The 68,396-nt window shown below is 35.6% G+C and overlaps 12 protein-coding genes across 12 annotated transcripts in view; 8 read left to right on the top strand and 4 right to left on the bottom strand.

The window, feature by feature from the left end:
* LOC108813020 (V-type proton ATPase subunit a1) overlaps positions 1–4,229 on the bottom strand; it is a 5,966-nt gene extending 1,737 nt beyond the window's left edge. Inside the window, exons 1-12 of the mRNA XM_018585443.2 lie at positions 3,914–4,229; positions 3,625–3,669; positions 2,974–3,096; positions 2,718–2,825; positions 2,449–2,562; positions 2,189–2,362; positions 1,944–2,081; positions 1,534–1,641; positions 1,305–1,412; positions 1,067–1,215; positions 649–802; positions 79–239 (exon numbers count right to left, since the gene is read on the bottom strand). Of these exons, the coding sequence (XP_018440945.1) occupies positions 79–239; positions 649–802; positions 1,067–1,215; positions 1,305–1,412; positions 1,534–1,641; positions 1,944–2,081; positions 2,189–2,362; positions 2,449–2,562; positions 2,718–2,825; positions 2,974–3,096; positions 3,625–3,669; positions 3,914–4,057 (1,526 nt within the window). The 5' untranslated portion in view covers positions 4,058–4,229. The remainder of the gene's footprint in view (positions 1–78; positions 240–648; positions 803–1,066; positions 1,216–1,304; positions 1,413–1,533; positions 1,642–1,943; positions 2,082–2,188; positions 2,363–2,448; positions 2,563–2,717; positions 2,826–2,973; positions 3,097–3,624; positions 3,670–3,913) is intronic.
* Positions 4,230–15,355: 11,126 nt separating this feature from the next.
* Positions 15,356–17,192, top strand: LOC108806553 (LOB domain-containing protein 11). The gene is made up of 2 exons (XM_018578695.2): positions 15,356–15,776; positions 16,525–17,192. Exons 1-2 carry the CDS (start codon positions 15,462–15,464, stop codon positions 16,912–16,914), a joined length of 705 nt encoding a protein of 234 aa, XP_018434197.1. The 5' UTR covers positions 15,356–15,461; the 3' UTR covers positions 16,915–17,192.
* Positions 17,193–31,885: 14,693 nt separating this feature from the next.
* On the top strand, positions 31,886–34,013 carry LOC108808663 (vicilin-like seed storage protein At2g28490). Its single transcript, XM_018580777.2, has 5 exons — positions 31,886–32,254; positions 32,345–32,526; positions 32,626–32,700; positions 32,947–33,348; positions 33,476–34,013. Exons 1-5 carry the CDS (start codon positions 31,927–31,929, stop codon positions 33,902–33,904), a joined length of 1,416 nt encoding a protein of 471 aa, XP_018436279.2. The 5' UTR covers positions 31,886–31,926; the 3' UTR covers positions 33,905–34,013.
* An 855-nt stretch (positions 34,014–34,868) lies between these two features.
* LOC108811030 (aspartic proteinase CDR1-like) lies at positions 34,869–36,068 on the top strand. Its single transcript, XM_018583095.2, has one exon. The coding sequence runs from the start codon at positions 34,884–34,886 to the stop codon at positions 36,066–36,068; it is 1,185 nt and encodes a 394-aa protein (XP_018438597.2). The 5' UTR covers positions 34,869–34,883.
* A 981-nt stretch (positions 36,069–37,049) lies between these two features.
* LOC108836167 (uncharacterized CRM domain-containing protein At3g25440, chloroplastic) lies at positions 37,050–39,620 on the top strand. Its single transcript, XM_018609364.2, has 4 exons — positions 37,050–37,265; positions 37,470–37,622; positions 38,296–39,037; positions 39,110–39,620. Exons 2-4 carry the CDS (start codon positions 37,540–37,542, stop codon positions 39,419–39,421), a joined length of 1,137 nt encoding a protein of 378 aa, XP_018464866.1. The 5' UTR covers positions 37,050–37,265; positions 37,470–37,539; the 3' UTR covers positions 39,422–39,620.
* A 5,478-nt stretch (positions 39,621–45,098) lies between these two features.
* On the top strand, positions 45,099–49,966 carry LOC108810809 (beta-galactosidase 8). Its single transcript, XM_018582888.2, has 20 exons — positions 45,099–45,303; positions 45,407–45,742; positions 45,856–45,951; positions 46,042–46,154; positions 46,280–46,346; positions 46,427–46,519; positions 46,601–46,744; positions 46,829–46,917; positions 46,991–47,096; positions 47,229–47,316; positions 47,422–47,540; positions 47,639–47,803; positions 47,884–48,086; positions 48,171–48,280; positions 48,368–48,468; positions 48,555–48,668; positions 48,732–48,833; positions 48,930–49,141; positions 49,224–49,563; positions 49,639–49,966. Exons 2-20 carry the CDS (start codon positions 45,554–45,556, stop codon positions 49,744–49,746), a joined length of 2,559 nt encoding a protein of 852 aa, XP_018438390.1. The 5' UTR covers positions 45,099–45,303; positions 45,407–45,553; the 3' UTR covers positions 49,747–49,966.
* Positions 49,967–50,527: 561 nt separating this feature from the next.
* LOC108813696 (zinc finger CCCH domain-containing protein 24) lies at positions 50,528–54,677 on the top strand. Its single transcript, XM_018586328.2, has 13 exons — positions 50,528–51,174; positions 51,604–51,696; positions 51,796–51,996; positions 52,108–52,180; positions 52,268–52,400; positions 52,484–52,637; positions 52,724–52,807; positions 52,892–53,014; positions 53,117–53,293; positions 53,376–53,510; positions 53,620–53,715; positions 53,817–54,103; positions 54,216–54,677. The coding sequence occupies exons 1-13, from the start codon at positions 50,620–50,622 to the stop codon at positions 54,460–54,462; spliced, it is 2,358 nt and encodes a 785-aa protein (XP_018441830.1). The 5' UTR covers positions 50,528–50,619; the 3' UTR covers positions 54,463–54,677.
* LOC108810812 (uncharacterized) lies at positions 54,630–55,400 on the bottom strand. Its single transcript, XM_018582891.2, has one exon. The coding sequence runs from the start codon at positions 55,398–55,400 to the stop codon at positions 54,630–54,632; it is 771 nt and encodes a 256-aa protein (XP_018438393.1).
* Positions 55,401–57,269: 1,869 nt separating this feature from the next.
* LOC108809186 (uncharacterized) lies at positions 57,270–58,219 on the top strand. The gene is made up of 3 exons (XM_018581321.2): positions 57,270–57,412; positions 57,535–57,654; positions 57,901–58,219. The coding sequence occupies exons 1-3, from the start codon at positions 57,392–57,394 to the stop codon at positions 58,015–58,017; spliced, it is 258 nt and encodes an 85-aa protein (XP_018436823.1). The 5' UTR covers positions 57,270–57,391; the 3' UTR covers positions 58,018–58,219.
* Positions 58,220–58,938: 719 nt separating this feature from the next.
* On the bottom strand, positions 58,939–59,734 carry LOC108810200 (glyoxylase I 4). Its single transcript, XM_018582328.2, has one exon. It carries the CDS (start codon positions 59,570–59,572, stop codon positions 59,018–59,020), a length of 555 nt encoding a protein of 184 aa, XP_018437830.2. The 5' UTR covers positions 59,573–59,734; the 3' UTR covers positions 58,939–59,017.
* A 218-nt stretch (positions 59,735–59,952) lies between these two features.
* Positions 59,953–60,667, bottom strand: LOC108809505 (uncharacterized). The gene has a single exon (XM_018581643.2). The coding sequence runs from the start codon at positions 60,504–60,506 to the stop codon at positions 60,159–60,161; it is 348 nt and encodes a 115-aa protein (XP_018437145.1). The 5' UTR covers positions 60,507–60,667; the 3' UTR covers positions 59,953–60,158.
* A 2,092-nt stretch (positions 60,668–62,759) lies between these two features.
* Positions 62,760–67,020, top strand: LOC108812458 (disease resistance protein RML1A-like). Its single transcript, XM_018584718.2, has 4 exons — positions 62,760–63,332; positions 63,880–65,005; positions 65,093–65,392; positions 65,475–67,020. Exons 1-4 carry the CDS (start codon positions 62,854–62,856, stop codon positions 66,645–66,647), a joined length of 3,078 nt encoding a protein of 1,025 aa, XP_018440220.1. The 5' UTR covers positions 62,760–62,853; the 3' UTR covers positions 66,648–67,020.
* The last annotated feature ends 1,376 nt before the right edge of the window (positions 67,021–68,396 follow it).

The raw sequence follows: 68,396 nt of genomic DNA, 5'->3' as shown, positions 1-68,396 counted from the left end.
ATGCATCTCAGCAACAGGTAGACTAATAATAAAAATACATGACTCCTCACTTGATCAAAATTCAAATATAATACATACCTACAAGTAGTATCTCTGCATTTGTAAGCTGAACCACCGAAGATGTGGAAAGGAACAGAAAAGAACTCATTGTAGATAAGCCCACAATATATTGAAAAAAGTGCCATTAGAAAGATTACATAGCGGCCTCCAAATAGCATCTCCATAAAGCTTCCAAGTTTCTAGTAACGGTAAGACACAGAAAAATCATATACCAGATAAGTAAAAATTCACACAGGCAATGATATTCTTACAACAAAATCATATTTTATCACGTTACCCTTTATACTAGAGTGAGAAGGTAAGCTAAGTGTAGTTACTAATTATCAATATATTCTACAGAAATTCTGAATTACTGAAAATCACCGGAAATTGAATCAAGATCTTAGAGCAGAAAAGTGCAACATAACTATTGTACAACTCGCTTCAGAACCAAACGTACACAATCTCAATCAGCCACTAAACAAAGCAAAACAAAACTCTATGTTATGAATGTTTTATTCAACTTGAAAAGTATTCACCTTATGCTCGAAGCCAGTACGATCACTAGTTAGTTATTCAATTAATACAGTAAAAGTTGGGCAATCATACCTGCGAACTCAGCTTCCTTTCACGGGCAAGAAGATACAACGCTCCTAGCAGCAAGCATAGACCATGGCCCCAATCCCCAAACATAACAGCAAACAAAAACGGATATGTGACGACTGAATAAACTGCCGGGTTTGCCTCTTGATATCTTGCAACACTGCCAAGCAAGCATAAAGTCAAGAATACATGAGATGGTGAGCAGCGGAAATAAACTGGCACAAGCAATCAACAATAACTTGATTAGGAAGATACTGAATGAAGAAACTTCAGCTTTGTTAGAAAGCAGCCAGATGCTCTTCTAAAGATCATTTATGCATGATGAGGGAAACACGAGTCCATACACTTGCATTTAAATGATGAGGGGGTTTCATGCCCGTGGATATTATGATAGTGCCAGGTTATACTAAACAATGGAACTAACCCGTAAGCATCGATAATCTCCTGGAACGCATTTGTAAGTTTGTTCGTTCTGAAATAGGTGGGAGGTGATTCTACCGCTTGCATTACATGAAATATAACGCCCACTTGTGAGTTGCTGTCGAAAGTGGCCCGCTGAAGGACCTCATGAATCTGCGCAGACGTTGTTGATGAATGAATTGCACTTGCAAGGAAATAAAACTAGTTTATGTAAAAGGAAGAAAAAAAACACTGTATTATACCTGGGTCTTAGCAAATGTGGGGCACCAACCTTCGCCAACAAGGCATTTCTTGGTTACATCAAAATTTAGCATGTTCAGAGTGTCATAAACAGCTTTTTCTCTCCGAACCTAGCAGCAAAAGGCCAGCTAAAATCATGGCTATTCCATACTCTATTGACCAACAATCTCCCATATACTTAACGAGAAAGATAATTATGAAAAAAACTAACTGCAAATGCTATTTTTTTACCGTGGTGATCCATTTAGTCAACCTGTAACCAACAGCATTAAGAGCATCATTCCGATGGCGAGTTCCAGCATGTAGAGTGGCTTCCAGATCAGAGAGTCGGGATAAAACCTAACACCAGATATGTTGATGTTTTAGGAGCAACATAGTGTGATGCAGTAACTAACAGTCACTAGCAGCACTACTGTTCATGATAGGAAATATTGGTATTCTCCAAATAATATAGCGTGACACAGCAGCTAACAGCCGCATATAACTTGGACACAAGCGAACAACAAAATCATATGAACAAGAAGAAAGCAACTTGCACGAACTGTTAAGGAAAAAAAATCGCACACAACAGCGTCTGCGCAGATTCATGAGGGACCCTGCGTAAACATAAAAAAAAACAAGTGTTGGAATATCCAACTTACTTCTCTCGTAAGCTGCCTCTGCTTTGTTGTATCCTCGGGGACAGGATAACAGTTTGCACTAAACGCTTCACATATTTTCAATATTTTTGTCCTTGCTTGCTCCCCAGAAAAGAAAACCACAAATACAATTTTCTCCACCTAGAAGCACAAAACCAGTTAGTAATAAGCATCTCAATGAAATAGGAAATGATTATAATCGAGATAAGGAGAATATGCTGTCTGAGAAAATAAGAGAACATTATCACCATTTCTGATGTTGAAGGATCCATGATCTCCTCATCAGAGGGTGTTTGGTTGAAAAGCATATTCCCTCGTGTTGCACGAAACAACATTCTTTCAAACCTAAGAAGTTTGTCTTTGTTAATGATTCCACTAATAAATCTCAGTCCTGATTGATTCAAGGGTTCGGGCCTCATTTCCTGAGAATAAAATAACTGAACTTTTAGTAAAGATAATTTGAGATTCCGGATAACAGCAGCAAATGGAATCTTTGACATGCAATCACCTGCTCTAGTAAAGAGGAGGTCTCAATAAAACCGTTATTTGAGTAGGTGCCTTCATGTAGTTCTGTTTCATCTCCAGTTGCATGAGCATTACTTGAGGCGAGGAAACCATTGGCCTAAAAAGAAGTAAAGCATAAAAAGAGAAGATGAGCGCCAATCTTAACAGATAAAAGTTGAACGAGAACCGAACAACAGCTACTGTACTACACAAAATTGGTCAAGAAATTTTATAATTAATATAAACTTGAGTAAGAAGGGCGAAAACACCTACTTTTTGAAGAACTATCTTGAATTCAAGAAGTTCGTTATATGTTTGCCGAAGCTTTTCACTGTTTGAATTCATTTCCAATACTTCATGTTCGTGATCAGCAAGTTGTCTCTGCGGAAGAAGGCAATTGAAGATACAAAGAAAATTACAAAGTGTTAGAAGAAAATATCATGCCTCATCCCCCAACAAAAGAGGCATTACAATAGATCATTACCAAAGACATGTGAGCAGAAAGAGAACAAGAAAATTCATTTCTTACCTCTAAATCTCCAAGCTCAATGTCCGGTTCTAGTTCATGGCGTGGTGAACATCTTAGACCAGCTTTATCAATTTGATCTTTGAAAAAACGAAGCTTCCTTGACATCTCACCACATCGTTTTACCTGTTAAAAGCCCCAAAAGAATTTTACACAACCAAAGAAGCTCATATGCACACACAACTCCTATTCTATCAGCTACACCCAACTCCTAAAACTGTGGGGGATGATAATTCTTCTTGAAAAAAAAAAAAAAAATTAGAAACTAAACAGTTCAAGAAACACTAGCACTATATGATAGAGAGAACATACAACCAAGGAACCAATATATTCAAGGCTGAGCAACATTTCCAGTATCTCACTGTGGATAATCAAGGCTTGGTAAAGCAATAAGTTAATATCATACAAAAGACTACAGAAATATACGGTTATACTTCATTCAATATAAATGAAATCTTAAGAAGAAATCTATTACAGATTTTTTTTTAAAGCAAGGTTAAATAACCACCATTAATTATGTCGGTGACACCTGAATGTAGATACATTCTTCACAAAAAAAAAATCCTCTAACAAAAACCATCATATTTCCACAGAGTAGATAGCTACTCTCTGCATTGAATCACATACAACAGAGAGACTTATTGAGGTCGATACCTGATTAGCAAATGTTCGCTGAAAGGGGCTTTTATCTGCATTTAGCTGTTAAGGAAACGAAGATAAAGAGTGTATCAGATTCTTCAAGTGCGGAGAAAGTAACGGATCACTCAAGAGCGAGGATCAAAGATGAATAACAAACAACTCTGGCTACATTGTGAGATCAAACATCTCAATCTTCCACTGATACCTAATCATCTAAACGGAGAGAAAATAGCAAAACAGATTCGATCGATATGTAAAAAGAGAAGAAGGCGGATCTGAAGTTATTCACAACAACAACACTCACGTCGCGGAACTGTAAGAGGCCGAGTTCGCCGAGATAAGTGACACAGCGGTGAGCGGACTCGACGGGGATGATAAGCTGGACGAGCGTCATCTTCTCCGAGCGCATCAGATCCATCTGCGGCAGCTTGTCTAAGAAATCGTCCATCTCCTTGTGCTATCACTCTCACTCTCACTCTCACTCTCTCCGATCAGATCAGATCAGATCTGAAATTCGTTTCCGTCGAAGATCTGTGGAGCGGAGTTCAGTTTTTGTTCCCACCGTCGACAACTGCCATGAGAAAACGCGGATTTGGCATCTCCACTTAGGAAAAAAAATAAATGTTTAAAAATAATAAATAATTAATTGTTATTTCATTCACTTTCCTTCGTGTTAAAGTTTGGCGGATTTTTTTTTTTTTTTGTAACACTGGCGGATAATATTAAATTTTAGGGATTTTATTATTGGTTGGAAAGTCATACAATTAACTAAACACAAAATAAATGTTGATAAGGAAAAAAGAACAAGACTAGTCTTCAATCAACAAAGATTCAGAAAAAAAATCATTAAAATCGACTAGAATGTTGCCAGATATGTCAGATGTGTTAGATTGTGATGGAGTTTATGAACAAAAGGTTTTATGCAGAAATGTATTTTCACAATTGTAATATATTTCCTCTGTTTCATAAAAAGTATCATTTACATTCAAGCCGATTAAAAAAATAATAACAAAGACTATTATATGCATCAAATACCACTAGACTAAGGTTGTACTTGCAAATTATTTGGCAAGAAGCATGGACTTCATTGACTTAGTCCAAGAGCGACTCTGTCTGGAGGCAGCGATTTTGATGTTGTGATGATAGAATTATATTCTCGCTTTTTTAGGGGCTTCTAATTCTTTGTAACTACCTTTGATTATACATGGGTGTTCATTGCGGTTGTCATTATGATCTAAGGTGAGGATGTGAATTTAAAGTTTGGTTTGCTCTAATGTAGATCGGTTTCGTTAATTAAGGTTTGGCCTTGAGATATAGGAAGCCATAAGCAATTTTTAAAAAAGTTTCTACTAAAAACTTTTTTTTACCAATTTGAGAGTTTATGGGCGTGCTATTTTCTCTAGAGAAAATCTCTATTTTTTTTCTAGAAATCGCCGACAAGATTCGTGTCGCCGGTCCGATGGAGTGGACTCCTATAGCCACTGTCGGTCCGGTTCTCTTGTTTCTCTCTTCGACTTGTGTTTTTTTCTCTTTTGTTGTTTATCTTGCTTCCGGCGTCGCACTTTCCTTTCAGCAGTCGGCCGGTTGTCTCTGACGTTGTACTGTCTAGATAGAGTAACGTTCGGATTTAGGTGGCGTCGTATGGTTTTGGCGTTTAGGCGATGGATCTGGTTCTTGGCCACTCGAACTTTCTGATTGGTGACTAGGAAAGCTTCGCTTCGAGATGAGATCCCGACTGTTTCGGTAACGCTCTCTGGTGAAGGAAGCCAAGGTGTTGAAGATGGCGACTTTGGCGGCTCTTTCGGATGAGATCTCAGGACGTTTCCGATAACGCTCTCCGATTGGAAAGAGTGCTGGGTTCGATGATGGGTGTGGCGGGTATGGACGTCTCATGTTGGCGTTTGTTGTCTCCGGAGTGGAATCATAGCGGTGAAGTCACGGTGGCCGTGCGACGTGTAGCTCCTCGTTGCAACACGTATCTCGTGGCGGTCGAAGGTTAGATGCGTACTTCGAAGTTGAGTTTTTGGTTTTAGAGTTTTGGTCTTGTTGGGTTTTTTGGGTTATGACCCAATTAAAAGTTTTTTTTATTTTGTCTAGTGTATGAGCTTTTTTGTTTGTATTTGACCTGTTAGATTTAAATCTTTTAATAAATAACTTTGATGGAAAAGAAAAAGAAAAACTAATTTGGGGTTTAAAAAAAATTGGGTACTTACACCTGTATAATTTTTCGAAAATTTTGGGAACATAGGGCAAATGCTTTAACTGGTTTGGCCGAGGACCGACCTTGTCGTTAGTTTGTGTTGGTTTATCATCAGTTAATCTAATTTGTTATTCGGCTCAACATATTCTTGTCTCGAATTAGGAATTTGTGTTCGGGAGTCATCTCATGAATGAAGGATCTGGCTTTAAGATTATTGGGCTTTAGGCTTCAAAACTACAAAACTGAAGAATTATAATGGACGTTATGGGCTAACTTTATTTTATTCAAGTCAAATGGGTGAAATTATTAAATTGTTACTCTTTGTCCAAAAAGGAAGTAAATGAATGAAGTAAACGTTTTACTCTGACTAATAAAAAATAAAAAAAAATATTCTCTTAAACAAATTATTTGTGAAAACCATTGATCTAGTGTTTGATCAAGAGTTCATTAATTTGTTTCTACACCGAGAAGTTTGGATTTCAATTCCTGGAAAAAAACGGAATTGTGTAGATTAAAGGAGAAAAAACTTACAAGATTAGCAGTAAATTTGGATTCACCTTGGTGGATATCAGGATACACCAGATTATTCAAAAAAAAAAAAGATTAGCAGCAAGACATAAAGGATACCTTCAAAGGTGGATTCCATAGGATGGCTCAGTTGATGCAGTCAGACGTGAATCTTCATACGGCATGTTAGATTATCGGCTCTAAAATCATGTGTAGTATTTTTTATACTTGTAATAATATAATTATCCAGCGTTAAAAAAAAAATCATTTTTTCCTTTTTTCATATGCTCTCTCTATTTTACTATCGAATTTACAAATCAGTCTCTAAATAAATTAAGGAAACACAGATTAGTTCAGTTCAACTTTTACTCATTTTTTACCTTCTTCTTTTTCTTGCACTTTTTGTTCTCTTTATTTCCCTCAAATTTCCGAATAAGACCTTGGTATATCACATTATGGAATAAAAAGAGCATTATAAATTACTGCTAAAAGAACTATTAGTAATAATTGTGTTAATGTCAGTAATATACTTTTATCTTAATAGTTTCAGTGATAGACTTTTTCGATGGATCACTCTATTATGTTGAAGTTGGAGATAGTCTTAATGTTAGTAGAACATGATAATCTAATACTCTGCAGGCTGCAGCCAGTGATCTCCTTAAGCAATATGACAACAAACCTTGACTGGCATTATAACAAACTTAAACCACTAATGTGTGTTAAATGCTTGATATATGAATGTTCACAGCATCAAACGGTGCTACCGTTCACGTACTTAATATACTCACCGTACGACACTTTTAAAATAGGTGAAAGGCTGAAAACGAAAATAATGCCACGATCTGTTGTTAGTTTATTTATAACGAAATTTAATTTGGCCACATGAGAATTCAGGGTGACACCTCAATTGACTCATGTTTTACACTCCAAAAATAACTCCTGATTTGGCATGATTACGTCTCTACGAAATTTCTTCGACCTGTCTTTATCCTTTGTTTGGAGATCGATGTGCTTTGTGTTTTGGACTGCAATCATCAAGGCTATTCTTTCGCTTATGTATTGGATTTTGACTTATGTATTAGAATTCCTTGTAATCGTTTTAGTTGTCTAGTAGTTTTTTCTTATGGTTCTGGAAAGATTTCAATCATTGCCGGCTTATGCTTCCGGAAAAATGTTTCTTGCCGGTTTATGTGTATTCGACTGCATTTCACTGTAATAATATAATAACAAAGCATGATTATGTTTTAGCCATTTTTGTTTGAACACTAGGGTTGCACATGTCTTACATCATTAACTAGGATACGACCCGCGCTTTGTACAGGATGAGATTATTTTTAAGATACTAAAAGTTTTGCCTACGGTTTTGTGGTAGTCAATATAGTCCATCTCATGACCCATACATGGCACGCTCTACGGTTTTGCCTCTTAAAAAGAAAAAAGACAGAGAAATCATAACCAATTCTTTTTTTTTACCAAAGAATCATATAATAAAATTGCCTGAGCAAATATCCCATTGTTTTCCACTCTCACAATAAAAAATACTAACAAAAACAATTTTTTTAACTCAAAAGTTTAGTTTATCGATTGTCCATGATAACTAATCAATCCACCATATTCATCCACATTAGACAATTTCGATTTAATAAGTTTGAACAGTGTGTAAAATGCCTCTTTTTGTTAGAAAACTAAGAAAAACATATTCTTTCACGAACTATTTCCAAAAGTGCTTGAGAGTGCAATCAGGTACTATCCATTTCATATAAGCTAACAAGTAACAATTATTTAGTGAGTAAAATCGTTATAAAATGTTCGAAATTGATTCTTGTGCTCATTGAAAGAGATACCTTCAAACCTTGTTATCATTAGTATTTCTATTGTTGCATAGTGCAAATATTTTCTGTTAAATTTTATAAGAAATCAATCCTTAAATTCTTTTTTTTTAAACCTTAAATTCTTAGACATAGTTTAATTGTTTTTAGCTGATAAAAGGGCTGTTTCTAATTAGAATTTCATTGAACTATACGTATGTGTGATGTAATATGAGTGTTTAACAGCGACATGCTCAAATAAAAAGATAGTACCCCACATGCTCACCAAATTTTTTTTTTTGAACAAATCTCACCAAATTTATCTAATATACATAATGCCATTTTATATTTGATATTTGCTCTTAATCACATCGTCGGCGGGAGCTTGATAAACGTTTAGTATGTTTACATTTGTACAGATTCCGCTCTTCCTATAATCGACATAAACTTGCTAATGAACGACTGCTGCAGTTTGATAGTAACCGGAACTGCTTTATCCCGTGATATGGAAATATTTTTCTTTCTGTTTCTGTATGATATCTTTGTTAAAGGACATGAAATGATTCGTCATAATACCTTCAGATGATTCCCACATGCTTGTTACCTTCTTTTTACCGTGCATGCATATTACCTTTACATGGTTCCAACATGCAATCCCAGTTTTTTCTTACAAAACTCACGTATAAAATTAAAAGTAACTAGACAACAAGTGTTTTCTCCTTTGGAAGTATCACAAAGGCAAGTTACAAAAAAAAAAAAAAAAGTATCACAAAGGTCCACGCGCATTAGATTTGTGAGTGACAACACATACAGTGACAGAGATACACATCTATTTGTGTATATTTTTGACATACACTTGTGTGTTTTCTACTTGTTCGTGGAAAATATCAGCATATATGCAAAATGTAAATGGGTGGTAATATAGTGGAGGTAGATGGAGGCTATGGTTTATAGCACATCTAGTTAACTACTGCCACCTTAATCCTAAATTTGACAAAAAAAAGTTTATATTTTTCTCGATTCTCTTATTATAAAATGAAATAACAACTAAGAAAATAGAGAAATTAAAGATTTTATTGTTTACCTTTGAAAAAGCCAATAAAAATCAAGTTGGACGCAGTCAATAAACTTTAGTTTTTGATTCTGCAGATAAGAAACAAACGTTTTGATGATTTTATCAGCAATTCTAAACATCTTCCTTATATTATGATTTTTAGCATATAAATCAACAGAAAATAATATCAACAACACTAACTCATAATTCTTAAATATAATATCATATTTCGATTTATACTGTAAATATATATATATATATATAGTGTGTGTGTGTGTGTGTGTGTTGAATCTGTTGAGTTATAGGCATTTGAGAACTTATGTGAATCTTGATGGTACTAGATTTTGCATACGCTTGGCAAACAACTTTGGGATTGTCTGTTTCAAATCAATCTATCAACTACCGATCACGAAAACATCAAAGATTTATGCACTTTCGTTTTCTCTCATTTTTGGTTACTTTTATACAAACAAGAGACTTGCAACATGTTATACGGAGGCATCTCATTTTCTATAGAAACTTGGGAGTTTTTGGATTGGAAGACTCAAAGTAACTGGATAAGTACTTTTATCTACTCATGTCTATATTTAGTCATATATATATCAATTGTGATGATGCATAATGGGAAACAAATAATACACTATGCTTATTGTTAGTCTTAAACTTTACGGAAGTTGGCCTACATGACATCTATATAATACACTTCTAATTTGACAATAATTTCGTAAATTACCTAACAAAGTTGCGTTAGTTTTTTCTAAAGATTACTTCATGCATTTTGACTCCTGATTAATGAGTGATTTCCCCTATAATTATATGAATTTTTTCAGATATATAAATACAACGTATTAATTAGCGTAGGAAGAAATATAACTATATGTGTGGCCCATGGAATATGATTCTCAAATTATTAAGAAGAAACTTCATTTGTGAATGGGTAAAGGCAAACCAAAAGATATTGAATCGTTACCAGAAAAAAACTTTAGTTAGTACCTAAAAATCAAAGAAGCCTTTTTTCTTACTCAATATGTCCAATGAGCTGACTAATTTCCACCAAACTTATCCCTACTATGTCCCCCAGTTAAGTAATTAATAAACTTCTGCTAAAATATGAGCTAAAATCAAATAATAAACATAATTACAAGAACCTAAGAAATTGATATGTTGAGAGAACTAGAAAGATATCATGCATGGTCTTGATTGAGGCAGCAGAGGTGGACTGGCTCGCTCGATCACATCTATACTACTATATATTATACATTTAAAAATAAACCGGCTCACTCGATCATGTACTACGTGTCGTTCTTAAGCTTCTCGGACGACCGGTGGTTGCAACGTGCCTCGTGATTTTTTTTTGACAAATACCTCGCGTTTTTTTCTTATGTAGCTGACGTGTTTTTTTTTGCCATCTAATATATTAATATCATAAAAGAGTTTACAACAGGCCCAATATACCTGACCCAATACGCCCGATCCAGACACAAGAACCAAAAACCCAAAACATAAAAGACAAACTACAAGTCCAAAATACCAAAACAAAAAACGGGATGCATCGATCTCTTCCCACCGCAATACCACGTGTTGGAACCAAATAACACAAGGACGCGTGTCAGTAGAAGAAGCATCGTCATCACCAAGGATGTCGGTCGTCGCCGCCGGGATCGCAACCAATACCTCGCCGAAATTGCGAATCACCCACTTTCTCCCCGATCGAAGTCGACGCTGTTCAAACGAGACGGAACAAGAACACCGGAACTAGACCCATGACCACCGCTTCCACTTCCAACGACAAATATTGGATGTAAAGAAAACGAGTCTCACACGAAGGCCCGACCTTCAGAGAGCATCATCTCCTCCGAATTCGGCCAAAATCCACCACTCGAAACACCTTTGTAAACAGCTCGAACCCTTTCCCGAGAATCGAAAGCCGGCGACCACGACCGACGAAGAAACGACATGGTCCCAGAGTCAGACGCCAGCGAAGCTCGGTGGAGGAGCCACCGCTGTCAATAGATCTGACCGGTGGGAAGCCGCAGCCTATATGTGTATAACATAGATGCATATATATCAAGGCAGAAAATTTACAATTAAACTATGTTTTACACAAATTATATAGACATATATAGACGTAGACATAGACGCATAGATATCAAGGTACTAGTCATCAATGATTATGAATAAATTATTTAATAACCGTATAATTTAGATCACAAAAGAAAAAATAAAATAAGCTGATAAGGTTTCTCTCTCTTTTTGCTTTGTTCCCTCTCTATGATCTGTCACAGAGGAAGGAGGAGAGAAATCACAGGCCAGCTTTTCTGGCGAAGCTCGACCCTGTTTGGGTCTTCTCTTCCAGCGGCGCATATGTATCTAGGTGATCGGCTGGCTCTCGCGTTTTCTATGACGGAGCTCCCGGCTTTTGACTCCGGTGAAACACCTTTCCCTTCGGTGATGCACCGGCTTTTGGCTCCATCGATGTGCAGGTCGGGTTTCTCTTCCGATGGCGTCGATTGGCTTCTATCCGAGTTAACTCGGATTCTTACGAGTTCCGCGGCCATCCGATTTGGAGATCTCGGTTGAACCTCCAGCTTTTAAATCGGCGTAGTTTGGTTCGATATTGACTAAGATCATCTCTACGGCTTCTTCTTTTAGTGTCTTTTTTCGGTGTGATCCGGTGGACCGACAGAAGCTGCTCCGGTGATGATTTTCTAGCGGCGATAATGGGCGCGGTGGTTTGTCGACGGCGAGTTCCGAGAAACATGTTTAGTTTCGTTTTCTCCAGCGAAAATCTCGGCCATTGGATCACGAAGGGTGGATAGATGACGCGTGGCTCCTGTGTTTGTTTTCGTTGACGCACGTGGACGGTCTGGGGAACCGAATAGACGCGTGGCGGTGGAATCGGCGCGTTGTGTCGGGTTGGGCTTGAGGCCTGTTTAGTAAGCCCTTTTATGTCGGGCTAAAATTTCGTTGTAATGGACCATAATGGTCTTTGTGTTTCGGTTGAGTATGGTCCGTTTTGGGTTTTGACCCTTTAATAAAATATCAATCCAGACGGAAAAAAGAAGATCACAAAGGAAAAACTATTTCATATTTGCCATAACCGAAATATATAGAGGACCAAGTTATTACATAAATGACAAAGTTGTTGACAAAAAAAAGAGAGACCAAGTTGTTATAAACAGAATGTAGCTACGTATGAGTTCTCCAACAATTACCAAAAAAGGGAGTTCTCCAAAAGCATGTAAAACTATTCATACTCATTAATTTGATCATGCACAAACAATTTATGGACGAGTTGTTACTATAGAGGTAAATGTTGCCACATTTAACCCAAGAAAAAGAATATAGCCATAATTTATAAAGTCCTCTTGATATAAATATGTAACTAGAGCTACGAACCTAACTAAGACTAGGGACATTTTTTATCCATAACATTATTTTAGTTCAGTTTCAAAATAAAACATTATTTTATTATCAAATTACACTATTTTAGTATGATTTCAACACTAAATAAATTTATCTCCTATCAAACTTCTAAATAGCTCCAATTGAACTTCAAAACACTATTTTGGTGTGATCCTTACAAACAATTTTAACCCAACATTAAAAGTTATATTGTTCTAGTACAATACTGTAATTTTACATCAGATTTTGATATAAAATTATGGCGTTATATAATAATATATGTTTTTTAGTTAAAAATAAAATAAAATAATTTTTAGTACTAGATTGGAGAGATTTCGCAATAAAATAGTATTACGGAGTTTGATTGTAGATAGCTTAAGTTAAGCTGAAGTCTTTCGTTAATGAAGTATGTCGTGTCTCAATGAAAACATTCAAAGAAGTGGATACAGGTCTATAACTATAACTCGCATAGTAAAGACAAGATCACTGGTGCAAAAATTATTTTCTTTCTTTTTCTTTGTCAACTTCGTCTAAAATTCTTAAATTATAAAAGAAAAAGTTTCATAATTAACGACTATTTTCGTTCGGATATTTCCTACCACCTGCATATATAACTCATTAGTTCAAACATCAAAAGTCTTACAAAATTATACAGACCCAATATAAGTAAAAGAAAACAAAAAGAAAGAAATTTCTAATAAGAAAATATGAGGCAACCTAAATAACAACTTGGCTTGTTGTGTTAATTTCCTTATATCACATTACCGTGATCAATCTTTCTATGAGACGTTATTTCCGTTTACGGATCACAAAACCAAATTTACAATCTGTTAACTCCAAACGTGCAAAAGTCTCGCTGGAATCATTTAAGAACTTAGTTACAAAGATAGTAATAATTATAAAAGTTAAAGCGAAAACAATAAGAATAAAGAGAAGTTTTTCAAATTTAAATTTATGCATGGTTGATAAAATGAAATTTTTTAAAATTGTCACTTTTATGATATTATTTTAAGAATATCATTAAATTTTGATCCTCGCTTAAAAAAAGGTGCGGTATTTTTATGTTTGATTTTTTTTTTGTAAATTTTTGACAATTTATATGTTTTTATTACGATGACCCCCGACTTTGCAACCTTTCTTCTTGTCACTTGTGAATACCAAAGGCGGAGAAGGGCTTGAGTTGTCAGTGAACCTGATGAGATTACCTCTTTTTTAATCAAAATCTGTCAAATTAGGTTTACTTATTATAGAAGATACTCTGGTCAGGTTAAGCATGATGACAGTGAGAAAAGGGGTTGAGAACCACAAAATTTGGCGATATGACTAGTTGAAGAGAGAGCCTAAGTCTTGTAGAAGTGAAAATTTGATTCATGCCGGAAATGGTTGAAGATGATATAACCTTATGTTTTATCCATTTATAACTCACATTAATTTTAACTAATTAAACTTTATATATTTCTGAAGGAAGTTCGTGTTTTATAATATCAAACATATTAAGAACACATATCTTATGATAAATGAAATATAAAATAAATTTTAAAAACGTTTAGAGCTCTTAAATCCCATTAAAATGTTTTATGAAAATAGTTTTTGACAGACTTTTTTCTGTGTACCGACTCTAGGTTCATCTATACTAGATGCAGAGGCTGCTTTGAGGCCAAGCAAAGGAAGCATCCGCTTGCAGCCTCAAATTTCACATAAAAATGTAACCTTTAAAAACAGCCAATATTTCTGAAAAATATACAAAACCAGCCATTTTTCCACTTTTTGATTGCGGCCTTAAGTAAAAATGTAAATCTCAAGACCGGTTCTGACTAGATGTATACTAGTCACAGAGATTTATACAAATATATACTTGTCAGATACCGATGGTAACAACAGAAAAAAAAATCGAATATTAGGTTGATGATTTATAGATTCATTTCTTACAATTCTAGAAGCATAGACGAATCTTGTCTGAAGCTATGAAAAATTAGCAAGAAGACATAAAAGCATAGTTGCCAGTATATTTCATTTTTGTAATTATCCACATATTTTATTATTTGGTATTCTCTCACAGGTCTCTAGATAGTGAAGTGATATTGTATAGAATCCCTATCGAAACTAGATTGGTTTTCACATTGAAAATCACTTTAACTCGTTAATCGTTAATGCCAGCGTGCAATATATATATTTTTCTTTTCAAATTGAGTTGGATACAAAACTAGTTAGAAACTCAAGTTACTCAACAGTGTCATTAATCCATATTTGGATGGTTTGGCACCCTAAAACAAATCAAAGATAATAAGGAATGAATTTGTACTTTTCACACCGATTAACTAAAAAAAGAGTATATCAGGGAGATGTGTAAACGGGGAACTGATTACTCCCTTTTAAAGACTACTTTGAGAATAATTTAATTTAAACAGAAGAAGTGTTGTCTAAATGCGAATGCAGAAATGATTTAATTGAGCTGCCTAAGTCAATCAACCGTTGAAACTGAAAAGCGCAAGAAGAATTTAGCAGCCATCGTTAATTTAAACAGAAGAAGTGTTGTCTAAATGCGAATGCAGAAATGATTTAATTGAGCTGCCTAAGTCAATCAACCGTTGAAACTGAAAAGCGCAAGAAGAATTTAGCAGCCATCGTAAATATAGAAAATAAATGATTCCAAACAGTGCTCAAAAATAAATTTTAGTCCTAACGAAAATTTTGCGTCATAACTCAAAAATATGACGTCACGTTATCATTCTCCTCTGTCTTTCTCCCTATATATACACCCACAATCTTCCTCACCATAAATCACTTCACTCCACTTTCGCTCATAAACTAAATCTTTTTATCTAATTAACCCAAAAGAATATAAATTATCAGTTTAGCCCCTTAGAATTCAAGAATCATGCTAAAGGTGGAGAGTATCGGTAGCACTTCCACGGCAACACCTACTTCCTCCGCAGTCGCTGTCGTCTCCGCGTCAGAAACCACCACTCCCGTCAGCTCTCCTTCTCCCACTTCTTCACCTCCGCCGTCTCTTTCGCCGCAGCAGCCGCCACAACCGCCGGTGGTGCTAAGTCCTTGCGCGGCTTGCAAAATTTTGCGACGGCGGTGCGCCGAGAAATGTGTTTTGGCGCCGTATTTTCCTCCGACGGATCCGGCTAAGTTCACAATCGCCCACCGTGTTTTCGGAGCTAGCAACATTATCAAGTTCTTGCAGGTACTTTTCTAGTTTATTACTTGTCACACGTGAGTATTTCCTATGTTTATGTCATCAGTCATCACACACGTTTGTACATGAGCATATATTTTACATTGGGTTATTAATTCACATCACAATTATGATGAGGAAAACTAATACAAACTATATCTTGTGGTTATTAATAAAATAATATTTATATCATAAGCGTTATATTTTCTTTTAGTAGTTAATATTAAACCAAGTGCTTTGTTCTTTGTACAAAAATAATTAAAAAACATTTCTCAATCAAAAAAATAAATCTGATTTTCAAAATGTGAAAAGGAAGTTAAAGTTGTTAAAAGTCTAGTTGTTGAACAATAATGGGTTCATAAGTCATGTGACCGGAACCAGGCCCTACAATGGAATGAAAGGTCAATAACAGCCCTTCCTCAAAGCTACATGCAGCCTCTCACTATAATACACATGTTCAACATAAAAATAATATAACACTTAAAAAGTCGTATGTATAATTTACATGTCTATCTCAACAATTCCTTTTCATTCACCTTTGTAAAAGTCAAGTACCATTTCTTCATTGTAAAAGTCAAGTACCATTTCTTCATGGTCAAATACACATTTAAAATAATAAATATAAAATTTCAAATATACAACATTTATGCTACAATCCACGTTCCACAAAATGTCCAAGACTTTTGTATCCTCTTCTAGAAAATCATGTTTTAGTGAAAGATTATTTGATTATGTTTTTTTTTGTTATTGGTATCAGGAACTTCCGGAATCTCAAAGAACAGATGCGGTTAATAGCATGGTTTATGAAGCAGGAGCTAGGATGAGAGATCCAGTTTACGGTTGTGCAGGTGCAATTTACCATTTGCAGAGACAAGTGAGTGAGCTTCAAGCACAACTTGCTAAAACTCAAGTAGAACTAGTGAGCATGCATCTCCAAAGATCAGATCTGCTAGAGCTATTATATAAAATGGAACAAACAAAGTTATCAGCACAAGAAGGACACCAGAATATGTCCTTTGAGAGTTCATTTGATAGTGGTGACGAGCTCATTAGTAGCCCCGATGAAGTGACCAATGATTTGGGATTCCTTGAGGACACCAACAACAATAACTCATCAATGTCGTGGTGGGATCCTCTTTGGTCATGATCATAACTTCTGGTATTATTAGCTCATTTTAAAGCGCTTTAGTAGTTACTTCCATATTCATATTAAAGACTTAAGGATATGATATGGAAAGTTTAAATAATTTGTCTAAGTCAACCAATCATGTATAAGCACGTAAGGGAACTGCTTCAAATTTGTCAAACATGTTACGTATTAGTATTATGAGGGATATTAGATAAAAGAGAGGTTGTATTAAGATTTAAAGAATCTTCTCCTACCGCTAACAAGGAGGAGTTAATTGAGATGCATTTTATATTTAATGGCTTGAATATAATTTTGTTAGATATACTTTTATTATATAATTTTGTTATATTTCGTCCACCCGAAAAGAGTACATTACAACAAAGAAAGAAAAAGTATGTCTTAAAGATACCGATCCCCCACCGAATGGAAAATCCAGTATATAACATACCAAAGTTTTACCCAGAAATATATATAGCGTCACAAGCACAATGCTACTAGAGTTTCGGTGTAACAAAGAATTCGACATCTTGAACTTTAGAATTTGACATTTTGCGAATTCTTCGATCTAATTAGGGGACAAGCAGTGCAAGTGTCCCAGAATCACACTCATGTTTCTTGTATTTCAATAGTTAAACGGTTCGACCAAAATTCTTCGATTCCTTAATTATTTTATTCTGGTTTAGCTAGTTAAACTATTTCAAATTTAAGTAATAAAATAGTTGTTTAAAAAAAATAGTTAAACGAGCTGATTTTAAATATATTTTTATAAATCTAAATATATCATTTTAACATTAAAAATTGATATATCACTCAAACAAGAGGTGATATGAGAATCTGGAATAAAACAAGCAATGATCTATGTTTTTTTTTTTAAATATCTGTTTTTAAAAGATTCATATTTTATATTTTTAATGTATGTAATAATAGCAAATTTTAAATTTTATTAAATTTTGATTGGCTAAAATTATAGTAAATAATTAAAATATAAAATAATACATTTATTGTCAAGAATTTTAGTATTTTTTAATAATTGTGAAAATTTTAGAATATGCATTATTTTGAAATGGCTGAAGTAATACTCTACAAAAATATGTGTAATTTTGGCTAATGAATCGGGTGTCTCGTTTTGTCCATAGAAGGTAGACAACCTTGAAGCTCTGAAATTAGCTTTCTAGTGAAGGTAACTCTTTCACTTATTTCGAAAAGCCTGGCCATACCACTGACTCATGAATTATTGAAAGTATGTACTTAAAATTCGTTCTAAAGAGCTTGCATGTTAATTGAAGCATATTTTTCTTCGCTTATATTAGTATTTCTAATTCCATCTGCAAAGGTATGCCTCATTTGATACCTTACCCCAAGTCATTCATTATTTCCTATTCATATCTCCAAACCTATTTATATCCGCTGAACTTTATGTCAGAAGTATATGATCCATCCATTAAACAAATGCTTAGCAAGTACAAGGCTTAGCTATTATTGGATGCTGGAGTTCTTATATCTGCTTCATACTACGTTTTGCATTCACCTTTGGTATATCTTAGTAGCTCTAAAAGATCTTTGGCAATGTCTCTAAATATTCTATGTGTTACAAAAAAAAAGTCTCTAAATATTCTATGATTTCAAATTTTTTAAATTTCAAATTATTTATATATAAATATAAGTTTCTATCTATCTCCGGATTTTGTATATTCTTTTTCCTTCAACACAGATAGTATATATTAGTAGTTCAAATTAATAAGCACAAATTTCAAAGGACTAATTTTTTAACTTAAAACACGTAAAACAATTGTGCTGGCCTGTGCTCAAGAATGAGAAGGTCCTTGTTAATCTTTCTCGCTCGCACCGGGAAGCGACGAATATGTAGTATCATTTTCGTCTGACGTATGTTTTGTTGTGTACTTTATGAATAATATAAATACAAAACTCGAAGTTCTGGAAAGCATATATATATAATGTGAAAGGCGAAAAATCCATTAGCTAAGGAAACGACGAAGACATGACAAGTCCCAGTAGACTATAGCGATCGAGTACAAGACACTACGCGTTTTGCTCCATGTGACAACATGTAAACATCTGTATGATCTTCTTATACGCACTCATGTATGTGTGGACAGATAAAATGTCAATAAGGTTACTGATGGAATTAACTAACGACCTCGATGTTAAAAAGAAAATCTAACAGCTTTAATGATTGTGTTTTCAAGGGTAAAAATTATTTGGACTATTGACCTTAATCATTGTGTTCCGATTGTCTCTCAAAATTTCTCTCGATTCTAGTGATGTGCTCTTTATTTAATTTAACACATTTAAGTTACCAATGAAGGACGAATGTATCATTCTTTCTTTTTGGCACAAGAGATAAGACGAATATATCTAAACACACACATTTACTATTAATCGTAACGTATAGCCCCCTAGCCAAAAACACAAAAAAAAAAGTGTTTGCCGACAAGTTATGAATGGCCTAATAAACACAACACTATTCATATATGAATAATCTAATTAAACACTCAACCAAAGAACTCAATTTGGTCCAAAACTAATGTATGCATTTTACCGACATCATGTGCATCACACGTGACTGCCATCACAAGCAAAAGAATAGTATGTCTATCGTTAATTCGTTATTTGTCGGCATGAAGTTGATAAGACTTTTTTTTTTTTTCGTCTATATTTATTATTAAGGGACAGGCCCAAAAACGGGACAAGCCCAAACCGAAAAAAACAAAGGTCAGAGGCCCATGAACATTACAAAGGCCAAACACTATGGCAACTAAAAAAAGTGGGCCGAAAGCCCAATTAAAGGGAACTGCACCACTACTAGCCACGCGGCACGATCAACACACGGCCATCCACGTGCCAGTCCCTCCTTACACGCTTACCACGCGTCTCGTCTTCTCGAATCGAGACCCAAACGCCGGAGCAAATTCCGATCACCGGTCCTCCGTATGCCACCTGATACTCGTCGGAGAACCCCGTCTCCATCTCTTTTCTGACAAAAAACCCACCGCCAACAACTGTATTGGCCGTATAGGGTTTCGTCAGTTTCTTAACTCCGGAGAAAACCACCGCAACTGAACGGTGCCTCACCGGACCTCGCCTTTGGCATGCGTCTACCACGCATCCAACTCAACACCAGACCCAATTCCACAGAGAGCATCCATCGATAGAAACCGAGATCTCATCTTGGATTTGAGCCAACGAAATTTTACAAAACTAAACCGGCCGTCAACACCACAGGAAAAGTGACGATGCCGGAATCTAAGCCGGACGGTCACCAGAGTATAAGCACACCGTCGGAGTCAAGAGCCGGAAGCTCCGTCGAAGAGAACGCGAACAACCGGAACCAAAATCCAGTCAACCACCACGAAGAAGGTGTGACGCTGGAAAGGAAGCCCACCGTGGGCAGATTCTCGCCGGAAAACACCGGCCTTAGTTTTCTCTCCTCGCTTCCTCTGTGTAAAATCGATGAGAGGGAACAGAATAGAAGGAGAGAGAAAACGACCGAGCATGTTGATAAGACTAGTTACCACTATGAATTATGGCCTGACAAGTAAATAAACGAAATTCTATCTGATCTATTGAATTCGACCAAAAAGTATCGCAATGTTTTGTAATTTGATAAAAGTATCACATTAATTAATCAATAGTATATTTGGAAAATTAGTCAATAGTATATTTATCTCCAAAAGGAAAATTGGAAGAATGTTTTCTGAATTTACCTATTATTTTATTATTATTATAGTGTCAACATGGTGGCATGAAAAATGAAATATAAGTTTGTATACAGTAACTTTGACCATAAAAGAAAATTGCTTCATACCGCTAAAGATTTGTGGTCAAACCATAAACAATTAGAACAACATCTCAATTTGTTAGTTCCTCAAATCTTCGAAAGAAACATATATTTATTATTTATTAAACTATTTGAGAGAAATCTAGGCAGATTCGAAATAATCTTACAATATTAAGTATGTGTAACAATGCAGATATATGATCATATTCTGAGTTTTTTTTTTTAAATCTTGAAAGAAAATCTATTCGTAGACTGTAACTTAACTTTAAAGATTAGTGATTACATCAACATAAGCTAAAACGTAAGCACCTAACAGGATGTGAAAATGACTCCCGTTAGAGGAGAGTTTATTCATTCATAGTCCAAAGGATAAAACTCTCACTTTGTGAAGTTTGATTTAATATTTTTCACATTTGAATTATATGGGGGAATATATATATGGGAATAAGTCCAAAATTTTCCAAATTATCGATATATATATATATATATAAAGTATGATTATTTTGCCAAAAATATGATTTCTAAATCATCAAATTATAAAGTTTTCTCGTTTAGAAAAAAACGTGACAATTACCGACAATCATGTGTGCCTTTCCTTTTCTTTTGAGAAAGGGTCTGTACATTTTATTTTATCAATTTCTTCTTCTTTTTCTGAAACTAATCAATTCTTTTTTTTACAACTATAAAGTTCCGAATCCGTCAATAGGACGAGACCTAAACTATAGAAAACTAACTCTTTTTATATATAAATTCAACACGGTTAGTTACAACAATTTAGATCGGTTTGAAAGCAATCAGGTTATATAATTGTAATTATCACACAAATTGGCTTTTACTTTATGTCAAGTGCCTTTGTTATCATAAGTAGCCGAAAGGAAAAACAAAGTACCTACCTTGAGTCCTTCCAGTTTCATAATAGCATCAGTTAGAGAACCTCTTCATTGGATTTTATAGATTTTTATTCTAAATTTTTTTCTGGGCGTCTGACTTTGTAACACTTCGGCTGTCTATGGTTATTGGCTTTCCAAGTTCATTTATTCGGCATGTGAGTAGATTCTGTTTAATGGATGGTGCATTAATTTTTTCGAATGTTCAAAATAAGTGTTTACTGATCATGTAATCACCATATAAAAATTTTCGTATTTTAGTTCATTTACACAACATCGTGAATCACCTTCAGATAGATCACTTATTCTTTTACTACTCCAATTCAAACACATTTAATTATGGAATTATAAATAAATGTCTGCCCGAAAAATAAGTGCAATTTAATGATATAAATAACAAAATCAATTCTATTAAATCTTTCAACATATACCATATACTGAAATGTTTTAGTTCACCCCTTTTCAAAGAACACAATGTCTCAGTTACACCCCATGATTGTTATTTATGTTATTGTGAGTTTTCACTGACTCCACACTACTCTGATTTCGCATACCACTTGTAATGGTTAATGGATTTTTCATGTCCGCTCTTAGATTACATTTCTCAAATAAGACCTGTTAAATAAATAAAACTTAGCCTAGTAAATAGAGTTCAGCTCATTTGGCTAAAGTCAGCTAGGGTTTACGCCAATTTGGAGATATAAAAGGCACAAAGTCGAGTATGTAACGAGAGGGAGAGAAATCGAAGAGTATTGACTCACACACACTTTTGGCAGAAGAACTAAGTTTTCATCCGTTTAAACGTTTTTACCAAAATATGATTCTTTTATAAGTTCTAAATATTCTCCTTTGTGATTTACCTCTTCATCTATCAATAGACATATTTCAAGTAACTCAATATTGAATTCATGTCTTTAACTTGTATGTACCGAATACAGAACAAACAACTGGCGTTATCTATAGAAAATTAGAAAGTAACACCAAAAAATATTAATCATCATAAAAATACATATATTTTAATTTCAGAATTTGCATCGAATAAATATAGAGAATTTAATATTTATCATTTTAAAATTTGCATTTTTTAAATAGTTATAAATTACTAAAACTATTACAACTCTTACGTTGAAAATTTTGTTGTCAATTTGTAAAAAAACTACAAATAATCATAAAAACATGAGTAGGAAACCTTATTTAATAAATAATAATATTAAATTATACTATATGTATATATGTTAATACCGATTGAATTTAATGATATACCATATCAAATAGATAAATTTGATTGTTTAAATTTATTTACGACAAAATGATTGTAAATAAAAAAGAGTGATTTTTTATATGTTCGGGTCAACTGAATTATATAAATAATAGTAACTAATCAATCAATTATTTAATATATATTTATTTTTATTATTGTATGATATGTAGAAACCAAAATATATAATAAAATGTAAAAATAATTTATACATACAATATTCATCCCGCGTAAGGCATATATCTTAACTTAGTAGTATATGATAAAAAATTGTGCAAGTAAATTTTATTTTAAAAAGTAATTATTTTAAATTTTAATTATATAAAATATTTTCAATTTATAAAATTAATTAATTTATAAATTTATTATTTAAAATATTATTAATAAAACTTCGAATTAACTTCAAGTTGTTGTTAATTTGTTGTAACATTAACAACAAATTAACTTCGAATTGTTGTTAATTTTTTGTAACATTAACAAAGATTTAACTTTTCTTTTCAAATTTTATGTTGAATGGATAATGATCTTTTTACTATGAAATATGTTTTTCGCAACATCACCACGTATTTATGATTATATTATCCTTAACAAAGAATGTTAACAATGAATAATGATTAATCATTAAAGCATCGTAAATTTTCTATAACAACAAATTAGCAACGAAAATGATCATATAACACCGGGTTCACGATATCAAATAAGACCATCCACGAATATATGATGATATAGTGAATCCGGTCTTATTCTATAACAAAAAATTAGCAATGAAAAAATCATCGTTGTTAAGACAACATTTTCTTGTAGTAGACATATCCATATTTATTTAATTTGAATAAAACCGGGTTCACTATATCAAATAAAAGATATAAGACACGAATATTTTATATACAAATCTCCAAGTATAATTATATTAATCTAATCTGGATAACTATATCGCAATTTTTGACTAAGATAAAAGTTTGGTAGCTCTTTTTTTTTTTGCCACAGCGGTTTTGGTAGCCTTAGACCTTAAACAAGAGGTGTGGTTTTCTGAATAGACTATCTTTGGTTTTAGATTCGTTATAGCTAAATTTAAAAAAAAAAAAATGGTATGCACAGTTTGTAATATATGAGTTTAGTACATATTTTACATGAAGCCAAAAGAAACATAAACCGAGTTCCCTTTTTTTTTATAACTTTTTTCTGTAACACTATATATGCATAAGATGATACGAACATGAACCTAGTTATAAGATTTTTTTTTTTGATAATTGGATCAAAATAACTAAAGTATAGTAATGAGTTAGAGTGAGATTTTTCTTCTCCACCTTAAAACATGCTAACAAGTTGACGTGCACGTAGTCACATGTGACGCTCATTTTCCGTAACTACTTGGTCGGTATATTCCAGTCAAAAATTGTTGCTAATCAGTCGTAACTAGCGACGATTTTTGGAAGTCACTTGTGACGGATGCCAATATCGGATATATCCAAATGAACTACTATATGAAATCTAGTCAATATATCAAATAAGGAATTATTAGTTAATGGTCGCACCAAAATTATAATGACATGTTTTTCATTGCTATTGTTATTTCATATATCTGATTGCCAATAATTAAGCGTTATTAATTTATCACAGATTCATAACAGTTCTCTCCAATATATTCTCACAAATTAGATTTTCTTTAACGTCTGAGTCGATTATTATCGATTAATTATGCTATTACAATGGTGAGAATATTACAAAGACGATTTTACAGCCGACAATTCTACCACCCTGTGAGAATACCTGCCTGACTGCATCACTCTGAGCCGTCCTATGAGATCCATGTTCGATGGTACGCCCCACACCAAGCTGAAGATCTCATGTAACATGTTTCTCCATAATCTGCATAATTTGATATTTTCTGGGGTTTTAACCCCAAACCTCCGGATGTAGAAGCAATTGAACCCTTAGTCAAGCCACTGGACCAAAGGGACTTCCACACACAAATTAGATTTTATTTAAGAAGATCCGGTCATTAAAGTAATGGTATATAGAGGGTCGGTTCTGAAGTTTTGGGATCGTAGACGAGTCAATAGAAAATTCAATAATTTGAGGGTCAAATTTTTTTACAAATTTAGAGATTTATATACATATAATTTTTTGCAAAAATTTTGGAGAATTAAGATAAATGTTTCATCAGACTTTGTTCAGAACCGGTCGTGTATATATAAATATGAAACACATGGAAATCAAGTATAACACAGAAACAAAACAATAAAAGACAAAACAAGTAATGATATTAATTAGTTCTTTTCACTAAAAATTGGTAGCTTACCAGATTGAAACGATATATTTAAGAGACTGGTAGCATGCATGAAGCATCACTCTTCATTTGAACTCTGCTAATAAAGAGCAATTACGATTTCTTTTATTTTTTTTAACTCAGTCTAAGAACAAACGGATGCAAGCAGAACCAAACAACTCTGTAATATTCTGAGTTATGATATGTGAAAATGTTTAAAAATTGATTTTGCTACCTTTGACACCTAAATTGATTTACTTTTTTTATTACACTTTTATTTAGAACTCCAGAGTTAAGCGTGCTTGGGTTGGAGTACTGAAAAGATGGGTGACCTATCGGAAAGTGATTCATGATACCGTGCGAGTGAGGCCAAAGCATGGAAAAAGATCGGATGGTGATTGCAGAGCCTGTAAACAATGATTTTAAACCTTGTAAAATTAACGCACAACCGTCATATGGAATGGGATCCAGAGACCGAGAAAGCGGACGTGGGTAATCCATTAACCATAGAAGCCCGGGGCGTTACAAACTCTTTCTATGATTTTTTTAATAGTCGACTAACAACTTAACAATGATTCCAGATACAATTAACAATGATCTAGATGCAAGCAAAAATAACTTTTTATGATTTTTAAAAAGAAGATTACATGAACAAACGATCTGGATGCAAAAACAAAAGCATATATTTATGGGTTTTGAACCCTCAATTGTTGCTGGAATGGACTAGCTCTAGGAACCACTATGTTGATCCATCTTACCTGCACAGATCGTATATAATAAAAATACCTTGTTTAGACGAGTGTCATTTCACTTTGGTATATAGTTGTTTTTGAGGTGTTCTGCACTTTTCTTTTGAAAGCATTTGACTTAGTTTTCTTCTTCACAATTTTTAGAGTTTTCAGAGTTTGATTCTTCAAGATCTTCAACATCTTTCGTGTCTAAATTTAGTTCTTGTTCAAGATTTTTCGTATCAACTTCATGACTGATTCGAGAGGTCATGACTGATTCGAGAGGTCTTGAATATGTTCACGCCAGTTCCTGTCAAACAAGTGGTTATGGGCAACAGCTTCGCTTATGGCTAAGTGAACATGTATCTTAATCTAGGGCTGGGCAAAAAATCCGAACCCGAAAAACCGAACCGAACCCAATCCGAAAAAGTAACATCGAACTCGAACCGAAATTGATTAAATATCCGAACGGGTTCAAAATTTCGGTATTTAAAGAACCGAAACCGAACCCGATCCGAACCGAAATATTTTGGGTACCCGAATGTATCCGAAATAAATTTATATAGTTAAATATATACATTGTTTTTACATATAATGTATATTAAAAATATTAAAAATATATAAGATACCTTTAAATTTTCCGAAATACTCGGAAAATATATGCAAATAGTCAAAAGTGAATGTTTAAAATAGCTAAAGTATACTGAAAACACCAAAATAGTTAAATATCTATTGATTTTTTATCCAAATATTCAAAGAAAACCAATTTATATGTTAAATTAAGGTATTTTGACATATATGTTATGAAAATTTATATGTAATATATTATCTTTCTTATAGATTTTGAAAATTTAAAGTATATAATGAATTTTGAAAATTTAAAAACATTTTAAATGGGTTATCCGAACCCGAACCGAACCCGCAAAGATCCGAACCGAACCCGAACCGAAATTTAGAAATATTCGAATGGGGCTGAAATCTTTGACCCCGAAAACCCGAAACCCGAATGAACTAAACCAAAACCCGAATGGGTACCCGAACGTCCAGCCCTATCTTAATCTACAGACTTTGGAACGATTCAGTCCTTTTTAGGGCTTGACTGGTTTCTCCTTTACCATCCGCAAACGTAGTTTTTGCGGTTGAAAGCGTTTCAAAACAATCATACAAACCGCTATAAATCGTTTCGAACCACTCCGAACTTCTTAAAATCAGAAGCTGGTTCCAGATAGCGTTTGCGGTTGCGGGTAGTTGCAGCTGGATAAAAAATATTAAACTATTTTTCCTGAATATTTTAAAATTTAAAATAAAAATATTATAAATAAAAAGATATACACATTTTTATATATTAATTTAAATTCACAAACAAAATATAGTAATTTGTTTTATAAAAACTTTAAAGTAGCTATTCATCATAATTTTTGTAAAGTTAATATACATGGATATATAACAATATATATATATATATTAAAAAAATACTTTTTTAAAAATTTTAATATAAATCTTCAAAATCATATTAAAATTATAACTTTCAACTAATTAAAAAATTAAATAAATAAACTTGATATTATTATTAGTCAATATTTATTATATTTTATCACAATAATATGTTTTTAATTTTTTTTATAATGTTATAATATGATTATATTGATAATTTATTATTAAATCGCTGCAATATCTCATAATCAACCAGTCACAAATATCTCGAAAATACAATAATTTTCAAACGTTATGTTAGTCATATAAAATACTATATAACGCTTGAAACCCAAACTCCCCGTAACCGCAATCGCTGCGTTTGAACCAGTCAGATCCTTAATCACATGTATCCGTAATTGGTTTTTGGTGAGATGACCTCATTAACAATTGATCTCATTAACAATATTAATTTATTTTTTAATTTAATAAATAATTAAATAAAATTGTGAATTATAGTTTTAGAACTTTTGTTCTTGAGTGCTTAGGTTTAAAACATAGATTTGTTATAAAAATGGGCTTGTAGTTTGGTTTATATGGACCTGGTTTTGGGTCTTTGTAATTTACTCTTGTTTTAAAATATATACTAGATTTTGATCCGCGCTGTCAAAGCACGGGTTTATTTTCCTTTATTTTTTTTTAACTTGACAAATATTTAGTAGATGTCATATTTTTGTATATTTGTTTTTTTATAAAAGACTTAAGCTTTTTTATTTTTCTTTATCGTGTTTCATTTTAAAAGAGTATAGGCCAGAACACAATATCCGGACCCGAAGAACCAACCCGAAACCGTCCCGAAAATCAGGATCCCGAATCCGATCAGACCCGGGGTAAATATCCGAATGAGTTCTAAATTGCTATATCCGAAGAACTGGTCTCGAATCCGACCCGAATCGAGAACCAAATGAGTATCCGAAGATATCTGAAATATATCTAAAAATATATGTTATAATTATATTTATAATTATTTTAATTTTTAAATTGATATTATAAGTTAACTATAGTTGTTATTTTCGATACTTTTGAGTATATTTGGATAAAATATGATAGTTTGGATAAAAGTTTACCCAAAAACTGTATAAAATGTATATTTTTGGTTACTTTTGAATAATTTGGATACAAAAATTTGAACCGAATCAGATACTTTGGTTATTTGATTATTTTGCAGGTTCTTATGCATGAGAACCGAACCCACTCGGATCCGGAAAGACCCGACTCGAACCCGACCCGAAATTTTATAATACCCGAATGTGGTTTAATTTCAAAACCCGAATGGGGTTTAACTTCAAAACCTGAAAAACTCGATATCCGAAAGAACCGATCTGTATCCGAATGGGTATCTGAACGTCCAGGTCTAATGAGTATCTATATTTAGAAAATTAAACTTTATTTTTTAATGAACTAAGTTGGTATAACTCTGATATATTAATTTTATTATGTGGTTAATTTTTTAATAAAAATTTATATACTTTTAATAAAGATTTATACTTTTCAATTAAAAAATTCAAATATTTTTTATGAATGCTTAAATTATATTAAAAAGAAAAAACATAATAATTAAGTTATTAATTTTTATTCACTACACAAAATATTAATAATGATTGAAAATAAATTATTTGAATTTGGAGAAAAAAATAAGAATTGGATCTAGTTTCTTAATCGGCCCAAATGGTCCAAAAGAGATGATATGGGCAGTGGGCTGGATCCAAAAAATGACCCAATAAAAATGTGTTATTAATATTAATTAATTACCCTTAATGAAATAAGTAATGTTAATTAAAGAAAGGACAGGTTTAGGTAAAAAGTAAATAGGATCCTGCTTTAATAGTATAGATTTTAGATGGCAAAAAAAAAGATTTGTTATAAAAAATTTCATATTTTAATTTACGGTGAAAAAGAATAACAAAAATAAATTTATTATTTTACTTTTCAAAATAAAATATTTTTTCAAATAATCCTTTTGAAAAGGATTTTACTTCAATTTTTTTTTTTTTGCTAAATAACTTCAAATTTTATTTTGAAATAAAAGTTTAATATAGGGCCATGTTCGTTTGTACATCTGAAAGATGCATCTAGATGGTCCATCTAGATGCCTTATTCAGATGCTCCACCTAGGTGTTGTTCGTTTCTGCAGTTCGTTTATCCATCTAGATGAATCATCTGAATGCAACTATGTTTGTTTGCTTTTTTTAACTTACAATTTACATCGAGATGAACTTGTTACTAAAATAGTTAAAATAGACTTGTTTCTAAATTTTTGGCGGGAAATTGTATTTTCCCGGTTTTGACGAAAAATTGTGTTTTTCGAGTTTTGACGGGAAATTGCATTTTTGGTTTGCCGGAAAATTACGTTTTTCGGCGAGAAATTGCGTTTCCTCGGTTTTGGAGAAAAGTGTGTTTTCCAGTTTTGGTGAGAAATTGTGTTTTACCGGTCTTGGTGGGACATTGCGTTTTCTCGGCTTTGGCCAGAAATTGCGTTTTTCGGGTTTTCATGAGAAATTTTATTTTTCGGTTTTGGCGGGAAATTACGTTTTTACGGTTTTGGCGGGAAATTGTTTATTTCCGGTTTTGACGAAAAATTGTGTGTTTTCCAGTTTTGACGGGAAATTACGTTTTTAGTTTTGCCGAGAAATTGCGTTTTTCGGTTTCGGCGGGAAATTACGTTTTTCCGGTTTTGGCGGGAAATTGTGTGTTTTCCGGTTTTGACGGAAAATGTCGTTTTCCGATTTTGGATAGTTTTCCGGTTTTGGCGGGAAATTGTTGATAGAACCAAAATCAAGCACCATCCTTTTTGGTTCATGGACACGGCCCAAGATGGGGATCATGTCGACCAGCTTGATCAAACCGGGATTTTTCCATCAGATAGTGACATTACTTTGGAGCTGGATGAACTGAGTGAGATAAGTGACACTACTATGGATCTGGATGAGCTAAGTGACACTAAAAAAGGAGTTGGTTTTGATGCACCCTTGGATAGCACACCGGGCAAAACAGACATGCATGGTTTGGTCATGGGAAGCAGTAATGGTATATGTTCATTGTTTGACTCATATCTTCCAAACCACGAGGATTCTACGCATGAAATCACTTGGAGAATGTGCTCAACTCAATTACAGAACTCCTCGACGAAGAATCAGATCAAACGGAGTTCAGATGTGGAAGTTATGCAATTTACAAATCAGGTGATCTTCAGTTCTCGCAAATTCGGGCTGTGTGGATCGTCCGGCGTACATCCCGATCATTCTCACCGTGGACGAGCACGACCAGAATGAATCTGGACAGTGTCTGAAGATTCACTTTGACCAGTCTGCCTCAATTTCACCAATCTTGACCAGTCTTCATCAAATTCCACAAATTTGACTCATTAATAATTTTCTAGTCAATGTTGTCTTTTCTATGCATTGTTTTCCATAATTTCTTTATATTTCTCTTTGACTACAAGTAGTATAAATATGTAGTCTCATCTATTAATAAAATCAGATCATTTTGGAGTTTATCTTTGTTCTTCTTTTCTCTGAGTGAGAGAGAGTTCTTTAGCTAGTTCATCGGTTTGAACCGGCTTGTTGATTTGGTGGTCAGCCAATCATCTTTGTGTGTTATTTGGTGGTTAGCCAACGCACTACATCCGTTCTTTGGTGGTTAGCCTTAGACCGAGGGTATATCAAGAGTCATTCCGCTCCTCTTGACGATCCATTCATTCCATCCCAGTTCCGGAAGTGCCTTCGCCTTCTCGGTTCATATCCAACATCCGGCCAAAGCCATCCTCCCAATTTTGGGTCTATCAATTGTGGTTTCTCGGTTTGGTGGGAAATTATATTTTTCAGTTTTGGCGGGAAATTGTGATTTCTCGGTTTTGGCTTGAAAGTGTGTGTTTTTCGATTTTGGCGAGAAATTGTGTTTTCCGGTTTTGGCGGAAAATTGCCTTTTTCTGATTTTGACGAACGATTTTGATGGGAAATTATATTTTCCGGTTTTGGAAAAATTATCTTTTTCCGATTTTGACGAGAAATTGTGTTTTCCAATTTTGACGGGAAATTGCATTTTTGGGTTTGGCGAGAATTTTTTTTGTTTTGACAAAAAAATTATCAATTTTTTGGTGAAGACTCACCTTCATCCAGATGCTCCGTAAAGACTCACCCTCATTTAGATGAGAATTTGAGATGAGTTTTCATAAATATAGTTGGGTGATCCATGTGGATATAGCATTTTAATGTACAAAACGAACATCAACTTGCATCTTCATCCAGATGGATCACCCATGTGAGCAAACGAACAGCACCTAGATCTGGAGATTCTCTAGCGAGCTATTCAAACTTGGAACATAATCACGTAACAAATTTCGTTGTCGGATAATTATATGATTATTTGATCTCCAATCTCAAATATTTATCCGCTAAGGAATCCAAAACGAGTTTACGAGGTGAGAGGTGGTGGAAAGAAAACGTTAATGTAAACTCTAATAAAAGGCGTGTATAGACACGAATGCTCCAAATGTTTGCATGTGACACACGTGTCATCTTCATTCTCCTACTTATTACACATACTCGCATGCATTCTTCTTACAAACACAGCAAATCATTTCTGGATCATCAAAGAGTTAGAGCGAGAGTGAGAAAATGGAGAAAAACAAGAGAATTTTCACGTTTTTACTTCTGATTGTGTTCTTCCATGGAGCTATGATGATGAGATCAAATGGGTATGAAGGAGAAGAAGAGCAGGGAGGAGGAGGAGGAGGAGGAGGAGGAGAAAGAGAAAGAGAAGGGTTCATGATGAAAGAGTGGAGACAAGTGATCAAATCAGAAGGTGGAGAGATGAGAGTTGTGATATCTCCAAGAGGAAGGATCATTGAGAAACCAATGCACATTGGGTTTCTAACAATGGAACCCAAAACCCTCTTTGTCCCTCAGTATCTTGACTCTAACCTCCTCATCTTCATTCGTCAAGGTCCCTCTCTCTCTCTCTCCCTCCCTCACATCTCCCTGTATCTCTATAATTCATTAGTTTCTCTCTCTCAACATATATGCTTACTTGCAGGTGAAGCAACACTTGGAGTGATATGCAAAGACGAGTTCGGAGAGAAGAGATTGAAAGGAGGTGACATCTACTGGATTCCAGCTGGTTCTGCCTTTTATCTGCTCAACACAGGTCGTGGCCAGCGCCTTCATGTCATTTGCAGCATTGATCCATCGCAGAGTCTTGGTTTCGAAACTTTCCAAGTACTTAACTCAGCTTCCACATTTAATTCGAGCTAATCGAAGTCGCATTTGATTTATAAATAATTTTGATGAATGGCTTAACTTGTTGCTTCTGTGTAGCCGTTCTATATTGGTGGAGGTCCATCGTCTGTTCTCGCCGGCTTTGATCCCGACACTTTAACTTCAGCACTCAACGTTAGTACAAGTCCGACCTAAATGATTATTAATTTTCTATCATTTTCTTGCGTTTAATAAAAAAATTCTTTTTATTTCGGCATTTACGTTTGTGGTTACATCTTTTATAATTGTTTTTTTTAACACTAAAATACTGTATGTTCTTTAAAAAAATATGGATTTATTATGCATTTAGAAGCTAATGTTGGAAACTCTCATATTAGTCCTGTCAATTTAATTCTCATATTGGTCTTGTGCTTTATGTAGGTTTCTCGACCCGAGGTGCAACAGCTGATGGCGAGTCAATTCCGTGGCCCAATTGTGCACATCACAGAACATGCTCCCACAATGTGGACCGAGTTCTTGGGGTTGAGAGGCGAAGAGAAACATAAGCATCTTAAGAAACTTTTAGAGATGAAACAAGGAACCTCTCAAGAACAAGAATACAACCCATGGTGGTCTTGGAAGAACATAGTAAGCTCGATTTTGGATGTAACCGGAACAAAGAACCGGGGTTCAGGATCTTCCAAGTGCGAGGACTCTTATAACATCTATGATCGGAAAAACGATTTCGAAAACAACTATGGGTGGAGTAAAGCTCTTGATTATGATGATTACGAGCCTCTCAAATACTCAGGCGTAGGCGTTTATCTAGTGAATCTCACTGCGGTATAGTTCTAATCTCTTAGTTGATTACCATACTATACTGGATTAGTAATATATAAAACTATAGTTGGTTCAGATAAAACCAATTATAACGGGAACTAACCGTTGGAATTTCCAAACCCTTTTTCAGGGATCGATGATGGCTCCACATATGAACCCAACAGCTACAGAATACGGTATTGTTACGTCCGGTTCTGGAGAGATTCAGGTGGTGCTTCCAAATGGAACTGCTATGAACATGAGAGTCTCTGAAGGCGATGTGTTCTGGATCCCTCGCTACTTCGCATTTTGCCAGATAGCATCTCGGGTCGCACCGTTTGAGTTTGTTGGATTCACAACATCGGCTTACAAGAACCGGCCTCAGTTTCTTGTTGGGTTGAACTCGCTACTGAGGAGTCTCAATCTTACGTCGTTGGCGATGGCATTTGGAGTCGACGAAGGGACGATGAGGAGGTTCATTGAGGCACAGAGAGAAGCTGTTATTCTGCCCACCGCATCTGCGGCGCCCCCGCACGAAGGTGAACCAGAGCGTTTTGGTTCTAATCACATATTTACTTGATGAACAAGGAGAATGTGACAAGCTTGTCTTTTGTATGTAGTAGACATACGAGTGTGTGATGTCGGTGTGTTTTCCTTTTTCTGAAAATAACAATAAAATAGTTACGATGTATCTTTGAATTTAGAGAAAATATTATTAAAACATGAAAAGAATCATCTATTTTCAAACATCAGAAACTTCTTAAACATCATTTATTTAGAAATCAAAAACTTCATTAAACATCATTTAGAAACGGAGGGAATGGTAAACTTCCCGCGTTGACTGTAATGGAAATAACAAATGAGATAATGAAGTTGATAAATCAGTACAATTAACAACTATGAAAAAACGCCCAACATGGTATCCATGAAGGGCATTATCATCGTGTCTCAAAACCAAAACTACTAATTGGCTATTTCTACAGGTTACCAGCAATGTAGCATACAATGGGTACACGGTGACCTGTTCACTGTTTTTCTTCGGTCTTAAGAGATCTTTTAAAAAACTTGAGAGATCAATATTATAAACTTGCATTTGAGTCTTCTGATAAGCCCAACAGCCCATCTTGTTCTATTAAACCTTGTTTGAAGATAGTCAGTCAATTTTTTTCGTAAATAATTTGTGACTATATACATATTTTCTTGTAGTGATGTAGAAATATTACATTAAAAATAAATGTTTAAATACTAATCTTCTCCATTTTTTTTCAGTTTTTTCTTGATCTTTTTCTTAAAAATTTTCTTGGGTCGATATGTGATCTTCCCAAAAAAAAACCGAACGCAAAATGTAAATTTATTCAACACAAGAAAAAGTATAGTAAATTTCCCACGTTACAAGACCGTAATGGAAATAACAAAAGAGGAAGACGAAGTTGACAAATCAGGACTATTAACAATTACGACAAGACGTCCAATATGTATAAATATGTGCATGTATGAAGGACATTATCATCGTGTCTCAAAACCAAAACTATTATTGGATCATGTCTCCTAAAACCACAATGATCCTTCTTTCTCTTCAAATCATAACATCTTTCTTCCTTACCACCACTGCCTCCTCATCATCACTTCCCGGTGGCTTCACCATCGACGTAATCCACCGTCGCTCTAATTCATCTTCTTCTAGATTCTCTAAAACCGATGATGATCAGCTAGGATCACCCTACGCCAATACTGTCTTTACAACCTCCGAGTATCTAATGAAGCTACAAATCGGTACTCCCCCAGTCGAGATCGAGGCCCACATAGACACGGCAAGTAGCATCGTATGGACACAATGTTTGCCTTGTCTTAGCTGCTACGACCAGCAAGATCCCATATTCGACCCTTCAAAATCATCAACCTACAAAGAGAAAAAATGCGACGAGGACCCTAACAACCCTTGTCGTTACGAGGCTAACTACGCAGACCAAAGCTATTCTAAGGGAGCATATGCGACCGAGACGGTCACGTTCCAATCTACTACAGGACAACCTTTTGTGATGGCTCAAACAACCATTGGTTGTGGCCACAACAACTCATTGACTTCTCCGACCGCTTCGGGCATTATTGGTCTAGATCGGGGAGCTTCGTCGCTCATCTCGCAGATGAGCGAGAACTTCTATGGTTTTTTCTCTTACTGTTTTTCTCGCAAAGAAACTAGTAAGATCAACTTTGGAAGCAACGGTGTTGTGTCAGGACATGGGACTGTAGCAACCACTATGTTTAGAAGGATGGAGAAACCCAACTTCTACTACCTAAACCTAGACGCGATAAGCGTTGGGGAGAACCGGGTTGAGACAATGGGGACACCCTTTTACTCCTTAGAAGGGAACATTATTATAGACTCTGGAACCACTTATACTTACTTGCCCGATGGCTTCTGCAACAAAGTGAAGGATGCTGTGGATAGCGTCGTAAAGGTGGAGCAAGCACCTTTTTCAGGGGAGATGTTGTGCTATAACACCGCCGACATAGATGTATTTCCGGTGATCACAATGCACTTCTCGGGTGGTGCGGATCTTGTTTTGGATAAATACAATATGTATGATAATACTGGAGATAGCTATTGTTTGGCGATTTCGTGCGTTGGCCCGACAGAAGATGCATACTTTGGGAACAGAGCACAGAACAATTTGTTGATTGGTTATGATTCTTCTTCTGAGCTTGTTTCTTTTGAATCCACCGATTGTTCTGCATTGTATTAAGAGAAAACAAACCAAAAGAGTTTCTCTTTTATAGTATTTTACTCTATTTAATAAAACTACTCTATTTATTAAAACTACTAGCAGTTTTCATGCACATGAAGTTTTCCTGAACCATGCGCGTACATCGCCAGCCCAAACAATTTCAAGGCCCCTGGGCAAACCTCTTTTTTTTTTCTTTGAAAATTTTGGTGATATTTGAGAAATTTTTTAAATACGTTTTTACCCTGAACTGTCTAAATTAGAACTTAGGAATTGATCTAATTATAAAATATATAAAATAAAATTTTAGCTGACAAAAAAGTTTAGTTGCAAAATATTTATCTGTTTGCTAAATCAGTTTTATCTTTTTAAAATAATTTAAAATGCATTATTCTGAAAAATTAAGTTTAGTCATAAAAAATAACGACAAAAAAAATTATGTGTCATTACTCATTAGTTTAGTGTATATAACAATAAAGTAAAATGAAATTTAATATATAAAATAATATAGAGAAATTACCAAAAATACTATTTTCATAGTATCACTTTTCATGTTTACACTAATCACTTTTACCACTACTTTTAATAAAGGGTCTAGATTTAAAGGTTTAGGATTTAGGATTTAGATTTGATGTTTTAGGGTTTAAGGTATATAGTTTAGGGTTTAGAGTTTAGGATTTAGGGTTTAGAGTTAAGGATTTAGGGTTTATAGTTTAGACTTTAGGGTTTAGGGTTTAAGATATTGAATTTAGGGTATATAGTTTAGGGTTTAGGGTTAGAGTTGAAGATTTTGGGTTTAGGGTTTTGAATTGGAGGTTTAGGAATTAGAAATTGGGATTAGAATTTTGAAAAACATATAAAAATAAAGATATAAGAGTCTTTACCATTTTAATAAATAAGGTATTTTTGAAAATGTGTCTTTTGTGGTGGTAAAGATGAATAATGGTACCTTGAAAGTGGTATTTTTGAAAATTCCCCAATAATATAAGGACGTTATAGTATTTTCGAGTACAAACAACAAACCAAATCGGCTCCTCTTCAACGCAGGACATAGACACCGTTACCTATCACTCCGTCGTTATTCGCCGCCCCTTTGGCCGTGTTTCCATCACCTTGCTCGGGAGCAAAAACCGCGTTTTCTTCAATTTGGATTACTATTCTAATTGAAAGTCTCCGTGATGTGTTTTTTTTTCTCTTGTAGAGACCAATTTCGAAAAGGTTTGTTCGCTCACCACTCGTTCGATGAAATTCTAACCCTTTTTGTGTGTTCTAGCCTCATTACCTCATTTGTGTGTGTTTTAGTGAACGTGTTTGATAATCTGGGTACCTCTAGTTTAAGCTCTAACCATTGTTATCTGTAGACAGTAGTACCTTGTGTTGTGTCTGGCCAATGCAGTTTAAGTATTTTCTATGTTTTCTTAGCAGGCTGGCTATATGAAAACATTCAAATTCTTGAGACTATTTGGATTTAAATAATTTGTCACACTTCTTGATGACAATTGCTTTTGTTCGTAGTCTCCAAAGAGCGTCTTCATCTCTTCTTAGATCCTCATACCCACTTCTCGTTTCCTCCTGGTTCGTATATCTCAGACCATAATACAACACAATGGTTACTCAGGTCATTGTTCGTTTTTGCAGTGTCTGGATACTAATATTTAGATGTTGTTTGTGTTAAGCTAGATAGGTTCACACTTAAAATCAATTAGTGATTAAGTGGAATGACTCATCTATCTTATATATTGTTTAAGATCTCTTCCAATACTCGATGTGGGACTTATGTCCCTAATACGCCCCTTTGAGATGATGGCTTTTTGAGCGCCAATCTCGGAATGTTCGGGTAAGGATCAATGGGCCGACTTTGGGCTGGATCGATGATGGATTGGGTTGGATTGTTAGGATCGGGCTCTGATACCATGTTAAGCTAGATGAACTTTATACTTAAAACTAATTGGTGATTAGTGGAGTGGCTCATCTATCTTATATATTACTTAAAATCCATTCCAATACCTGATGTAGAATTTATGTCCCTAATAGTTTATGTTTGGACACTATTGCATCCGTATCTGATGCCGATGCAAAATCTATAATTTTTAGAATATGTAGATATTTGAGATGCTAAAAAAATAGAGTTTGGTTGATATATTTGTATTTTCAAAATCTAAAAGACTTAAATACTGTTAATATAAATATATAAATTAATTAAATTAGTTATACCTGCAACTAAACCCAGTTTCTTTTTCACCACCAGGTCTCTTCAGCAAAACCAAGAACTTACTTATTCAACGTCTACATTCTTGCTACCGACCATCTCAACGGTTTCAAGGCCCATATGCCGAAGAAACTTCAGCCATGGGACGGTGAACCTTGTGATATCTAAAGGGAAACCCAAGTTCGAAACTCGGGAGCTTGATCCTCCCAAGAAATGGAAGTGGCTGACTAAGAAGAGGCTGAAGCTGAGAAGAAAGAAAGAAAGAGAGGAAAGAAACGCAGCCAACAGGAGAGACCCACGACGACTCACCGTCAAGGGGAAGAAGAGGAGGAAGTTTGCTAATCCAGAGGAGAGAATCAAGGACAAGCTGGAAAGAGCCAAGATCAAAGAAGCGTTGTTGATCGAGAAACTGAAACGGTACGAAGTTGCTAAAGTGCAGCAGGGACCTGAGGTTCGACCACGTGATATCACGGGAGAAGAGCGTTTCTACCTGAGGAAGATGGGTCAGAAAAGATCTAACTACGTGCCGATTGGGAGAAGAGGAGTGTTCGGTGGTGTGATTCTGAACATGCATCTGCACTGGAAGAAGCATGAGACGGTTAAGGTTATCTGTAATAACGTTAAGCCGGGACAAGTGCAACGGTACGCAGAGGAGCTTGCTAAACTGAGTGGTGGTGTGCCTGTTGACATAGTCGGCGATGATACAATCGTATTTTACAGAGGGAAAGGTTATGTTCAGCCAAAAGTTATGTCTCCAATCGATACATTGTCGAAGAAAAGGGTACGTTATAACCTTGCTTGCTTGGAACGTTACTAGTTTTTGTATCTGATTCTGGTCTTGTTTCCTTTGTAGGCATATGAAAAATCAAAGTACGAGCAGTCTCTTGCGTCAGTAAGACACTTCATAGCAGTTGCAGAGAAGGAACTTGAACTATACTATAAGCATGTTGTTCTTTACGGTGATCCGATCAACAGAAACCCTTTTTCGATCTTGGATGATTCTCCATCAGAATCATGTGATTGCCATCAGGACAAGCTTTATATGGACTGTTCGGACACTGAAACCGAGTTTGAAGACGAAGAGTTATATGAGTTAGATAATGGTTCTTCTTCCTCTCCAAAGGAAAAGAGTTGTCTGAAACAGGAAGGTAGTTTGGACTTGTAGAAAGTAGAAACCTTGGTTTATAGGTCTGGTCATAAATAAAAATGCGAAATGAAATTTATCGTTGAGCAATTTGCTAAATTGTTAAGTTACAAAAAAAAAATTTGCTAAATTGAAGCGGTCCTGTTTATGTACAAATTTCTAAAAAGGTTCAAGAGAGTTAATCTTCTACGGCGTATAAATCAAAATAAATCTTCCAATTCTTTTTTCTTTTGACGATATTATTTGGCAACATCCAAAAGTTTGCAATATGAGAAATAATGTGGATGAAAATCAAGTTCTCAAGTAGAAAAATCAACAGTTGGTGTTTTGCTGTTACATAATTATATGTGATAACTCTATCGTAAATGGGTATAAAGCCCAAAACTCTTTCTTTTTGTTGCTAATGACTATTGATCCACGGAAGCTTTAAGACAAAACTAGAAAAGAGAAATTTCAGTTTTACCATATTATTTGTCAGTATTTATTCATGGAAAAACATCAAAATTGTCAGTATACGTTCTTAACATCAGTAAAGAATAGAATGAAAAAGTTAGCACTTCCTCCGTTTCTAAATAAATGTCGCTTTGACATTTTTAAATAAATTAAAAAAGTGACGGAAATATATGTAAATTGTTATTAATTATATTTTTCTGACCAAATAACATTTAAAATAAATAAAATTATTTATAAAATCAATGCGGTTTGCAATTAATTTTTAACCGGAAGTAAAATTTAATTTGCATTAAAATTGTAAAGTGATACTTTTGTGTAATAAAAAAAGTTAGATAGACATTTATTGTGAAATAGAGGGAGTAAGAAAATCAAAATATTAATAAAATTATTTCTATATGAATTCAGCCCTCACAGAACATATATGATAACAGCACTCACCCTGGATTAGATGAATAGTTTTGCATACGAATAACATGGATGGTATACAAAAATAAATAAATAAAATTGTTGACAGAAAATGAAATAAATATGAAGTAAAAACAATGAAAATAAGGTGAGCGACTCCGTGACTTGTGAGTAAATGATGAGAATGAGGTCGCTATGCTAATAGAACAAAACACGGACGATTCATGGAAACGCGCGTCACATGTTGTTCTGTTGAGACAACGACAATCATCCCCAACGCTCACCATTTATAATACTCTCTTTTATCTTATACCAGGGGTTTGCCGGCGCGTAGCGCCGGTTATGCTAATATTGTTATGATTAGACTATAATTTTATTATTTAGAACATTTCTCAACAGTATTTTAGAAAACAAAATATGTATATGATTTATAGAATTTATTAATTTGATTGTAGTCTTTGCAAAGTTACCATGAAAGAAATTTAAATTTAAATATATGCATGAGAGTTCGAAAGTGTAATATCTGAATTGTTTATTATTTAATTGAAACTTATTAATTTAAATTATGATTTAGAAAATTTATAAATGTGGACTTCATCTTACAATGATTATATTAAATTAGACTTTATACATATATATATTTATATGTATATATACATATATATTATGTTGTGAAAATATTACTTTTCACATTATATATATATATATATATATATATATCAATAATTAGATATGATAGTAAAGATGCCTAAAAACTTAAATTGATAAATCTATGCTAGTTATATAAACTGCATTTTTATTTATCTTTTATTTTGCGTCATCTCATTTGGAATAAGATGATTTTTTTTGTCACGTTTTATACTATCAGCTTTGTATTTGTTCGGTTCAACTTGGGTTACTCTTCAGTTATCGGCTAAAATGGAACCAAATCGATAACCCAAAGTAAATGAAATTGATCTTGTTTTTGGCTAGATCAATAACTGAACCGATATTCTTACTTCGGATCGGGTTCGGGTTTGAGATTTATGCCCAGGCCTAGTTTTGTATATTGGGATGATGGGGAGGTGTTATAATAGTTTGATGCTTTGGACTTTTCTAGGTTGATTTCTATGAATTATATTTTGTGAGCGGTGCTTATGATGATAATTTCAAATAATCACAGGTGTTATATTAACCGCTAGTTTCTTCTCGCTCTGGATTTGTCAAAATTAAGAAGTTGTGACTATATCGATTTAACCAATCAGATGTATATTGATCGTAAAGATACATTCGAAGTTGGTACAGTGTATTTTTAATCCTAAATCTTAGTATTAAATTTTAAATTTTTTTGATATTTATTGTTGTTGAGTAAATTTTTTTGGATGATGTAATTATGTGGTCATCTCTATTTGTTAAGAACATTATTTAATGTTTTATTATGTTATATCGTAATAGGTTATAGGTTAATATATTTTGTGTTTGTGTTTTTTCAATAATATGTTTTGTATATAATAGTAAAGTCTCTGATGTAAAACATATTAAATTTCAATAACTTTGCATTTGTTGTTTTAAGATTAACAGTTTAACGTTATAAATTGTATTTTATTTTTTATTTGAATATAAATATTTTATTTGTTGTTGAATATTTTATATGAATTGCATTTTTGTAAGATTTTTATTGGCATTCGTTATAAGATTTCTTGATGGCATTCGTGAACTCCCATAACTCCTCTACTTTCTTAAGATTGCATGTTTTCCAGAGACGGAAAAGACGTGTAACCACCATCTGAGAGCAACAACCGAACTTCAACTTAGAAAGAAAGATGTAGGATGAAACCATTGTGGCGGCATATGTGTGTAAAAAAGCAGAAGGTTGAATCTGGTGAAGCAAAAAAAGTTTGATTATTTGCATTCCTATTTATTAGCATCTATGAAATTAGGGAAAAAGTTTTTAAAATCAACGTCATGAGAGATATCTTCAATGAAAGAGTTAATGGCCAGACTTGATGAACATGTTTCAGTGATACGGAAACGTTATAATTCAGTAAAAGTTTTGCAGGTGGAACATAGATATGAATACACGATAACAGTAAAAAAAGAAGCATGTAAAATATTGGGGTTGGTTGTCAAAATTTTTGGAATTGGGTCTCAACATCTTAATTAAATAAATTTACATATAAATAATTTTAATGACTCAATATAAAAAAAAATTAAATGATGATGACACATGACATTTTCCCCCTATGAAGATAAAAAAGTCTACTTTATTATATAAGATTTATTTATTTGCGTTAATGAATCCTAGTTCGTTTGGTTGATGACCAAAAATCCCAACTGATGACCAACAAAGTGTGACAATCCTATTTTATTGCGTACCTAACCACTATGCTTTGTTTGGTGCATGTACTAATAATATAATGATATTATATTTTTTTTTCTACGATAAGTTGATAATAAATCATGATTTTTGTCTATAAGTTGTAGTTTAGTAGTTTGTGGTAGTATATTATTGTGTCATCAACTAATTCAAATAAGCATAATTGATGTTGTTGATAAAAAATTAGTTCATTTTTGAATAAGAATTAAGAACATTTGTGGTGTCCTTTTTATCTACTAAATGCATTCTCTTTTTGACTTTCATTCTTTGTTTTTCATGACTCATAATAATAGGCAGATATAAACATCTATCGAAACCAAACTAATAATTAGATACCAGCATTTACATTATTAACAAAAAGGAATGAAAACGACAAATATTAATAGTAGCAGACGCACCGACAGATATGAGATATCCCATTTATTGACGTGTTGAAAGTCGATTTACTATGATTTTATTTTTCTTTATAAAAAGAGAAAACAGATTCCAGTGGGTGGTGAAGGTAGTGGTCTGACTCCGACTCTCCGAGCTATGACACAGTAGTGCATCCGTCTTTTTAAGTCGTTGGAACCAACATTATCTGATGGTGAGGTGATATTGTCACCACTCATCAGTAACACCACACACACACGATAAGCCTTTAATTTATGTTATTTTTCTATTCGAATTATGACCTGATAATAACCAACATTTAGTCATTACTGAGATTTGGCTTATCAAAATTTTGTGGTGGTGTATTGATTTTGACTTAATTTTTTTTTGTTTGATACTTGATAAATTGATCAACTCATACACCTAAATGATTTGAGGTGTAAACGCATGGACTGTGACATGGTATCGTAGTCACGGTGTTACTTATCTTTCATTTGTGTAAAACTAGAACTCTCTGTATATGGTCTCTGTCTATATCTATAATATCTTGTTTTATCAGCAATAAATGATGGCAGATTTTTGTAACTATTCATAAAAATATAAATTATCATTCATTTATATCCTTATTCAGAACACAAGATGATATAATCATAATATTTATCAAGTGCATATTTCAATACTCAAATTTTAATTCAACATACATGTTGGAAAAAAAATTGGTAACAATTTTTACATTATAATCCCTTATTAAAAGAACTCCTGGTTTAATTAGATAAAAGATTATAGTCTGTGAAGAAACAAGTTAACTTAAATAAAAACATCTCTCAAGATTTCTCTCCGTTATCTCTCTAGAAACACCGACAAGATTTACCGATTCCGGCCGGCGGACTGGGCTCTCCTAGCCACCGCCGGTCCGGCAAAAGCTCTCTCTGTTTTCTTTTTCTTTTTACTTTGTCTCGGCTTTGGTTCGGTGCGTAGTTATCGCATCGATTTTTCTCGCTTCCGGCTATGCATCGATATCTTCGGTGGTGGTCCGGTTTTGGGTCTCCGGGAGACTGTGGGTTCTCCACCGTTCATCGCCGGCGTTTGTTTCTGGGGCCGTACCGTTTTTTCTCGGATGGTGGTCGCCGGCTTTCGTTTATCACGGATGTGTTCGAGCTGTGGAAGATGTGGTTACTTGTGGTGGTTGGTGGCCGAATTTGGAGGAGGTTTCAGTGGAACCAATGGACGCTCTCTGAAGGTCGGACCTTTCCGTGAATGACTCCGGTTCCTATACATTCAACATAGTCGTTGGGGTGGAATCCGGTGGTCGTGGTTGTGTTTCCGGTGAGTCCGGTGGATGGGTTCTGTTTAATTACAACGTCGACTTCTCGTGAAACGGAAGTGGGTGACTTGCGATTTCGGTGAGATCCCGGTTTACGATCTCGGCGGCGACCGACAACCAGTAGAGGATGACAAAGCTTCACCAGTGGACACGCGTTCCTTCTTTGTGCGGTCTCGCACATGTGGGGAATGAAAACCGGTGCGGATTTGGTTCTCGTTTTCTGTGAGTCTGACGGTTTGGTCTTTAGTTTGTAATGTTGGTTGGACCGGTTGTGAGCTTTTCTTGTACTTTATTTATATATATAATATCTCAGTTGGAAGAAAAAAAGATAAAAGATTATAGTCTTATGATCTAATCATTAGATAGTTTTGAAAATCATATGGAAATTCCTCCGAATAAAAGTTTAAATATCTAAATATACAATAATAACCTGCAAACTTTTCGACAAAAATAAAATAGAAACCTTTAAAACTCAAAATACTTTGAATAGTTTAAGCCTTTTTCAAAAAAAAAAAAATACTTTGAATAGTCGCCTAATTAGAACCCAAAACTGGCAAGGAAAGGCCTCGTAAGTCATAGACTCATAGTTAACCATTTTTCTTCGCCACATCATTTTCCAGTGACTTTCTCGACCACTAACCACCACGTGTCCCCCTTCTGTCAAACTAATAAATCATGGGTCCACTGTAACACAGACAACTCTGAGAAGCACTCGATCTCTGCCCACCCTCCGCTCTCTTTCTCTCCCAACAACGCCTTTATATAACTTGCTTCGTGCCTAGGCTACTAGACGCGCGTCTTCGTCACTCTACAAAACTTTAACTAAACTTTAATAACTACATACCAGTCCCTTTTTTTAATTAAATCTTCCCCTCCCCCGCCACTATTCTTGAGGAAAATCCAAACGACTACGACGATGCAAAACGTATACGCATAGCTTATCAACCATCCGCGTAACGCCATTTTTCTTCCTTAGAATAAGCAAAGAATGCGGTAATAATCAGAGATTTATCCATAAAATTCATCAAGAAAGCAATCAAATGTCTATCTTCTAACATTTTACTTCTCGGTTTTTTTTTTTTATAAATCTGTCTAGTTGATTGTTACTGGAAGGAAGAAGAATAAGAAAATGCAGTAACACAAAGCGGCGAAGCAACAGCTGAAGCAAAAAAAAAAAGATCCTTATCTGTATCTTCAAGCCATTATATATAGATTCCAAAAGCATATCGATCTTGAAAACTGGATGATGGTATCTACAGCGAAAATGGTAAGAGGCAAGAAGATGGAGATTGTTTCTCTTCTTGTTCTTGTGATGATGACTGCCGCGGCGACGGCGGCGAGTGTGACGTACGACCACCGTGCTCTTGTAATCGACGGGAAGCGGAAGATTCTGATCTCTGGCTCTATTCACTATCCTCGCAGTACTCCTGAGGTAACTACACTGTTACAGCATCTATACATACGTGTATTATATACGTAAATGTGATTTTATAATAATAATTAATATGAATTTTTGCTTATTTTGTTTTGGATATTTGTGGGTAGATGTGGCCAGACCTTATACAGAAATCAAAGGACGGTGGCTTGGACGTTATAGAGACTTACGTGTTCTGGAATGGTCACGAGCCTGAGAAGAACAAGGTCGGTTCTGTTTTTGGGTTTTGTGCTTTTAGATTCTTTTTGTCCAAATTTTATTTCCTCTGTTATTCATTTTTTAAATTATTTTTGCAGTATAATTTTGAAGGAAGATATGATTTAGTAAAATTTGTGAAGCTTGCTGCTAAAGCTGGTCTCTATGTTCATCTACGAATTGGTCCTTACGCTTGCGCTGAATGGAATTATGGGTAATTATGAAATGTGGTTTTTCTTCCGGATACCACTCTGTTTTTGATTAGTTTTAGGGATTTTATTAAAAATATTTGACTGATATTTTTTTCCTCTTTTAAAAATGGTGGATTTTGTGGAACAGAGGCTTCCCAGTGTGGCTCCATTTTGTTCCTGGAATTAAGTTTCGAACTGACAACGAACCATTTAAGGTATTGTTAGGTGGTTCATTGAATGTGAGTTTTTCTATGAGCAAAAAATGTATAATGGTTTTGTATTTATGTGTTTGCAGGCGGAAATGCAGCGGTTCACTGCCAAGATTGTCGATCTAATGAAGCAAGAAAAGCTATATGCATCACAAGGAGGTCCAATCATTCTCTCCCAGGTTTGTCCTCTGTAGAAATGTTCTCATTCTATAACATTTCTCAGAATTTTCTCAATTGTTTTTCATGATTTTGAATGTCAGATTGAGAATGAATACGGGAACATTGATTCATCTTATGGTGCTGCTGGTAAAAGTTATATGAAGTGGTCAGCTTCTATGGCTCTTTCACTAGATACTGGTGTACCCTGGAACATGTGCCAACAAGGAGATGCTCCTGATCCCATTGTCAGTTTCCTATACATTCCACTACTTTCTTGAAATAGGAAAGTGTTTTGAATGAGACATTCTTGATTGTTTTTTTATTGGTAGATCAATACATGCAACGGTTTCTACTGCGACCAGTTTACTCCTAACTCAAACAACAAACCTAAGATGTGGACGGAGAACTGGAGTGGATGGTGAGTCTCTTGGTTCTTTTACTTTACCTAAGTTTGCATTTATCTCACTTTCTTGTATATCCTGGACGACTAGGTTCCTTGGTTTTGGAGAGCCTTCCCCTTACAGACCAGTTGAAGATCTTGCATTTGCGGTCGCACGGTTTTTCCAACGAGGTGGAACTTTCCAGAACTATTACATGGTAATTGAAACACAAGAAGCCAATTGTTTTTCTCTTAATGTTCTACTTTCTTGTTGCTATTGATTAATTACTGAAGCTTTTGTTACAATGTTTTTTTAATTTTATCTTGGTCTTGTTCTTGTTCTTGTTCAGTATCACGGTGGAACAAACTTTGAAAGAACAAGTGGAGGACCCTTAATCTCAACAAGTTATGACTATGATGCTCCCATTGATGAGTATGGTAAGGATTCTACCACTGGACATGTGTTTCTTTTCTTCTTGGATCTGTAATTGTCTTTGAATTACTGAAGAGATGTTGATTTTGTCTTTTTTTTTTTTGCTGCAGGACTTCTCAGACAGCCTAAATGGGGACACTTGCGAGATCTACACAAGGCTATCAAGCTTTGTGAAGACGCCTTGATTGCTACAGATCCAAAAATTACTTCTCTAGGTTCAAATTTGGAGGTAACAACAACAATAAAACTTCAATGTCACTCCACTTCTTGCAACATGCTTTTGATTTAAATCATTTTTTTACATATAATATGATTCGACTTACACAGGCAGCTGTATATAAAACTTCAACTGGATCATGCGCTGCTTTTCTTGCAAATATCGGCACAAAATCTGATGCAACTGTGACTTTTAATGGCAAATCATATCGCTTGCCTGCATGGTCCGTTAGCATCTTGCCAGATTGCAAGAATGTAGCTTTCAACACAGCAAAGGTCCGTTATCATTATTAGCATGTCTTAAAAAACATATTCCACATGGCAACAAAACAACTGATACCAATCTTGAAATGTAGATAAATTCTGCAACCGAGTCCACCGCATTTGCTCGTCAATCACTAAAGCCAAATGCTGATTCATCTGCGGAACTAGGATCGCAATGGAGTTACATTAAAGAACCTGTTGGAATCTCCAAGGCTGATGCATTCGTGAAACCTGGATTGTTAGAGCAGATAAACACAACAGCTGATAAAAGCGACTACTTGTGGTACTCACTGAGGTAAGGCTTGAGCCGTTTTCTTTTTTCCATCTTCTTACCAAAAAAAAAGCAGAGGTTTTACCATTGTATTATTATCTAAAACAGGATGGATATTAAGGGCGATGAGACTTTCCTTGATGAAGGATCTAAAGCAGTCCTTCACGTCCAGTCCATTGGCCAACTGGTGTATGCTTTTATAAATGGAAAACTTGCTGGTAAATATATATATGTTACTCTTTGAGTTTTCACAAGGAGATGGAAGTAAATTTTTGCAACTGAGTAGAATTGATTCTTGGTTGTAGGAAGTGGAAATGGAAAACAGAAGATTTCTTTGGACATCCCAATTAATCTTGTAACTGGGAAGAACACAATTGATCTTCTTAGTGTGACCGTAGGGCTTGCGGTGGGTTCTAATCACCAAAACATTACTACACAAAATCTTTTACTAGGCATCATTTACTCAACCTATTTATCTAACTTGTCGGTCAGAACTATGGACCTTTCTTCGACTTAACTGGAGCAGGAATCACCGGTCCTGTGTCACTTAAAAGCGCAAAAACTGGTAGCTCAACCGATTTGTCATCACAGCAATGGACTTATCAGGTGTGTTGTCAATCTCTCGTCACACCTTCTTGCTTTCAAGTTGTAACGGTTGTTGATTTATAGGTTGGACTCAAAGGGGAAGACAAAGGTTTAGGAAGTGGAGATTCTTCTGAATGGGTTTCAAACTCTCCTTTGCCCACTAGCCAGCCACTGATTTGGTACAAGGTGATGATGATAATGATACAACAACAAGAACATTTAAAAATAAATATAAAAACTATTGTCACCCTCTCCTAATAGTCTCTTGTTTATGTTTCTCAGACAACATTTGATGCTCCTTCTGGGAGTGATCCAGTAGCAATAGATTTCACAGGTACGGGAAAAGGCATTGCGTGGGTGAACGGACAGAGCATAGGTCGGTACTGGCCAACCAGTATTGCACGAACCGATGGTTGCGTAGGGTCATGCGACTACAGAGGATCTTACCGCAGTAACAAATGTCTCAAGAACTGTGGAAAACCTTCACAGACATTGTAAGAGTACTAATACATCTCTCAGCTGATTTGTGGAAACCTGGAGTTATAAATAACGATATTTTATTCTTGGTTTGTACAGGTATCACGTGCCTCGCTCGTGGATAAAACCTAGCGGGAACACTCTTGTTCTGCTGGAAGAAATGGGTGGAGATCCGACAAAGATATCATTCGCCACGAAACAAACAGGAAGCAACTTGTGTTTGACGGTGTCACAGTCTCATCCAGCTCCTGTGGACACGTGGATTTCGGACTCCAAGTTCTCAAACAGAACCAGTCCGGTTCTTTCCTTAAAATGCCCTGTCTCCACTCAGGTGATATCTTCTATAAGATTTGCAAGCTTCGGTACGCCCACAGGTACTTGCGGTAGTTTCAGCTACGGCCATTGCAGTAGCGCCCGATCTCTCTCCGTGGTTCAAAAGGTTTTGGTTTCATTTGTTTCTTCTCTGATATGACTTTTAGTTACTACTTCCTATTTATAGTTGGAGTTTTGTCAGGCGTGTGTTGGATCGAGGAGTTGCAAAGTTGAAGTCTCGACCAGAGTCTTCGGAGAGCCTTGTCGTGGCGTCGTTAAGAGCTTAGCTGTGGAAGCTTCTTGTGCATGAGTGTGACATGTTCCTTTTACCTCCGCAGATTTGATATGAAATGGAAGTATATGTAATTGTTTTAAAATAAAGCAAATGAAATGGATGATAATATAAGTCGTCAATTCAAATAAATTTGGCAGCTGGAATTAAATTTCTCTGTTGGTAGCTATTGTTTACTCTAGAGTGTAGCCACGTTACAGTTTTCACAAAACTGTTGTATGAAGACACTTTTTAGCCATGACTGATCACTACTTGAACCTTTTTTTAAGATCATTGAACTTCCATGGCAATCCTTTTATCCTGGAGTTAAGATCAAACAACATTGAGAAAACCAAAAGGCCAATTTAGCTCGAACATAGACGGCAGAAGAATAGCAAAAAAATCTAAATGCCAAGCAAGAAACACTGAATTTTTTTCATGTGTTTCGATCAAATCTGAAAAATAGACTCTGACACGAGCATAACCTGGTCACTAGAGAAGAAGTATTATTTTCAAATAATACCTCAAAACTATTAAATTTTAATGTCTTTAACTTTCCGTAAACAAAGTTGTATTTCTCTGAACGGTGAAATTAAAACGCATAGTTAAAAGTTTTGGGATCCATCCAAAGTAAAGATAGTTAAAGGTTTAAATCATTAAAACCCCTTTAGAAAATCTTTTATAAACAAAAAAAAATCGGTCCAGTAACAGGTCAAAATCAAGATCTAGACTCTAACTGAACTAGGCTTTTTAAAACAGGCACGGTCGGAAAGGGTCGACCGGTCGGTTCAATTCGTTTTCTTAAAAGGGTTTATGGTCTGAAATCTAATAAAACACTTGGAACTCTTTTTCACTTGCAATTAAAAAACCCTAACCGTTTCTCTATTGTCGTCTAACAAGCCTCCACTCCCAATGACGTCATCATCTTCAGTCGACGAGCTCCCTTCCGCCGCCGCCGAAACCCCAACATCCCAGATTCCGTCCGATATCACTTCCGCTCCCGTCGACCCGATCCCAGCTTCCGATGACGTCGAAGCCGTGGGGGAGAAACGGAAGCGAGAGGACGAGAACACCACCAATAATCTCGAATCGTCCGACCCGAACCCCACCCCTTCGCCGTGGTTCAAGACGAGCCTCTGCTCCTACTTCAGGCGCCAGGGCTCGTGCAGCCACGGAGCCACGTGCAAGTACGCCCACGGCGAGAAAGAGCTCCGTCAGAAACCGGATAACACGTGGGACCCCACCTCCGAGCGCGGTAAGAAGGCGAAGATGTCGGAGAACGCTGTGAAAGAGGAGGAGGAAGAGGAAGTGGGTGATGTTATGTTCACGGAGGAGATGATGGATGAGAACGATGGTGAAGGAGGTGGTGGTGAGGGAGTTGTTCATGATCTGTCGCTTAGTAAATGTTTGGTGCATTTGCCCACTAAATGGCAATCTGATGATCTCAAGACCTTTCTCCGAGAGCAGGTAATGTTTCAGTCTTTAAGATGAATGTTTTAGTCTTTAAGCTTTTTAGGATCACAAACAAAACCAATGATTAGTTCTCTAGAGTAAAGTTTTATTCTTTAAGGCTTTAGGTTCATAAACATAACCACTGATTACTTCTCTAGAGTGAAGTGTTAGTCTTTAAGTTTCTAAAAATCTCAAACATAACCACTGATTAGTTCCCTAGAGTAATTTTTAGACTTTTAAGGTTGTAGTATCTGTAACATAACCCCATTGATTAGTTGGCTAGAGTAAAGTGTTTTAGGTTTTAAGATATGGGAGATAACCATTGGAAAAGTCTTTTAGAGTCAAGAATGATACTTAGCTCTTTGGTTTAGTTTCTAGGATCATGTTGGTGTAGTTGAATTGATCTTTGGATATATTTACTGATTCATTCATTTTATTTGTCAGGGAGTTGAATATAAGTTTGCGAAGAAAAGACGAGGAATGATGGTTGGTTTCCTCACATTTGAGAATGCTGAACAATTGAAAAACGGCGTGGAGGTGCTTTTTTATGCTTTCTTTCCTTTCCTTTGTGGAGTTTTATCGATACGAGATAGCTCTTTTTGTTGTTGTTTGATAGTCTGTTGAATTTTTATGCAGATCTTGGAAGGCAAAAACGTTAACAACAAGAGTTTGAAGATCGCTGATGTCCTTCCCCGTACATTCGACAAGAACGGAGCGAAGAATCCGGCTGCTAAGCTCAAAAGTGCCCGCGAAGCCGTGACTCCTTTGGCAGACCTGTCTTACGCAGACCAGCTCGAACAGAAGAAGGCTTCTATCGCGCAAATGCTGAAAAAACTTGTCAGTGAACTCTCTCATGCTCTCTTTCATATATTTTTTTTCGGCTTGCTTTTAGTAGTCTCAACTCAATTTCAACGGAGTGACTTTGTTGATAATGTATTTTATTTGCAGACGAGGAATGCGCGTAAAGCTTGTCCAAATGGAAAATCACTTCCAGAATGGGTCCTTCAGTCTAGAGAAATAGGTAAGAACTCTATACACAAAGTCCAATGCGTTTGATCTCCATTTTTGACTGGATTAGTCTTTTGATTCCTACATTAAACCATTTCAGGTGGCCTTTCATGTAAGCTAGAGGGAATTATAGAATCACCGCTTGTGAATGGTTACAGGAACAAGTGTGAGTTCTCAACTGGATATTCCGTTGAGGGGAAGTTAACTGTTGGCTTCATGCTCGGAAATTTTAGGTATATACTTTCTTCTCTGAGACTTGTGTTCACTTTTTTTTTTAATAGTCATATGATTTAACTAATGCAAAGTCTTTCACCAGTGCGGGTGTAACAGCAGTGGAGGAAGCTGTGAACTGTCCCAATATCTCTAAACTTGCTTGCCGTTACGCTTCAATCTTTCAGAGTTTCTTGGAAAAATCAAGGCTCCCTGTTTGGAATAGGTTTAAAAGCTGTGGGTTCTGGCGACAGTTGACGGTATGTGTATTTTCTGTTATGTTATATAGCTCTTGCATCACTGAACCTAATTTAATACATCTTTTCACTTGACGCAAACATCTTAGGTTCGAGAAGGAAGCAAACCAGGTGTGGTTTCAAATGATGAAGATGCTGATTCAAGAATTGCAGAGGTTCTGCTTATGGTTCAGGTTCGTATCTCAATTCATAAATTTGGATGGTGATTGATTTTTTATCTTGTTTTGATTTCTCTATCTTTGTCTGGAACTATTCAGGTTTGTACTAAGGATACTGATGAGGCTGAAGTGGCAACTGAGTTTGAAGAACTAGCAAAAGCATTTGCTGAAGGAGCTAAAGCAAGCTCTCCACCTCTTCCTCTGACTGTATTAGTTGTTCAAGTAACTACTACTCCTCACAATTTTTTTCTTCACTAAATCCAAAACAAATTGTATAAATCCAGTTTCATCACTAACTAATATATATATTGTTTCTTGCTTCAGGATCACGTAGGGATATCAAACGTTGCACCACCAGATTGTCCACTACGGTTGCTGCCTATTCCAGTGTCAGATAATGGAACACATCAGGACCAATCCACCAATGTTTTGACTGAAGCTCGGATTCATGATCACATCAACAACCTTCGGTTCAGCATATCCCCAACAGCTTTCTTTCAGGTGATAATTGGATCGATGCATCTTTAGGAATAATTTGGTCAAAGTGGTGATGTTCTAATAAATTTCAAAATTATTGATCCAGGTTAATACCTGCGCCGCAGAGAAGTTGTATTCACTTGCTGGAGATTGGGCTGATCTTGGTCCTGACACTTTGCTCTTTGATGTATGTTGTGGAACTGGAACAATTGGTCTTACACTGGCACATCGTGTCGGTATGGTAAGACTCTGCTACTCTAACTTGCAAAATCGATTGAACACAATTTTTACCTTGATTGCTATGAAAGTGGGTAGGTCCGGTTACTAAACCTCTTAGGTTCTTCTTACAGGTGATTGGCATAGAGATGAATGCTTCGGCTGTATCAGATGCGGAACGGAATGCAAAGATTAATGGCATAAGCAACTGCAAGTTCATATGTTCAAAGGCATGTGTTTGATGATACCATATCTTGTAGTTGGTTTCATTTATCTTAATCATGTGGGTTTCGTCTTCATGGTAGTGTTTTGTTGGCTTTAATTTTTACAGGCAGAGGATGTGATGAGCTCTCTACTTACAGAATACCTAGATGTGTCTGAAACTGAAGAAGCCAAACCTCCAAGTGATGATGATCTCGACAAACAAAATTCCTCAGCAGAAGAAATCTCAAACTCAGAGGATGTTCAAAAGACTGAGCAGAAGAACTCCTCTGAGCCGGAACGATCTACAAAACCACAGTTCAAAAACGTAGTTGCTATAGTGGATCCACCTCGTCCCGGACTTCATCCAGATGTTATCAAAGCTCTGAGAACCCATCCACGGTTGAAGACGCTTGTGTTAGTTTCCTTTCTTTCAAATTAACTTGTCACAACTCAAAGTTACTTCGACTTTGTTTAGGTTTCCTAACAACCAGATTTTTTTTCTTCTATTGCATTGGTGGTACTACAGGTACATTTCATGCAACCCTGAAACGCTAGTGGCAAACGCGATAGAGCTTTGCACGCCGTCATTCGAGAAAACGGGTCAAGAGAACAAAGGATACCGAAGACAAAGCAGGATGGGGACCGCCGCTTTGGCTCGACACAGAGCCAAGAAAATGCCTGCTTCTGAGCCTTTTAAGCCGGTCAAAGCCATGGCCGTTGATCTTTTCCCTCACACCGACCACTGCGAAATGGTAATGCTACTCAATAGGTAATAAAACTCTTTTTTTTTTTTTATAAAGAGATGACAAAGACTCGTCATGTAGCAGCAACAAGGCAACATCTATTTTCGTATTTTTTTACATTAAAACAAAACACAATGTAAGGATTTTAGTAATATGTTTTTTTTTGCTTTCTCAAAAAAAGACAAAAGAATGAATGTTTAAAGAAACTCTGATTGGTGAAAGTAAGTGTAACGAGCTCTGGCTAAGTTATCTTGTCGTTTCTTGTAAATAAGAGCTCCGATTGCAATGGCTCCAACTCCAAGTAACGCTCCTATGGCGATCCCTGCTCTCTGCCATCCACTCAGCCCTTTATCTTCCCCTCCATCTTGCTCGAATTCACCATCCTCGCTTGCTTTGATGTCTTCTGATTCTCCCTCCTCTTCCGGCGCAGGAGATGGGGTTGGAGAAGGGAAATACTCCGTCTCCTCCTCTGAATCATCATCTGCATCATCTTCTGATGGAGCAGGAGCAGGTGCTGGTTCAGGAGATGAGGGAGTTGGTGATGGAGATTCCTGCTGAGGAAGAGGAGGTGGTGGAGAATCTGGTGATGGTGATGGTGATGGTGAGGAAGAGGAAGATGGTGAGGAAGAAGAAGATGGTGATGGTGATGGTGAGGGAGAGGAAGATGGTTGTGGAGAATCTGGTGCTGGTGATGGTGATGGTGATGGTGAGGAAGATGGTTGTGGAGAATCTGGTGATGAAGCTGGTGGCGGAAGGGAAACCGTTTTTGGTGATGGTGAGGGAGAGGAATGTGATTCAGGTGAAGAAGAAGAAGAAGAAGATGGTGGCAGAGGAGAATGCGCTGGTGCCGCCGCACGTTTTGTTGAGGTAGCTGGTGATGGAGAGTCCTCCTGTGCATGCAAAAATTCGACATTTAGGAAACACATTGATAGAATGACAATGAAACAGAGCTTTTTAGCCACGGCCATGGTGATTTGATTCGGTCTTTAAACGTTTTTCTTTGTCAGCCTTTAATCGTTTGATATTCAACTTATGAGTCAACGTGGATCGTCTGAAGACGTCTCTTTTAAAATGCCGATTGGAGAATCTGTTTTCTGGCTTTTGTTTGCCTCTTTGAGAGAGGGAGAGAGGTACGGATAACCAGGAGAGGGAAGAGAATGAATGGGAGGGAGAAGATGCATCAAATAACATGTTTCTGGTATATTATACAGCTAACAAATTACTCAAATAGATGTATTTTAATGATATGTCATTTTTAGATTTTGTTTAATGATGTTGCGGCTACCATGTCCAACGTATTAAGCTGCTTCAATAATATTCAAATTTGGCTGCATGCCTGTTCTGTATAAAACACTGGTGGATGTATTTATGCAACTTAATACTCTCATTCACTTTTAATACATTTTTGGTTCTTTAATGAAAAAAAAGAGTCGTGAATGTATGCAGTTTCTTAAACCATTGACTGTAATTTGTAACCTGACTTTGGAAGTCTTGGACCAGTGTGACGTATCAGGCCCTCTACATAAACCAGGAGTTTGGCCTCTCTTGTCGAGGTGAAAATAGATTGAATACTCACAAAATTCAACATATAGGGTTATTCTAGGAAAATAGTAGCAAAATTCATTGTTTGTTAAATTTTCAATCAATTAATTGAAGTATTTCTTGAGGTATAAAAGTTCCACTCCTTTCTTTCTTTTATGTATTCTATGTATATGTCAAGAAAAAGTTCTCTCTCCCATTTTTGTGAGAAACAAATTAACCATTTTTTTTGGTATTGATCCAGTTCGTCAAATAAAACTTTGTTAACTATTTACTTTTCTATTGATCAAATGGTCATCGATCAAAATCTAAATCTAGATTTAATGGATATAGAAAACTACTATTTAAATAGGTACAATTTTTGACAATATTTAAACAGGTTTACCAACAGAATAAATTTTTGTACTTAATATTATAGAATTAAATTGTAAAAATTTAAACAGAAAATATCATATAAAGTTTTAAAATCAATTTATATTAACATAATAAAGCATATTTTAGAAACATCTGACATAAATTTATTTTTTGAAAGATTTGTCATAAATTTAATTTGTTTAAAAAGTATCTTAACTATTTAGGTGCCGACTGGTTTTCCCGCTACCACCCGCAAACGCAGCTTTTGCGGTTTATAGCGGTTGTTGGCGTTTCGAAACAATCACAGAAAACGCTACAAATCGCTTCAAACCGCTCCGAACCTCTTAAAATCAAAAGCTGGTTCCAGCTAGCGTTTGCGGTTGCGGGCGGTTGCGGGAGGGTAAATTCTTTTTCTTTAAAAACAGAATAAATAAAAATAATACTAAAAATATCCAATAAAAATTTTCAATTGAAATAATAGAAATTGTAAATGTATTCATATTATATTTCAATTTATATTATAAAATTCAAAACTAAATATTTTCTATAAATTTTTAAAATTGAATAATATGATTTTATAAATATAAATTTTATATTTATCATATTATTATGATTTTTAATATTTTTATAATTACATAAAATGTAAATATTGTTAAATTATTATTTAACAGATGTTGCGTTTTGTAGTTTACCAGTCATAAGAGTCCCGCAAACGCAACAATTTCTAACAGCTATACCAGTCGTACAAATCTCTAAAAAACGCTTAAAACCGCAACTACCCGCATCCGCAAACTACCGCAACCGCAACCGCAACCGCTGCGGTTACACCAGTCTGGCCCTAACTCTCCACTTAATAACTAACTTATTATTGATATATGTTTGGAGCCGCTTTAGTTGCTTAAAATCATATCGGATTGATTGATATAATGGGCCACGGCCCATTACCCGTCTCACTTATTCTGCTTCGTCGTCTCGTCTTCCTCAATTTTGGTCTTTCAAGAGAAACTAAAAACAAAAAAAAGGAAAAATCCCTTTTCCGTCCCAAGCAAATCAAACCTAGGTAGAGATGATCAGCATTCTCGCTCAGGTTTTGCCTCTTTCTCATCTCAAAACTCCAGAATCGATTTCTATCATTTCGAATCTATTCGCTCTTTTGTAAATGTTTTACTTTTTTTTTTTTGTTGACATTCGTAATCTCTTCGTGTATAGGAGCGTCTTCTTGGCTTCACGCTAGGTAGCGCCTTGACAGGGTTCGTCGTTCTGGAGCAGCGAAAACTCATCCGTGAATCCGTCGCCGATCGTAAATCTCAATCCGTGGATCAATCTCAGGTTATTTTGAGTCTGAGAATCCGACTCAATTTCTGAATTGATGAGAATCTCGGTTCCGGTTTAGTTAGCTAACCAATTTTGAGATTAGAGAACGGCTGAATATTGTTTTTCTAAGGCATTGATATAGAGTCTAGCTGGATTTTGTAGGTTTCTGATATGAACGTCTGGTTACAATTTAGTGATCTCATAGTTACATTAGGTTGCAATTGTAAGTTAAAAAAGAAAAACATGGGGATGTTTTTACAGGTGAGAGAAGGGATATTCGGGAAGAAATATAGGATGGAGTTTGCGTCTCTGTGGAACAAAGCTGTGGACCAGACCTTTGAACCTGCCATTCAATACCTTAGTTCTCGTAAATGGTAGAGAGAGAGAGAGAGAGAGAGAGAGATGGATACTTTTGCTCAATACTTGGCCGCCCTGTTTCTCTACTTATTGCTGGTTATTTTTTTTACAATTGTATGATGATGTTATCTTGAATACACACTAAGTATTCCTGTTTTGCTCTTACTTTTCTTGAGCACAGTGTTGTTATGTTTACTGAGAATGTCCAGGTCTTTTGGTTTAACATTCGCTCGCTCCTCGGCTTAATGATTGACATGCTGTGACCTTTCCTCCCATTGTATTCTGTTAGATTTGATATTTCAATGGGCAGGTGAACGGTTATCAATATTTGATCATGCTTTCCAATACGGCATGATCAAATCGAAATTTAGAAATAGAGCTACAAGAAAAGTGAAGAGTATCATACATTTTTAACTCCAATCTAGTCATACCAGCTCAAAAACCAGGCTGAAAGTAATTGGAATGGTTAATTATCAGCACGGCAAACACAAGTCCAAAGATGATCCTTTCCACCAGCTCCTCTATTTGCTTCTAGAATTACTTAAATGGATGCTATCTCGCTTTACTGTGCTTGTGCTGTAGCTCCTTGAATCACCAATGCCAAGGGCACTGGCGAGCAGCCAGATTCTGCTTAAAGCGTATATCCTTGCTTTCCAAGTGTGCTTACTACTTCCTTCTCTGAAAATTTGGATTACCACAATATCTCTGAAATTACTACAAAATTCATGCTTCACAGTTTGGAATAGGGTTCTGGCTTATACTTGGGGTTATGCTTATTGTTTGTGTTTGTGTCTCATATTCGTTAACTTATGGTTCTTGGTTTGATTCTCATTCTTTCCTTCACCTATTTCAGATTTATTCTGCTGGTCTCTGAATTTTTGAATAAATTGCAAATGCTTACACTGTTTCTAACACTCACTATTGGATGGAGTTTGTGGACTAAACCATTAATTAATAAAACAGTAACGTAGTACAAAAACAGGAACAAAAAACAAAGTCCCAAGTAGTATACTAGTATGTATTAAGAATTGGCCTGAGGGAGCGAAACAGGAGGCGCGTGTCGATCTCCCGGGAGACGTATAGCATCAGCCGAATGACGCGGTTTAAGCTCAAGATTCTCGCAGTTACAGATCTCGACCATGAAACCATCGGGGTCATTAAAGAAGAGCTGGTCGATAGCTGCGTCTTCCTGCTCACCGACCGTCCTCTTGATGTACTTCACATCCACTTCCTTGAGCCTCTTCTCCAAAGCTTCCATGTCTTCGCACTGGAACGAGATGTGGTTATCCATCGGGTCCAAATGGTCCGTGTTCGAAGGTAACTTTTCTTCGTCTTTAGCCTGCACCAAATGGATCCCAACGCCGTAGTTGAATAGCCACGCTCCGTCGAAGTCGAGAGACGCGGGACGCTCTGTCTCCACGAACCCTAACACTTTCGTGTAGAACTCGAGGGACTTTTTGACGTCTCTGCAGAGTCTTGATACATGGTTTAACGCCATCAATGGCGGCTTTGATTCCTCGCTTTTCTTCTCCTTCTCCTTCTCCTTCTCCTTCTCCTTCTCCTTCTCCTTCTCCATTAGGTTTTGAGGAATTGCTTTGTCTAGAAGAAAGAACTATACCTTAACTTAAAAGCGGGAGTGGTCGAGGGTTGAAAGATGGACACGTGATAGGCGATTGACTAGCGAGCTTACGCGTGTGAACATACATTTGCTCACGTGTCGCACTCTTCCAACTTCACATTATTATCTACTGTGTTAGCCCCAAACTGAAGATTGCTGGAACGTATATATTCTCTGTGTGTATCTACTTTCTTTAACTGATAAGATTGTTACGTTTTACTAGAAGTTTTAGCAAAGCTTGTTGATGATCGAGATGCTCACTTACCATCCATTATAACATGTTTATATATTATTTCTCATATACATTTTTTGTTACAATAAAACAATTTTTTAAAAAATGTTCCCTAAATTTTAATCAAATATAACTGAGATCCGTAGCCAAACAATCCAATACGTTCTGCTATTAACCACAGCGTATGGAAATCTTGTACAAGCTTTAAGAACAAGTGAAGAAAAAAAAAGCACACATTTAAACTCAAAGTCTAGATATATAATCTATCATTATATCAGCTCAAACAATAAGGTTGGATGGAACTAGAATGGTTCACATTACCATGGGAAACGCAAGTCCAAAGATGATCCCGACCACACCACCAGCTCCCACTCCGCTTCTCGAACCAATTGACATTGTTGCTACCTCGCTTTGCTGTGCTTTTTTAGAAGCTCCTTGAACCTTCGCAGACACTGGGAGAGGCGAGCAGCCTGATTCAGCGCAAGGCTCTAAAGTTGCATCCTGGTTTCGTGGTTGCGCGTGAAAGAAGTCAAATGCAGAAGGTGAAAACGCCACTGGGGTCTCATAAGCCAACCCGTGAGGAGCTCGGTCTTGCGCTAAGGCTATGTTTGTGATGATTAGAGAAGAGAAGAAGAAAACGAGGCAAGTCTTTGTTTTCATTTTTCTCACTCGGCTTGATCAATTTGTTTGCTGATAATGTAGAAAGGCTTATAAGTCGTTGAGCAGGTGGGGGCTAGTTTGGTGTGTTTGTTGAGACTTTGATATAAGTTTTGGTATTTATAAGGTGATCGTGAAATGAAGTGGTTGTTGCTTGGGATTAGTTTTGGGTGGTGAAAAAATAAGAAGTCATTTACATAGGGAACAATATGATTACTCATGATAAGTTTACCTTTCCCTACCTCTCTATGGTCCTATAATATTTTGGTTTTCTTTTTCTGTACCCAAAAAGTCTCGAGTTTTCTCAATACCAATCTTGTTTTTAAATCTAAAGACCACAAGGTTGATGTTGTGAAGGTACACAGACTGAGTTTAATTTACCTATAGTACTGAGAAATTATTGGATAATTTGGTCCCATTGCATAAGATACTTACTATTATTAGTTGGTAGAAGTAATTAGTAAGTAGAAGAATGAAAAGTAGCAACCATCATTAACCTTTGGCATCCTATAATTAAATTCAAGTGCTTCTTCCCTTGAAGGATCAGTAACAACTTTTTTGTTTAATTAGTTTTAAATCCTATAAACAAAGTTATACGAGTGAGTGTAATAATAACACACCTGCCATAGAACACAACATCCATCTCCTATTTTTAATGGCCTAGGAGGGGTCAAGCATGCATATCTTAGCTTCACGCCTTCACATGTGACCGGAGAGGAAGATTAAATTGGGGGTTGTTTCGTTTTTAATTGCTTCACATGTATTGTCGCGTTACTCTCTAGCTTGAACTGTTCACCGCTGATTGTTTTTTTTTGGTTCACAGGATTTTCCCTTCTTCTCATTGAAAATATTTTTTTCAACTTTTGGTGCTGACTGAAAATTGATAACCTAGCAAAACTACTAATCTACTACTCAAACATGGGCGTGTATAATTCAAATTTCAAATCAGAAGTTGTGAAAAAATATAAAATCTTAAAAGGGATCTAGTGTTTGTTGTGGACCTTGGGGTAGATCAATACTGAAAACAAGTTAAAGAAAAAAAGTGTACACAGTTCAAAAGCCCAGCTCAAACAATGAGATCAAAGTACGGACAACCAAGGTCCATATTACAAAAAGACAGAAACCCAGATCTAGGTTGGCGAAGCAAGCAGCAAATACGCCTAACGGTAACTTGCTATTATGTACTGAATATAACAGAATGATGTCACTGTAGCAGCCACGGATCTGTAATTTTAGACGATGCAATCTATGGGTTTTTCTCTGTCCTAGCAAACTGTTCTTGTGATTTGGACCATTAATTGAAGCTCAACGTGTCCCTCCAATTATGTGATTGGCAACCAGAGGCAATCCGGAACCAAACTTGATAAGAGAAGTTTCAATGAATTTAGGGATGAAGATAGGATCCTTATTCAGACAAAACACAATTGATGAACACCTACTTTGTTCCAAAACCCTACATGTTTTGTCCATTCTCCACTCTTAAAAACCTGAGCTTATTTGCTAACCCGAGTCGTCTCTTTGATCTGTTTTATGGTCCATAAGATCATACCCTCGTCTCTACACCATTCAACCCAAATGGAGCCAGCTTTAGTAAGAACCAGCTTAATCACACAGCCTAGATTCTAGAATGGTTGATTTTATAGTGTTTTGGTTTTGTCTTAAAACCCCAGTATGTGGTTTCATATACCGTTGTTAATTAAAAGGAAACCCATGAATTGATGATATTTCGTTTATTTTGCTGTTAGATCTTGCAGGAACCAAGAATGTAGCCAATTTTTTCCAAGATTGATTGATTTTGTTTCCATTGGTCCTACCTGTTAAGTAGTAATAAAGAACGCTGCAGTTTCGATATTTAGCGGTAGTAAATTGGTATATGAGAATATTCACCGAGTGATCTTAATTGGCCTTGAACTTTTATTATCTTTGAATTTTCTTTAATATAGTGATGTAATTACTATCAACAAAACAAGTAGAACTGATGGTAAGGGTAAGTCAACGGTAGATCCAGTGACTCAAAAGAACACTGAACTTGGAACATAATTGAGCAAGTATGCATGAAACCCTCATTTTCTATTCAGTGGTCATCGTCCTCAACCGTAGTGAAACAGAATCTTATGGGGTCCTCCACGAAGACTTTTGTACAAATTTCTTTGAAACTTCTCTTTCTTTGTTTTTCATTCTTAAAAAAATATAAAAATTACTTTCTTCGCAATTTCGCTAAAAATTTCATTCTCGTTTACACGTTTTGCTTCAATATATAAAGAAGCAACTTGTTTCTTCCTCCATAGATATCTTATCAAAACCATTGTTGTAATAGTACTATCTTTAACCTCTCTTTCACATCTCTGTCATGGCTTCATCTTCTTCTTCCTCTTCTCGCGTAACGAGATACCATGTTTTCCTGAGCTTTCACGGTCCAGATGTCCGTAGACGGTTTCTCAGTCATTTACGCAATCAATTAGCAAGCAAAGGGATCACAACGTTCAACGACCAAGAGATCGAGAGAGGCCATACGATCGGACCTGAACTTGTACAAGCAATTAGAGAGTCGAGGGTCTGGATCGTTCTTCTCTCAAAGAATTATGCTTCTTCGAGCTGGTGTTTAGATGAACTACTTGAAATCTTGAAGTGCAGAGAAGATCAGGGTCAGGGTCAGATGGTGATGACTGTTTTTTATGATGTTGATCCGTCCCATGTGCGGAAACAGGAGGGAGAGTTCGGAGACGCATTTAAGAAAACTTGTGAAGGGAAAACAGAGGAAGAGAAGCAAAGATGGAGCAACGCTTTGTCATATGTAGCAACCATAGCTGGAGAACACTCTTTGAATTGGTTTGTTGTTTCTCTTGAGCTCTACTAACTAACTATAATGCTTATGGGGTTGATTGGTAGCTTTGGATTTATTGCTTTTAAGATGTACATTTTGTATGTTTACTTTTTAGTTTTAGATTTTATTGCTCTAGAACTATTTCAAAGATTTAAAAGCTCTAAACTTATGGAGTTGATTGGTTTGATGATGTATCTTTATATTTTTTACTTAAGAAAATAGGCTGTGATTTTTTGCTTAAGAAAAAAAATAGGTTGTGATTTTTTTTTGGCTTTAATATTTTTTTGCTGTAGAATTATTTTCAAAGCACTTAATAAAAGTTGTAAAAAATGTTTTTTAGAACCAATATATATATTTTTAAAGATTTTAGGCTGTAGCTTTAAAATTTATTAATAAAGCATAATTGCTTTGATTTTATTGTTCTAGAGAGAATTGTGGTTGGGTAAAACATGATTGCTTTGATTTTAGTGTTCTAAAGATCATTTCTTAATCAATAATTCAATAATAAATTTTACACAATAAAAATAATATTTTTTTCCCTTCCTTTGTTAGGACTGATGAAGCAGACATGGTTGAAAAGTTGGCCACAGATGTGTGGAACAAACTGAATATTACACTGTCAAGGGATTTCGACAAGATAGTGGGACTGCAAGCTCACTTGAGCAAACTGATCAGTTTGTTATGCTTGGAGTGTGATGATGTGAAGATGATTGGGATTTGGGGTCCTGCTGGAATTGGTAAGTCCACAATCGCTAGAGCTTTATTCAATCATCTTTCTGGTGATTTCCGACTTAGATGCTTTATGGGGAACCTCAAGGGAAGTTATAAGAGCATAATGGGTGTTGATGACTATGATACCAAGTTGGGTTTACAAAACCAGCTTCTATCTAAGCTTTTCAACCAAAGGGATATTCGGGCACATCATTTAGGTGCCATAAAAGAATGGCTACAAGATCAAAGAGTGCTTATCATTCTTGATGATGTAGACGATCTAGATAAACTAGAGATTCTGGCAAAGGAGCCTTGTTGGTTTGGTTTCAGAAGTCGGATCATCATTACCACGGAAGATAAAAGTATTTTGAAGGCGCATAGGATTAATGATACGTACCACGTGCATTTTCCATCACCAGAAGAAGCTTTGGAGATTTTGTGTCTATCTGCTTTCAAACAAAGTTACGTACGAGATGATTTTGAAGTGGTTGCAAATAAAGTAGCAAAGATTTGCGGCAATCTTCCGCTAGGCCTTTGTGTTGTGGGTTCATCTTTGCGTGGGGAGAGCAAGGAAGAGTGGGAGCTTCAGCTATCTAGGATCGGAACTAATCTTGACAGAAAGATTGAGGACGTGCTAAGAGTGGGATATGATAGGTTGTCGAGAAAAGATCAATCTCTGTTTCTCCACATCGCATGCTTCTTCAACCATAGTTTTTACTATGATAATTATACTGTTGATTATTTGACAAGCATGCTCGCTGACAGCAATTTGGACGTCGAGAATGGGCTGAAGACCCTAGCCGTCAAATCTCTTGTGCAAATCGATACCAATTTTCATAAGGTAGTGATGCACTCATTGCTCCAACAGCTGGGTAGACAAGTAGTTCATGAACAGTCAGATGAGCCTGGAAAACGTCAGTTTTTAGTAGAACCCGAAGAGATTCGTGATGTTCTAACAAAGGAAACAGTAAGTTGTTACATATCTCTCTTGAGATTATTTTTTTTTAGTTTCAAGATAACAGTTTCGTCAGCTCTCTTTTGGAATGTTTGTTAGGGCACTGGATCGGTCATAGGTATATCATTTGATATGTCTACTATGGGTGAAGTGTCTATAAGTGGGCGAGCCTTTGAACGAATGCCTAATCTTCAATTCTTAAGGATCTATTATTACGGATGGAAACTTGTAAATGGTGATACACTGAGAATAGCAAAGGACATGAAGTATCTACCTCATCTAAAGTTACTTGATTGGGATTCTTACCCAAGAAAACATCTGCCTCCAAAGTTTCAGCCAATATGTCTCGTTGAGATTTCGATGCGAGATAGCCCCCTTCTCGAAAAGCTATGGGGTGGAATCCAGCTTTAAAAAAAATTGCAAATATGTTTCTAATGCTTTAACCTAAGTATCATATGTCTCATTTGTTGTGTGTTTGTACATGAAGCACCTTCCAAATCTCAAGAACATAGCTCTGGACAATTGCTGGAGGTTGAAAGAAATCCCAAATCTTTCCAAGGCTACTAATCTCGAGACACTATCACTTTCGTCTTGCAAAAGTTTGGTGGAGCTTCCCTCTTCTATTCGGAATCTACACAAACTGAAAAAGTTAAACATGAGCTACTGCAAAAGGCTACGAGTTATTCCCACCAACATCAACTTAGCATCTCTTGAGGAAGTCAACATGAGTAGTTGCACACAGTTGAGAACGTTTCCAGACATTTCTAGCAACATCAAATATCTTTATGTGGCAAACACAAAGATAGAAGATGTTCCTCCATCCGTTGTTGGACGTTGGTCTCGTCTTAACAGGCTTCAGATGGGCAGCAGAAGGATCAAGAGATTAGCACATGTCCCGCTAAGTGTGACGGATCTAGTACTAAGCAAGAGCGATATAAAGAGGGTTCCAGATTGTGTCACTGGTCTCCCTTGTCTTGAGTCTCTTACCATCGGCAACTGCAGAAAGCTGGTGTCACTGCAGAGTCTCCCGCCTTCGCTTCGGAAACTCGATGTATTTGATTGTGAATCACTCAAAAGCGTATGTTTCTCGTTCGATGAACCAAGAGCACATGTTACTCTCAACCGCTGCAAATCGGAGAAAGACGCAAGAGTATCTTCTTCTATCTACCATCCAACCAGAGAAGTCATGTTCGTCAACTGTTTGTCACTAGATGAAGAAGAAAGAAGAGCAATCATACAACGATGGGATTACAAGTGTTTAGTGTTACCAAGTAAACAAGTCCCTGCAGAGTTTACTCACAAAGGCAAAAACAACTCCATAACCATCTCTTCAACGACTTTCTCTGCATCATCAAGATTTAAGGCTTGCCTCCTGCTTTCTCTAACTGATCAGGCCTTGGTCGACACTTCAGGTTTTTGTCGTCTAAAAAGCAAAGGGGTTCTCATCAAGGAATTTAGATACGCTGTTGGGTATTTCCAACTCTTAACTGAACACCTGATAGTATTTTCTGGGGACCTATTTGAAGAACACAGATGCCTTGAGTCTGATGCGACTACCAGCGACATTATATTTGAATTCAGTGGCAGCAGGGAAAACTTTGACAAGAATACTGATTATATGATTCTTGGGTGTGGTGTACAGATCTTGGCATAGGAAGGTGAGAGTAGCAGCAGCAGATTAAAAGAGCACAAGGATGGAGCCATTGAGGTCTCTAGAGATAAAAGTGTGGTAAATACGGTTGGTGGAGTTGTCCTAAGAAGCTTGGTCTGAGGAAAAAAGAAGACATACCGTGAAATTTCATGAGCGTGACCATTTTCCGACCGTTTTCCAATTTTTGTCATCAGTCAAAACGGTCCATTTCCGACCGTTTTCCAACGGATAGGGCCGTCAGAAGATACTCATTTTCTTGTAGTGTATATTGCTCTTTGGTTTAATATACGGATTACTTGTAAACTAGGATAAGACCTCACTTTGTGCAGAGTGAATTTTATGATAAATATTTAAAATATATAATATTGACAGATTATTTCAAATCAGCAATATCTCGATTTTATTAGGAATAAACATGTCAGTTTAACTACATGTTTAGATTTTATTTAAAAAAATACGGGGTTAGGTTTGATTTGGTTTATTAAAGTCTAAGAGACCGTTAACCAAAGTAAATTTAAATTAGTTTGGTTTGAGACCCTTAACCAAAGTAAATTTAAATTAGTTTGGTTTGATTTGTGTTCGTTTTTATTTCGATTTGGATTGTGTTCGATTCTGTTTTAATTTAGTTTGGTTTGTGTTTGGTTCGTTTTATTTTGGTTTTGTTTGTGTTTGTTTAATTCAATCGAATTGATTTTTCTAGTATTGTTTTAGTTACAAAAATATAATCATCATTTGACACTAAGACATTATTTTCTTCATTAATATTAGTATACATTTTTAGTGGAACCTTCGAATAATTCAGATACTAGGTAATAACCCGTGCCTTGCACGGAATGAAATTATTGATTTTGTTATCTTTTTAATAGGCATGAGTATTTAGGTATCCGTCGTTTTTTTCGGATACCGGGTTTCTCAGGTTTAAAAATTAAGTCTCGTTTGGGTATTACAAAATTCCGAGTCGGGTTCGAGTCAAATCCTCCCGGGATCGAGTGGGTTTGGTTTTGATGTAAAAAACCTTAAAATAACTGAATAACTAATATATCTGAAACTGGTTCATACTCAAATTAACCATATTACCAAATTTTGGTTCATGTATTTTGTATCCAAACTACCCAAATGTACCAAAAAAACTAAAATTACTCATTGGACACGGTTTTTGAGTATTTCTATACAAACTATCATATTTTATCTAAAATACACAAAAGAATTAATATATTTAATATATAATTTTGATTTTAATTTTTAAAATAATTATACATATAATTATAAATAATATTTTTAAATATATATTTACATTTCGAAAATCTTTGGATACTCATTCGGTTCTCGGTTCGGATCGGGTTGAGTACCGGTTATTCGGATACATCAGTTTAGGAACTATTCGGTTATTTACCTCGTGTCTGATCGAGTTCGGGACCTTTAATTTCGGTTTCGGTTTCGGTTCGGTTCGTCAGTTCCAGATATTTTGCCCAATCCTACTTTTTAAGATAAAAACATTATATCTGTTTAATCTAGATATCTGTTTAATCTAGATATCTGTTCGGTATTACATTATTTTTTTAACCTCCTAAAATATAAATATCATTCTAAATCCATATTTATTTTGTTTTGTTCGGTTGAAGTGATCGAGATTTTTAATTTTTCGGTGATAAACCTAAAACTATTATATTTGTTTGGTTTCATGTTATATGAATTTTTGACAGTTCTTATGTCGAACCAATGGTTTCATTTTTAAGTTTCTAAATACTTGCA

This window comes from Raphanus sativus, chromosome 6 (assembly GCF_000801105.2).
Source record: "Raphanus sativus cultivar WK10039 chromosome 6, ASM80110v3, whole genome shotgun sequence".
Lineage (NCBI taxonomy): Eukaryota > Viridiplantae > Streptophyta > Magnoliopsida > Brassicales > Brassicaceae > Raphanus > Raphanus sativus.
This window is presented reverse-complemented; position numbering and strand designations above follow the sequence as displayed.

Excerpts from the sequence above, each read along its gene's own strand:
- LOC108811030 (XM_018583095.2), top strand. The coding sequence starts at position 34,884 with ATGATCCTTCTTTCTCTTCAAATCATAACATCTTTCTTCCTTACCACC.
- LOC108809186 (XM_018581321.2), top strand. The coding sequence starts at position 57,392 with ATGATCAGCATTCTCGCTCAG. Across the intron at positions 57,413-57,534 it reads TGATCAGCATTCTCGCTCAG|GAGCGTCTTCTTGGCTTCAC; the intron begins GTTTTGCCTCTT and ends CTTCGTGTATAG. Across the intron at positions 57,655-57,900 it reads AATCCGTGGATCAATCTCAG|GTGAGAGAAGGGATATTCGG; the intron begins GTTATTTTGAGT and ends ATGTTTTTACAG.
- LOC108808663 (XM_018580777.2), top strand. The coding sequence starts at position 31,927 with ATGGAGAAAAACAAGAGAATTTTCACGTTTTTACTTCTGATTGTGTTC. Across the intron at positions 32,255-32,344 it reads CCTCATCTTCATTCGTCAAG|GTGAAGCAACACTTGGAGTG; the intron begins GTCCCTCTCTCT and ends GCTTACTTGCAG. Across the intron at positions 33,349-33,475 it reads ATCTAGTGAATCTCACTGCG|GGATCGATGATGGCTCCACA; the intron begins GTATAGTTCTAA and ends ACCCTTTTTCAG.
- LOC108810812 (XM_018582891.2), bottom strand. The coding sequence starts at position 55,400 with ATGGCCGTGGCTAAAAAGCTCTGTTTCATTGTCATTCTATCAATGTGT.
- LOC108812458 (XM_018584718.2), top strand. The coding sequence starts at position 62,854 with ATGGCTTCATCTTCTTCTTCCTCTTCTCGCGTAACGAGATACCATGTT. Across the intron at positions 63,333-63,879 it reads GGAGAACACTCTTTGAATTG|GACTGATGAAGCAGACATGG; the intron begins GTTTGTTGTTTC and ends TTCCTTTGTTAG. Across the intron at positions 65,393-65,474 it reads TCGAAAAGCTATGGGGTGGA|ATGAAGCACCTTCCAAATCT; the intron begins ATCCAGCTTTAA and ends GTGTGTTTGTAC.
- LOC108836167 (XM_018609364.2), top strand. The coding sequence starts at position 37,540 with ATGACAATTGCTTTTGTTCGTAGTCTCCAAAGAGCGTCTTCATCTCTT. Across the intron at positions 37,623-38,295 it reads CCACTTCTCGTTTCCTCCTG|GTCTCTTCAGCAAAACCAAG; the intron begins GTTCGTATATCT and ends TTTCACCACCAG. Across the intron at positions 39,038-39,109 it reads ATACATTGTCGAAGAAAAGG|GCATATGAAAAATCAAAGTA; the intron begins GTACGTTATAAC and ends TTTCCTTTGTAG.
- LOC108810809 (XM_018582888.2), top strand. The coding sequence starts at position 45,554 with ATGATGGTATCTACAGCGAAAATGGTAAGAGGCAAGAAGATGGAGATT. Across the intron at positions 46,347-46,426 it reads CTGACAACGAACCATTTAAG|GCGGAAATGCAGCGGTTCAC; the intron begins GTATTGTTAGGT and ends ATGTGTTTGCAG. Across the intron at positions 48,469-48,554 it reads GTGTGACCGTAGGGCTTGCG|AACTATGGACCTTTCTTCGA; the intron begins GTGGGTTCTAAT and ends CTTGTCGGTCAG.
- LOC108810200 (XM_018582328.2), bottom strand. The coding sequence starts at position 59,572 with ATGGAGAAGGAGAAGGAGAAGGAGAAGGAGAAGGAGAAGGAGAAGGAG.
- LOC108806553 (XM_018578695.2), top strand. The coding sequence starts at position 15,462 with ATGCTAAAGGTGGAGAGTATCGGTAGCACTTCCACGGCAACACCTACT. Across the intron at positions 15,777-16,524 it reads ACATTATCAAGTTCTTGCAG|GAACTTCCGGAATCTCAAAG; the intron begins GTACTTTTCTAG and ends TATTGGTATCAG.
- LOC108813696 (XM_018586328.2), top strand. The coding sequence starts at position 50,620 with ATGACGTCATCATCTTCAGTCGACGAGCTCCCTTCCGCCGCCGCCGAA. Across the intron at positions 52,638-52,723 it reads GGTTCTGGCGACAGTTGACG|GTTCGAGAAGGAAGCAAACC; the intron begins GTATGTGTATTT and ends CAAACATCTTAG. Across the intron at positions 53,294-53,375 it reads CCCCAACAGCTTTCTTTCAG|GTTAATACCTGCGCCGCAGA; the intron begins GTGATAATTGGA and ends TTATTGATCCAG.
- LOC108809505 (XM_018581643.2), bottom strand. The coding sequence starts at position 60,506 with ATGAAAACAAAGACTTGCCTCGTTTTCTTCTTCTCTTCTCTAATCATC.